The sequence below is a fragment of the Podarcis bocagei genome (assembly GCF_964188305.1).
Source record: "Podarcis bocagei genome assembly, chromosome: 3".
NCBI lineage: Eukaryota > Metazoa > Chordata > Lepidosauria > Squamata > Lacertidae > Podarcis > Podarcis bocagei.
In genome coordinates, this window is record NC_138127.1 from 17177020 (window position 1) to 17249108 (window position 72089).

A 72089-nucleotide genomic window follows, 5' to 3' on the forward strand; every position below is an offset into this window, starting at 1 on the left:
CTTACAAACCTAGCTAATAAACTCCCTCCAGATTTTTTGGGTTACAGTGGGCCCTAGCCAGGGTTGGAAGAAAGCTAACGTTTGTTTGCCTGAACCATTAACCAACCGTGCCAAAAACAAACAGGTAGTTTTTGTTACTACCTGCCTCCCTACATATCGCTGTTATTTGTGGGATAAAAAGAATAGGGGAGGGGGAACCCTTTTCTAAATCTTTCCTACTTTGTCACAGACAGACAACCAGGCTAGCGGCTATTTGCAACCCTGAATTGAAGGCTTTATGTGCTGGGTCCAGTTCGTACGGTTGGTAACGAAGAAACATTGAGCATGTGGTCGTGCGTGGGCATTTGTACCCTATATTCTTGCAATTAATCTGCCTCAAGGAAGTGGGGCAAAGATAATAACTAGTAGGTTATTATACTCAACACACACAGTACTGCGAGAATAAATATTTTGGAGTTTTTGACTATGAAAAGCCTAGCATTATGAATTTAAAGTGCCATTATTGAAAAAAATGTAGTGGAGCTGACATTTAACATGTTAAACTAAACGGCAATGGGTTAATTGTATTCATAGAAAGAAGTCATCACGGAACAAGGGCTTTTATGGGGCAGGAGGGAGATAACCTTGAAGCACAAGCATTTTTACAAAATGCATATTCTCCCAAGAATGGCTTAGAATGCTCATTGAAATACAAAACACATTAGAAAGGTATATATAATGCATTGCGTTTTGAGTAAGGTAAAGGTAATACATATTTTGCACTCAAGACTGCAATTCAAGGTAGCCACACCAGAGTCTTTTTGAATCGGTGGTCTGGTCACTCAGAGAATTGCAATTGCAATGCAATGCAGGAGTATGCAACTCTCCCATATGGGGACTGAACTTGCAATCTTGGCATTCTCAGCACTATGCTCTAATCAACTGAGCTACCCAGGCTGACGCACAATTGCAATATACAAAGTTAAGCCCGGCTAAGGCCTTCGTTTCTGTGGGTTTAAGCATGGACTGTGACCTCTGGAAGGTTTCTATGCATTGTGACTTATCTGCAGCTTATGGGGCAGCTTTCCTTCAGCTCTAGGGTCACACCCCTTTGGGACAGAAAAAAATGGCCTAAAATATGGACCCCATTGAAATGCAATGATTCGGCAATAACACAGTATGGATTCTCCGTAAAGGCTGGGTAGGCAAGCTATGCAGATTCTGGAGAGGAGGACTAGCATTGAAGTAAACGTTGCATTCAGAGGCCTGGGTCTCTTGAAGATGAGAATCTGGGATTCAGACTAGGCTTTGCAGAGGAAGAGTCTTATTTTATACTTCCTACCTTCTATACTGGAAGACTGCTGTTCTTTCCAGAATCTTTATTGTCCTGTCAGCTTAGCATAAGTCCTGGTGTGGATTTCCTGGTGTGAGGAAACCCTGGCCTGGATAAAGGAATGGTTCTGGCACAAGCATGACAGTAAACCTAGCTTTTCCTAAGAGTTAAAAAGTCATTCCAGGGCTGTGTTTGAGTGTAGGAAGATTGTCGGCTCAAAGACGTTAGCTCAGCAATGTCAAAGAGTGTAGGTAAACTGCTGCCTTTTCCACAGGGATTTTACACGAGGAAAAAGCCAGTCTGTACTCCGATGGCAGAAAGGAAACCAATCAGAATTGTTTAATTCTTCCCCCATTAGGTCCCAAGGTGAGTTTGTAATGTTTTGCATGAGATACAGGTAATAGAGATGTCAGTGGTCAGAGATGTCTCTTATCACATCAGGCCCTTAGCTAATGGTGAAGTACCACTGTGATATCATACCCTCCAACATTTCTCCATTTCTATTTTTACTTTTTGAAATATTGAAACTAGACTCTATATGGAATTTAAGTCCCACCCCCTGATTACAACGTCGGGTTACCTTTGGGGGGATGCAAAGTTGTTGAGCTTTTTGGGCAAAATCACTTTTTAAAAAGGCCATTTTAAAGCTCTTTTTAATGGAAAAGTGGCAAAAATGGCACTGCTGACAAGGGTTGCCATAAGTCCAGATTTTCCCAGACATTTCCTCCCGATTTCCATCCAGACACTGCTGCCGGCTGTGGAATATTGGATATGTCAGGAAGATATGTGTCAGGGAACTGCCATCAGAGGCAAGAGGAGAGGTAAGACGCTCCAATGATGCAGGGGAGGGAACTAGCAAGGAGAGAGAGAGAGAGCTTCCGCTGGGGAAGGAAATCCAGGGGACACCAGGGAGAAAGGGGAGGCTGAGAGTACTGCGGAGGGGAGGCTCCGAGACTCTTCCAGTGAAATCAGCGGAGAGAGCACAGGACCTCCGCTTGGCACGCCCACGCTGCGCAGAAGGCTTCCGCGCAGAGAATCTAGGAGGAGACTTGGAGTCAAAGAATTTCTATGTTGGAGGAAGTTTAGGAGACGCCCACTGACGGATTCTGCCAGTGTCTAAGACAGTCGCGTTGTAAGGGCTGTCAAACCAGGGAAAGGGTTAGCTATACAACCAGCTTGGAGCAGTTTGCAGTTTACGCACAAGCAACCCTAATTCCCATTACAATATGTATGCAACCCTCCTCAAACCTTACTCCCCACACACTGCAAATTTTGCCAAATCATTCCCTTCATAGCCTTCTAAAGAAAAATAGCTCAGTAGGCTACAAAAATTACAAAAAGCTAAGCCCCCACCTCTGTAATGTGAGCACTGGTAATTGAAAGTAAGCTGGCAGGATCTGAAATTCAGTATAGTCTGTTCTGGTACAGACAGGGAGAATCAGAATAGTTATTGGGGTTAGAGCATGAGTTTATGGAGGAAAATAACATCTCTGAAGTCAACAGCATGTAGAACTCCTTTTTGTTTTTCATGTGAGTATCCGTATGCAGACATTAGAAAGAATATTTCTGCTTTGATTCAGAGCGTTTGCGGTTATAACGATATGAGCCTAAACAGGTGAACTGTGGTTTGTGACAGCTAGATGGTTATGAGAGAAACTTCTGAGCCAGAATTATGGTCTCTGGTGAATAGCTCGCCGCAGCTCTGTTTGTGTAGACGTCCAAGGATGAAGAACACTAATACAGTTGTCCGTGCACAACTGTAACAATCTGCTTATTGTGTATTTTAAAAAAGCAATTCTTCATGCTGGCTAACAGGTGGCACAAAGTTACTGTAGGCACACTGTTGGAGAAGAACAAACCCCATTTAACGGAGATATTTGCATGGAGAGGCCAAAATTCGTTTTTTAAAAAATGATATTGTCAATGCAAACTGTCAATCCCTCATGTTACACAGATTCCTCCTGTTGCATTCAGTCTGCCTCTGGACAAAAAACACTTCTGCATGAATGTAGGGAATAACAACAACAACAACAACAACAACAATAATACAAAGAAGAATGATGACCTCACTCTGGTCTTTTGAATTATGGTTTTCAAGTTGTATTATCAATGCAACACACGATGCCAAGTTTGTTTTTTGGATGGGGTTTAAAGTGCGCTATAATTTTTCATACATTTCAGCTTCTCAAGAGGTTTATCTAGTTATCTCCCGCTTGGACTACTGCAATGCGCTCTATGTAGGGCTACCTTTGAAGGTGACCCGGAAACTACAACTGATCCAGAATGCAGCAGCTAGACTGGGAACCGGGAACGGCCGCCGAGACCATATAACACCGGTCTTGAAAGAAAAGTTTGGATTTGATATCCCGCCTTTCACTCCCCTTCAGGAGTCTCAAAGCGGCTAACATTCTCCTTTCCCTTCCTCCCCCACAACAAACACTCTGTGAGGTGAGTGGGGCTGAGAGACTTCACAGAAGTGTGACTGGCCCAAGGTCACCCAGCAGCTGCATGTGGAGGAGCGGAGACACGAACCCGGTTTCCCAGATTACGTGACTACCGCTCTTAACCACTACACCTACACTGGTTCCCAGTACGTTTCCAAGCACAATTCAAAGTGTTGGTGTTGACCTTTAAAGCCCTAAACGGCCTCGATCCAGTATACCCGAAGGAGCGTCTCCACCTCCATCGTTCTACCTGGACACTGAGGTCCAGCTCCGAGGGCCTTCTGGCGGTTCCCTCACTGCGAGAAGTCAAGTTACAGGGAACCAGGTAGAGGGCCTTCTTGGTAGTGGCACCCGCCCTGTGGAACGCCCTCCCACCAGATGTCAAAGATAAAAACAACTACCAGATTTTTAGAAGACATCTGAAGGCAGCCGTGTTTAGGGAAGCTTTTAATGTTTAATAGGTTATTGTATTTTAATATTCCGTTGGAAGCCGTCCAGAGTAGCTGGAGAAACCCAGCCAGATGAGCGGGGTATAAATAATAAATTGTTGTTGTTGTTGTTGCTGCTGCTGCTGCTGCTAACTGAATTGAAATAAATGCCCATGCTTTCAAGCTATATGCATTAATGAAAAACACAAAGGGTGATTTCATTACAATGTTCTTAAGTCTTAACTTTGCAAGATATTTTCAGGGAGAGTAGGTGGGAAGACATCAGTAGGAGTTGCATCAGTAGGAGTATAGCATCTAGATCAAGGGAAGTAATAGTGCCACTGTATTCTGCTCTGGTCAGATATCACCTGGAGTACTGTGTCCAGTTCTGGGCACCACAATTCAAGAAGGACACTGACAAACTCGAACGTGTCCAGAGGAGGGCAACCAAAATGGTCAAAGGCCTGGAAACGATGCCTTATGAGGAACGGTTAAGGGAGCTGGGCATGTTTAGCCTGGAGAAGAGGAGGTTAAGGGGTGATATGATAGCCATGTTCAAATATATAAAAGGATGTCACATAGAGGAGGGAGAAAGGTTGTTTTCTGCTGCTCCAGAGAAGCGGACACGGAGCAATGGATCCAAACTACAAGAAAGAAGATTCCACCTAAACATTAGGAAGAACTTCCTGACAGTAAGAGCTGTTCGACAGTGGAATTTGCTGCCAAGGAGTGTGGTGGAGTCTCCTCCTTTGGAGGTCTTTAAGCAGAGGCTTGACAACCATATGTCAGGAGTGCTCTGATGGTGTTTCCTGCTTGGCAGGGGGTTGGACTCGATGGCCCTTGTGGTCTCTTCCAACTCTATGATTCTATGATTCTATGACAGCAAGCTAGCCATACAGATGGCTCGAAGCCAGACCCCAGTTACTGAGAAGGGTTACTTAACAGTGACCACAAGCTTTGCCATCTCTTATGAGGTTGCTGCAACCGAACTGTTGCAACACTTGCTTTTTTTTACTGCCCCTTCCCTGCAAACAGGCACCTTCTGTTTGACTGGAAAACCCTTTTATAAAAAGTAGTCTTTCAGCAGTCAAGGTTCTTCATTAAACGACGCCTGCTCTGTTCCAGTTGCGTGTATTCCAAAAAGCTGACGTTCATGTCCCCATTTGGAAACCTGTAGATAAGTATGTCACAATGACTGCAGTTTAGGAGATTTGATGGCTGCTTCATTCCATCCAGTCCTTGTGGTACAAGCATGTAGTGTTGTTCAGCCTGCACAGGTATTTCCATTGATTCATCTGGCTGAGAGACACTTAAGACAAGCACCAGCATGGACTTTTCACTTGGTCAAGGAGACGTTGGAAATGAAAGCTCCCTGCCGCTTCTAATTGCTCGTCTTGCAGTTTTGTTTGTGAATTATATTGCAAAAGTGGGAGCCTTGTATCAACAACCCTTGATAGAGGTTTGGGTTCAGCCCTTCTTGCTGACATCTGATTGCTGCAGTTGCAAGTGAAGCATTGTGACTTTCTACTACCTTGATGGCAGAAAGTGAGGAGGAATTAAAGAACCTTTTAATGAGGGTGAAAGAGAAGAGCTCAAAATATGGTCTGAAGCTCAACATCAAAAAAACGAAGATCATGGCCACTGGGACCATCACCTCCTGGCAAATAGAAGGGGAAGAAATGGAGGCAGTGAGAGATTTTACTTTCTTGGGCTCCATGATCACTGCAGATGGTGACAGCAGTCACGAAATTAAAAGACACCTGCTTTTTGGGAGAAAAGCAATGACAAACCTAGACAGCGTCTTAAAAAGCAGAGACATCACCTTGCCAACAAAGGTCCGTATAGTTAAAGCTATGGTTTTCCCAGTAGTGATGCATGGAAGTGAGAGCTGGACCATAAAGAAGGCTGATCGCCGAAGAATTGATGCTTTTGAATTATGGTGCTGGAGGAGACTCTTGAGAGTCCCATGAACTGCAAGAAGATCAAACCTATCCATTCTGAAGGAAATCAGCCCTGAGTGCTCACTGGAAAGACAGATCCTGAAGCTGAGGCTCCAGTACTTAGGCCACCTCATGAGAAGAGAAGACTCCCTGGAAAAGACCCTGATGTTGGGAAAGATGGAGGGCACAAGGAGAAGGGGATGACAGAGGACAAGATGGTTGGACAGTGTTCTCGAAGCTACCAGCATGAGTTTGACCAAACTGCGGGAGGCAGTGGAAGACAGGAGTGCCTGGCGTGCTCTGGTCCATGGGGTCACGAAGAGTCGGACACGACTAAACGACTAAACAACAACAACTACTACCTTAAAAGCCTTGCATCATCATCATCATCATTTATTAAATTTCACCTGATCCCAGGACGGTTCACAACAGAAAACTATAAACTAATATATAATAAAACAAAAACAAACCAATAACCCCCACTTCCACAAGCCCTTAAATGTTACTCAGCAGAGCATCTGGTGGAAGAGAAACATTTGTAATGATGGTGCCAGGCGAGCCTCACTGGGGAGGGCATTCCACAAATGGGGAGCCACTGCTGAAAAGGCCCGCTCTTGTGTTGCCACCCTCCGGATCTGTCTTGGAAGAGGCACATGAAGAAGGGCCTCAGATTATGAAATCAAGGTCCAGGTCAGTTCATATGGAGAGAGGCAGTCCTCAAGGTATTGTGGTCCTGAGCCATTTAAGGCTTTAGAGATGAAAACCAGTATAGTGGACACTCGGGTTGCGAACGTGATCCGTGCGGGATGCACGTTCACAACCCGCAGCATTCGCAACCCACAGCGGTGTGTCTGCGCATGCGCGGGTTGCGATTCAGCGCTTCTAAGCATGCGCAACCCCTGAAACCCAAAAGTAACCCATTCCAGTACTTCTGGGTTTTGGCGGGTCCGTAACCCGAAAAAACACAACCTGAAGTGTCTGTAACCTGAGGTATGACTGTACTTCGAATTGGGCCCGTTTAGCCGGTGCTCAGACTATAAGAATATTCACAGTTTAGACTTCAGATCAGTTCACATGAACCTACCTGTATCAAGGAGTCTCTAAAACTCCTTGATATTAAATTAAATGCACAAATATACACATTTATGAGTGGAGAGGTTGGACGTTGGCCAACAGTTACAAGCAGAAATTTCCTTGAGCTCAAAATTCTAAGTGCTGTAATGCAAGGTGCAAAAGTATTGCTGAATCACCATCAGTACTTGAGCCTCACTTATGAAAATCATGATATGTATTTTCTTGGGTAGCCCAGCATAGTTAAAATACTTTCTTTGATATTCTAGTGCTGTGGGTCCAGTACTGTGACTGGCTTCTTTAAGGTGTTTGATTTCAAGCTCCGGCCGTACAAAAGAAAGTATGTAGCGTATCAACACGAGCCATCTAATATAGCTCAGTAAGGGTGGGTTGTTGTTTTTAAGTAATACAATCTAATACTTAAGATAATTTGCTATTATATGTACAAAAATACTTGGCGTTAGTTTCAGGTGACATGAAACTTGGTCGATTGACCCTATGATGAATTTTAATTCCTTTTCCATACATGCTTAAAAAGTGCCGGCGTGTTTTGGAACATGTATGCCGGGGTGGACAACCTCTGTCTTGTGGGCCAAATGTGGTCCGCCGGGATGTGTTCTCCAAACTACACCCACCTGCCTCACACCTGATGTCATATGTAGTTTACAACTGTAGGCTTGGATCTAGAAAGGTATTTTTCCTGTTGCGTAAAATAAAATGGGCATCAACAGAAATGTATATAAAATAGATACATTGCAGGTTTTGGTGTCTTCGGGTGTCTTCCCGTGTAAGAGTTGGGGTGTCTAGGCGACGTTTCGACGAGGTCTCACTCGTCATCTTCAGGCTGGTGCTTTCGGCTTCTTGTTACTGGAACAGGGCTCTGTTCCAGTAACAAGAAGCCGAAAGCACCAGCCTGAAGATGACGAGTGAGACCTCGTCGAAACGTCGCCTAGACACCCCAACTCTTACACGGGAAGACACCCGAAGACACCAAAACCTGCATTCCTGTACCCGTGAAAATCTACGAAAGCAAAATAGATACATTATATATAGATATATAAATATATAGATACAGGGCCGGATTTAGGTTTGATGAGGCCCTAAGCTACTGAAGGTTATGGGGCCCTTTATATGTCCACCTGTCCTTTGTCAACAACAAATTGTCACTGTTTCTTGTGCCGAATATATGCTATATGGTAATTTATGCTCCTAATAGGTATCTAAAGCTATTTGCACATAACAAAATATGTATTTTATCAAAGTAATTGTTGAACTGAAATACAATTAAGAAGAAGCATATTAGTAGTGAAATACAGCCCTATATACAGTATAGAAATGAGCAAACCAGTGATGTTTTAGGGAGCAGGCTAGCAGGTGGGGCCCATTACTTACATCACAGGAGCCTACACAACACAAAACACCGTTGCTGTATGTAGGTTTTATTTTATTTGGTTTTTAATCTTCTATTTTGGAAATGTACATCCAGGGTTTTTTTCCTTTAAAATTTTTGGGGCCCCCAAGAGAGTGGGGCCCTAAGCTATAGCTTGTTTAGCTTATACGTAAATCTGGCACTGTAGATATATAGAGATAGAGATATATAGATATATAAGGTAAAGGTACCCCTGCCGGTACGGGCCAGTTGTGTCCGACTCTAGGGTTGCGTGCTCATCTCGCTTAAGAGGCCGGGAGCCGACGCTGTCCGAAGACACTTCCGGGTCACGTGGCCAGCGTGACGAAGCTGCAGCTGGGGAGCGAACACCAGCGCCGCACACAGAAACGCCGTTACCTTCCCGCTATAAAGCGGTCCCTATTTATCTACTTGCACTTAGGGGTGCTTTCGAACTGCTAGGTGTGCAGGAACTGGGACCGAATGACGGGAGCTCACCCCGCCGCGGGGATTAGAACCGCCAGCCTTACGATCAGCAAGTCCTAGGCACTGAGGTTTTACCCACAGCACCACCCACGTCCCTTATATAGATATATAGCATTTTTTTTTAAAAAAAAAAATTCTCTCCAGATATATTGTGACAGATGCAATGAACAATTGTCACAGGATCCGTGGGAGAACAAAAATGAATATATAAACCTAGAGATGTCTTATGTTTCAGAAGTACAATCTTTCAACCATATGTTCATAGATGGATGCTATACCTGAGGCAGTTCTGAGATGGTTAAGCATCTGCTTATACCTTGGTGGATAGATATCAGCATATTCTAATGCAGGTCACAAGTTCTTGATCATCTGCTTTTGCCTAAGGGGCTCAATTTAAAAAGAGGTCTGAGTGTTTTTCAAGTGGTGTGGCTCAGAGGATTCTTCTTGTAAATATACAAAAATACAGTTGACAGTTTTCTACTTGCAAAGTGTGATGCGGAAAAAAGCATTAAAAAGATAAAGAACGGTAATTACAATCCTCAGACTGCATCCTGTTGCTGAACCTTTCACCTGATGAACACACCACAAACTTGTTTCCCAGAATATGCATTTGGTGGACTGATAGCTAGGCACAACATCCTCATGCAATGTACTATTACATAGGGCTACTGTCTCACTGTGGTTTAGTTGCCCTCACAAAATCCTAGTACATTAGGTGATCTGTAGGGTCACAAACCCACAATCTGTTAATTCTTAATGATTGATCTGCACTCCTTGTGACTTGTCTTGCTTTTGCTGCTGTATTTTAAATTTATGGATTCTCCTTTCCCCTTCCATCCACTCCTTAGTTGCCCATCTGTTTGCTAGCACTCCTCAACTTTTTTCTTTCTTTCTCAAGGGCAAGACTTTTGAAATGAAACACTTTCCCCTCTTACACAACTGTATGTACAGAGACACCATCTTCTCTAGATGATTGAGGGGGTCTGACACGATAACCTGACAAGCGGTATAGCGAGCAGCCAGGGGGCACAGCTATATTATTTGCTAAAACATCTTTTCTTAAAACAGAGCATGTTTGCAGAACATATGGAAGAAAAATGTAAATGTACCAAAAAATAATAATCTCCTTTTAAGATTGCATCGTCTATTGCAGAAGAGCACCTCAGGAAAAGGTAACCTCCAAACAGCGCCTTTTCCTAAGAAATCAAGGTGTTTCTCAGGCAACATTAGGTCTATGGTGATAGCTGAAGTTACTTTTGGTTCCTTCTATGAGCCAATAGCTCAGTTGGTAAAGCATGAGACTTTTAATCTCAAGGTTGTGGGTTTGAGTCCCATGTTGGACAAAAGATTCTTGCATTGCAGGGAGTTGGACTCGATGATCCTTGTGGTCCCAACTCTATGATTCATATGATCTCATCCAGCCCCTTTCTGGAGTTCTGATAAGGCAGATACCACTCTGCTCTTTGGAAATGTTATGATTGTCAACTTCTGTTTTGAGCATCATTCCATGACGCAAAGCCAATGCAAAGCACCATCTGTAATTTCCACACCCTGGATCGAGCCAAGCGATAATTCCACAAAGAAGTGTTCCCCTGAAAGTAGATTTCAGTTCTACAGCATTCCATACCATTCTTTTGTCCCTAGTTAGGGAGTTCATCATGTGTGTACGCACAACATGTAACACATCACTTGTTCTCCATTTGGATGTTTCCCTTGGGGGTTTCTGCATATAGCTTGAGATACATGAAAGGAACAGGGTGTAACAGGAGGCCACAGAGTGCTTGCGCCGTCATCAGACAGCCTCTTCACTTAAAAGGATTTATTTATAGGACAAGTCGGTCGGTCGCTGTGTCACATGACCACGTGGGGAAACAGACCACAACTCAGCTTTAGGAAGAAGGCCATTCCCTGAGGAAATGGATGAATTTTGAATGACCTAGCTGGAGGGCCAAGTTGCTATAGTGATTAAAAGCATGGAGGCAACTGAAGAGAGATCATCATTGTTGTGTGATGACTCAGGGAGGACCCAATATTGGAGCATGAATTGCTAATATTTCATCTTTGGGGGGATGAGGGATGGACTGCAGTCATCGCTCTGAGTAAAACACCGCCAGTCGCAGAACAGTAGCAGAAATGCTGACCACGTTTGCGCTTCTAATAAGCTCTCTCTCGACAAATCTAATGCGGACGCTCGCTGCTGTTTCAGTCTCCCTTTTTGTAGTAGAACATTCTTCAGATTTCAATCTCTCTCCCTCTCTCCAATGCCCTGCTAGGCTACTGGTAATCTACTGCTAATCCTTTCTCCTCAGTAGCCACATAAAGAAATAAAAAGATGCCAGTTTGTGGCTTAGGCAGGCTACATTGAGGAAACCTCCACATTGCTGCCAAGACTTTCCATCTGCCACCTTACAGGCGCAGGTGCCAGGGAGTCTCCTCCGTACACAAAGCATGATAATAAAATACAAAGGACCAATGTGCAGTAATAATTGCTAAACACACAGAAAGAGAGGCAAGAACTTTCTCCTTTTTTATATATGAAAGTTTACTTAAGTCTGCGGAGATTTGCATACAGATGGCTAGGTCAGAGCACTGTGTGTGCTGCCTGGCCTACCCAGGGCAGGGTGCCTTTATAAGCACACACGGCTTTTACTATAGCATAGTGTTGTGGAGAGGCCTCATTCGGCACATACTGAATAGTCATTCAAGTAGCTTGCTTTGAAATGAGAAAAGACCTTGGATGGGAGGGTTGGGGTGGGGGGGGGAGAGGGAGGGAGGGAGCCGGAGTAAAAGAAAGCAAATTCTTTTCTTTGTGAGACAGAGGAGGAGTGTTGGGAAAGGGGCCAGAGGACTTAAAGAATGCGGGTTAGCAACCAGGAATTAAGAGGAAAGTTTCTGTGGAGACACACAATTAGATATGTGGCATTCACCCTCTCCTTCTAGTGGGCAACAAGAGCAAGCACATTTCAAAGGGTTCATGGTGTGCATTAAAAGAGAGAGAGAGAGAGCACCCTGTTTCTTAAGCTATAAAGATAAGTATAACTGCCTGGAAATAACACACACACACACATACACACACACACGGGTTAACTTAAAAGCAGCAAGAAAGTTCTTCCAGGTGATGGCATAAAGCAAATAATGAACCACCCCAGATTCCATCCTGCCAGCCCAGGATTTGGGCCCTTGCTGCTTAGCTTGCTTTTGCAAGCGAAGAAATAAATAAGTAAATGATAAAACAGTGTCTGCGATCTGCTGACTTCGCTGAAAGCATTGTAAATGATGCTTGGTACTGATTTATGAAATGTCTTGTTGGCACATGCTTCCTTGGCAATGACAAGCCAGTATACAAAGGGACTGAGGGTTACCTTGTATACTGGTGCCATTGAGAAGGACGCTGCCTTGGACAACCATATGTTGAGCACCTTGCGAACTGGACAAACCTAAGATAGTAAAAAAAATTAGGCCTTATCCCAGGTTTTATCTTCAGTGTTAAAAGTCCATCCAAAGAATCCAGCCAAGCCTTCTCATCGCCTTCCATGTAACAAATGGGCAGTTGCAACAGGTTTTCCTCCGCCATCTTGGGCAGACTCTGTGAGGGATCTTGTATGAGGTAGCACATAGGGAAAGCACACAAAGGCATTCTGATTTGTTTTTAAGTTTTCAGGATGGCTTGGCCAGGCCAGGGGGAGAGTCACTGTATCTTTCATCATCATGAATAGTGTCACAGGTCCTATCCACTAGGTGGACATGACAGTCGGCCACATTCCTCATAGCACTGCCAATGGTTGGAGGAAAAGCATTTTCCTGGGAATGTCAGGACCTAGTGCTGAGAATGTGTGGCATCTCCAGAACATAAGTGTGCTATAAAATGTGCGTTTTGTTATGTTTTTGGCTTTGCGGTTGTCATTTGGCAGACATTTTCTAAGCCTTAAAATCTAGGCGAAGATGAACATTATCAACACCAACAGACCCTTCTTGAGCAAAAAGCAAGGAGCTGTCCATTTCACATATTCACAAGATGCCAAAGTACGTTTCAGGATTTGATTTGTGATTTTGAAAAGCTTTGATTCTGTTTTCAAAGACACAGCCAGCTCTTACTTAGGCAAAACTAAGCACTTTGCCAAGTCACTGATTTCACTAAACGAATATCCAACTCTTTGTCTTTCAGGTCCATGAGATCCGATACAGGGTTATCTGGATCATGTCCTTTGGGTTGTATCCAGATGAAATTAGCTGCGCAAAGGTCCCACTGAAACCAAAGTGAAAATTATAACCAAGTCTCACTGAACTAAAGGAAACTAAGAGCAGGGAGGAGTGTGAGAATTTGTAGCACAGCAAGCCTAACATTCAACAGCTTGGTGGCTTGCTAGGGTGAAAGGTGGTAGGAACTTTACTACTACTATTACAATTATTATTATTTATTAGATTTCTTACCCGGCCTTCATCATAAGGTCCCAGGCACATTACAACCATGAAAAAACAAAATATTAAAATCAGTTTAAACATTTTTGCCAATCAGAAGAATGCATTGCATCCTTTAATAAATGTATATGTTTCTTCCCCCACCCTGACTACTGTACCCTCACTTTAGGTGCTGATGAACTCTTTACACAAGGTAGTTGTGAGGATTAGACCAGGAATTCAGCATTAAAACCCCAAGGCATAATTATGAACCCAGTCTGGAGCAGCAAGCTGCCAAACTATGTTAATTTCCTGGAGAGTACACCCATTTTCTAGGAGTGGAGGGGAAAAGCAAGGCTAGAAAAGACATCTCTAGTGAAAATTCAAATAAATCTGAAATTGGTGGTCTGAACGTGACAGGATTGCATTTATATCCATACTAAAAAAAAAATTATTTCAAGTTTTAAAATTTGTATGGAAAAAGTAGTATTCCAGGTTAAAAGCTAAGCTAAACAAGAAGCCAGATTTCTTCAAGGTGACATGGTCATTTTGCATCTAGTTGCTGACTTAGGCATGTCTGCCAGTGTCTGATTTATGATTTGCCATTGCAAGTGCCAGGTCTGCGGTTGGTGGAACCATAACATTAAATTCATTTTGTCACCTTGTTGTGCATAACTGTGTATGCGCTTGGTGTGGTCGGTATCCCAGCGATGCCAATGGCAAACACCACCCCTTGATTTTAGTGGATCTGGCTTGCGACTGCAATTTCTCCCTGCAAAAAAAAAACAGGCATATGCCAAACCCAGCCATCGCTTGCTTCTCTGCGGAGCACCTAATGCCCTGGAAAGGGAACAAATATGGCTTATTTCTGTCCTGAATATATATTTTCATAAACTTTATGGCCGCAATCCTGCATAGCATTATACACACATAAATCCCTTTCATTCCAGCAACGCTTGCCTATCTGTAACTGTGCACAGGATTGTAGCCTATGACTTCAGGGTGTGTGTCCCCCCCCCCCCCATTCCTAAGGTTAAGTCTTACATAATCACATAACATTTTACAAGCCATCTGAGTAAGGCAAGAGAAGGGCGGAAGGTGGGGAGGGGGGAGCTAGCCATGGACAAAATCCAGACTCTTGAATAGTCCTAACTGCTAAATTTCCATATAAATGATCCCTTTAGGAGTTAGGCATTTACTTCCAAGGCCTTCCTGGTCTGTGAGGTCTGAAATTATGCCAGTCTGGGGTTCAAAGCAATCTCAAGATCTCTAAGAATTTCCTAGAACCATGTGCCCCTGGGCACCGCTGAATACATTAGGGGTGGGGAGGAATTCGTGGCTTTTCTGTTGTGCTAAAAACACAAACACAGCTTGCCCAACGGAATGGCCTCCCTGCTTCTCTCCCCTTGAATGTTCTTCTGGGGGTTCTCCTGACACCACCACCCCCGAGCAGATTTGGGGGGCATACAGGGGGCGCAGAGGGGGAAAGCTCCATTGTGCTAGCAGGAAACCTTGCGCTGGTTTCTGCTAGCGGACCTATTTGGTTGGTTCCAGTTCTGTTTCCCCCAAATCCCACCATATACAGTTATATCTCAAATGTTGCAAAATACTACAAAATTACCCTTTTTTTAAAAAAAGTATTCAGGATGATATGTATTATTTTATAAAACTATTTCTCTGCTTCCTTTCACTTCAGAGTGCACTGAGGCAGCTTAAAGGTAAAGGGACTCTTGACCATTAGGTCCAGTCGTGACTGACTCTGGGGTTGTGGCGCTCATCTCACTTTATTGGCCAAGGGAGCCGGCGTACAGCTTCCGGGTCATGTGGCCAGCATGACTAAGCCACTTCTGGCGAACCAGAGCAGTGCACAGAAACACTGTTTACCTTCCCACCGGAGCAGTACCTATTTATCTACTTGCACTTTGACATGCTTTCGAACTGCTAGGTTGGCAGGAGCAGGGACCGAGCAACGGGAGCTCACCCCATCGCAGGGATTCGACCTTCTGATCGGCAAGTCCTAGGCTCTGTGGTTTAACCCACAGCGCCACCCGCGTCCCTGAGGCAGCTTTAAACTGGTTAAATAAATAAATAATACTCCGCCCATCTGGCTGGGTTTCCCAGCAAAATATAAAAAATTACAAAAAGTCAAACATTAAAAGCTTCCCGATACAGGGCTGCCTTCAGAAAATTGTGTAGTTCTTTATCTCCTTGACATCTCTGTTGGGAGGGTGTTCCACAGGAAGGTGCCACTGCTGAGAAGGCCCTCTGTCTAGTTCTCTGTAACTTCACTTCTCACTGTGAGGGAACCACCAGAAGACCCTTGGAGGAAGGCTTCAGTGTCCGGGCTGAGCAATGGGAGTGGAGATGCTCCTTCAGGTATACTGGGCCAAGGCCGTTTAGGGCTTTAAAGGTCAGTACTGACACTTTGAATTGTGCTTGGAAACGTACTGAGAGCCACTGAATATCCTTTAGGAACGGTGTTATATGGTCCTCGCAGCCACTCCCAGTCAACAGTCTAGCTGCCGTATTCTGGGTTAGCTGTAGTTTCTATGTTACCTTCAAAGGTAGCTCCATGTAGAGTGCATTGCAGTAGTCCAAGCAGTTCTTTACTGGCCTTCTATGAGCACCGTAAGAAGCCCCACCGTATTCTGCACCAGCTGCGAGTCCAAACTTATCAATGAGGCCATAAGGTTACCAATGGTCCAGGCTAGAGGTTACCACTATGCTGAAGGTATCTAATGAACATAGCAACCATTGCTGCCCATTGCTGCCCATGGCCACTGATGTCACTTGTGTCTCTGGTAGCATTGTTGGATCTAGGAGCATCCCGAATTATTCACTTGCTCCTCCAAAACATGTCCACCATTGTATCCAGGCATCAGTTCAGAGTATTTTTGTGTGTGTGTCACACTAATTAAACCCACAACAGTCCCAAAGCAAGACTAAATACCTTCTCAGCTCTTTCACCTGATCTCCCCGCTGTCGTTTTTTGAGCATGCTGCGCTTTATTTTCTCATGATAAGATGTCTGAAAAGAATCATTTTCCAGAATGGATTCTTTCCCTTTACACTCTGATGGGGGGAAAGATTCTGCCATGAAAGCAACCGGCAAGCCATAGAAAAGCCTCTTCGTGATTTTTCGCTTAAAATCACAAAGCAATCAGGAATTTGAAATGACAGCCTCTCATTCTTATGACTGATTTCACATAAGCGCTGAAACAACTCCAAGTGATGAATTCTATTTTTTAAAGGGGGGAAATGATGCTTGTTATACAGTAAGTAAGCAAAAGCGAAAATCAGATTCCAAACCTTGAGGTACTTAAATAAAAGAAGAATGTACTTGAGTGCAACACCTTGCAAAGGAGATTGCTTTTCCCCACAACTATAACTGAAATGTGTAACATGCCTTTCATCGATACGTTATTTAATAGGTAAAGTATCTAGGATGGTTATCACTGTGTTTAGCAGTTGCTGCATTGATGCCATTTGGAGCATATCATCCAGTTTCCAGATGATCTAGCAGCTATGCCAGCATATGGAAATCTGCGGGAGAGGGGATTGCTGTGTGTTTAATTAGTGTGCCACTGGAAAAACTTAGATTTGCTATATCTAAATGTGAAAATGTGAGGGTGAGATTAAAGATACGGTTAAGTCCAGTCAAAGTCTACTATGGGGTTCAGTGTTCATCTCACTTTTCAGGCCGAAGGAGCCAGTGTTTATAATAATAATTTATTATTTATACCCCGCCCATCTGGCTGGGCTTCCCCAGCCACTGGGGTTTATCCACAGACAGCTTTCCGGGTCATGTGACCAGCATGACTAAACTGCTTCTGGCGCAATGGGACACCCCTCTTTCAGAACTACTGCCATCTCTTTGGATCTCGCAGTGCAAACCTAAAAGTGCTTGTAAAGTTGGTTCAATCCTAGAAGTCTTGTTTGGCTTTAGCCGCATATGCCAAAGTCGGTCCTGAGAGTAATACCTCAAAAGGGCAAATGGTCCGAGCGACTTTATACAAGCTCAGACTATTTGTCTGTGTAGCCCAGCAGCTCTCCAAGATCTTAGGACGTTCATGCCTCCTACTCTGTGAGCCTTCAAACTGCAGGTGCCAAGCCAGTGCCAGATATAGTATAAGCTTTAGTATAAGCTAAACAAGCTGTAGCTTAGGGCTCCACTCTCTTGGGGGCCCCAAAAAAAAATTAAAGGAAAAAACCTGGATATACATTTTCAAAATATAAGATAAAAAACAAATAAAATAAAACCTACATACAGCAACAGTGTTTTATGTTGTGTAGGCTCCCAGGATGTAAGTAATGGGCCCCGCCTGCTAGCCTGCTCCCTAAAATATCACTGGTTTGTGGTTGACAAAGGACAGCTGGACATATAAAGGGCCCCATTACCGTCAGGAGCTTAGGGCCTCATCAAACCTAAATCTGGCCCCGGTGCCAGGGACTGAAGCTGGGACCTGTGTGCAGAGCTTGGGCTGTGCAACTGAGCCATGGCTCAGTTCTCAGAAGCAACAAGTTTTGCTCTCACATTGGAATCCTAGAAATCATAGAATTGTAGAGTTGGAAGTTCAGCTTCCTGCAATGCAGGAACATGCAGCTGTCCCATATGGGGATCAAACCTACAACCTAGGCGTTATCAGCACCCTGCTCTAACCAACTGAGCTATCCAGAGCCTGGAAGGGAGAAGGAGTCCAGGAAGAGGGGAGTATACTGGCCTATAGGATGACTTTGTTCCCTGTTGGGTACCTTAGTGTGGATAGCACTCCTGGAAAGCAGCGTTTTCATCTGGCCAGAGAAAGAAGTGCTTTGTTTTTGTAGCTAGCTGGGAGAAAGGACAGGAGGGCTCACGCCATTCTAGAACTAGTACACAGCCAGCCTGCATGTCTGCTTGGTCAGCTTGCGTATTTATAAATAGTCCAGGGTTCTCAGAAAGAGAAAGCAGCATGCAAACGACTTCCTGCTGCTTTTGGGTGTGGGGAGCATGTCATTTTCCTTTGACAAATGGTGGAGGGAATGAAGTAATTTCTGGCTACATGGTCTGCGGCGGCAGCCATTGGCAATGGCAGTCAGTGGCCGTTTGGCACTGTGCAAGGGGTACTTTTTTCAGAGGAAGAAAAGTGGGGAGAGTGCCAATGTATTGGGAGGTCCGATGGAATGCTATCGCTATGCAACCTTATGCCAACAAATCAGGGCATGATCCTGCAACCATGCCGCAGCTACATAGGCCTGGGTTTGGTCACTGCCTCGGCCAGGGAGGGCGGGATACAAATAAATTATTATTATTATTATTATTATTATTATTATTATTATTATTAGCTGTGTACAAAACCAGTTTCTGTACTCCACTCTAAGTTGCATCATGGTAGAAAAGGTGGGATCTAAATGTAAGAGATGTTAAGGAGAATGAGTGTTGTTTAAAGGCATGTAGGTAAAACATCAAAGCTCTTCCTTAAAGGTAAAGGGTAAAGGGACCCCTGACCATTAGGTCCAGTCGTGACCGACTCTGGGGTTGCGGTGCTCATCTTGCTTTATTGGTGAAGGTAGCCGGCGTACAGCTTCCAGGTCATGTGGCCAGCATGACTAAGCAGCTTCTGGCGAACCAGAGCAGCGCACGGAAATGCCGTTTACCTTCCTGCTGGAGCGGTACCTATTTATCTACTTGCACTTTGACGTGCTTTCGAACTGCTAGGTTGGCAGGAGCAGGGACCGAGCAACGGTAGCTCACCCCGTCGTGGGGATTCAAACCGCCAACCTTCTGATCGGCAAGTCCTAGGCTCTGTGGTTTAACCCACAGTGCCACCCATATCCCAAGGCTCTTCCTTACTGACTATCAAACAGAACACCAGTGTAGTTCTTGAAGTGAGAAAGGATTGGTCTCCAGATACTGGAAAGTAATTAACCAAACACCAGTGTAGCAACCTCCACCAGAAAGATTACCCAAAGTTGTTGAGCTTTCTGGGGGGAGATAACCCTATCCAAGCTGGGCACATGGGAGAGATGGTTGCTTCTGCACCCTAAAGCCACCCACCAACACTTTTTTCAAACCTAATTGCTGGGATGATAGGCAAGTGCATGCTTTTGCATAGTTGCAATATGTGTCTGGTTCTGGTGTTTGCATGCGGCGTCCAGAACAGTTTCTCTGGTTTGCAAATGTGCCTATGGGTTAAAAACTAAGTTGGCAACCTCTGAATTAAGAGTCAGGGACACCTTTCTGTCCAAATCCTCACACACCCATGAAGTTCACTGCTGGTTCAAAGCACACTGGAAGAATCTCGAAAAACAAAAGCAGCAACAGAAAACAAACTGGAGTGAAAGTCACATTGAACTCAGTGAGGTTTACCTTTCAGGAAAACATGCTGTGAACTAGGCTAAATGTAATTTCTCGTGTGTGTGTGTGTGTGTGTGTGTGTGCGTGTGCGCGCGCGCGTATGAGTTGTACAACAACATCTGAATATACAGTTGTCTTTAGAAAAAGGCCCTTGAGATTTGTTCACCACCACTGTCCGGTCTTTACACACCTTATTTAAGTAGATCCAAAGGAAACCCTCAAATCTCTTGCTGCTAATGATGTTGCCTGTTAAAAATTGGGCAATGCTACCTGCAAATGCGCCTCACTAAATAACTGTGGAGATGCCAATTTTAAGGTAATTAAAAAAAAAAGCAACTCCACTAATCAGCATCCCCTTTGATCTGTTTAACCCCAAAGGTCAACACATCCTGACCCCATCAATGCTCTTGCTCTGCAGTTGCCTGGCTTGGGTCATTTCTCCCATTGTTTTATTCATCCCGTATTAACTTCAAAACGAAGCAGCAACGTTCCAGTGTACCTTGCAAATCCTCCTGATCTCACAATAGGTGAAGGCTCATTGTTTCCCTCCAAATCGGTCCCCATTGTGCCCATTCAGCAAAATCGTTCATTTCCTCAGTCTAATGACTGCATCCTATTCCAGACTGAAAGCATTTTGTCATTCTGACGGTAGAGGATATTCAGGCCCTTTGATCTTACCTGTTATTGCTTTCAGTTCTTCAGCTACTGAGCTGGGAAAAGAACTGTGCTTAAGCTGGAAGCCAGTAAGTAAGTGTGTGTGAGTGAGTGAGTGAGAGAGAGGGGGGCTTGGGACTTGCATGAAATACCATTTATATACCTTTTTTATTACAATATCATCGTGAAGGTGTAGCCATTGACATGCAGAAGCGTGCAAACCCTTTTTCCCCGTTTGAAAGAGGCTTTTGAAGGTGGAGGTATTCCAAAGTACTTAGTGCGGGCTGACAATCGCCGCCGCTGTAATGAGCTCCCATTAAAAGTAAGCCTATTACTTGGGAGAGATGGGCACCATCCAGTCAAAGGGAAGCACATATTAAGTCCGACAGAAGCTTGCAGCCAAAAGGGTTTGCTGGCTTATTCAGATCAGCGTGTGAATTTCTGCACCCAATTCCCCTTTATCATTGTCAAGTCACACTACCGCATCCATGGTAGAAGGTGCAGCCTTTAGAGTTCTCTCTCTTATGAGCTATATGGACAGGAACATCTAAATGTTTAGATCTGCCATGCATATGTCCTTCATCGGGCACAGTACCCAAGTGATAGCTTCATAACCTCTTCTACCTGTCTTTCCCAAAGCTTTTTCCTTGTTTTGCCCCCGAGTTTGCACTCCCCTGTTTAGCTCTTGGTTGCATAGTACCTGAGGTTTTCACCCCAGCCAAACTGACAATTATCTCTTGCCAAAGAAGTTTGACTGCAATACTTCATAGCTGATTACTTTGCTTCTTGAACACAGAATAGCCCATAGCATGGCACCAACTCAGCCAACCAGTCTCAGATGCTTCCCTGCCACAAAGCCCACTGTGGATGTATAAAATCTGTTGTTCTGAGGTCGCACAAATTATGGCTGTTCTCAAGAAAGGGTAGGACTACAAAGCATGAGCAGCATAAATGTTTCTTACGTCTAAACGCTAAGTCAAACTCTGCGTTTTTCTTATTCCTGTCAGAGATTATGAAAGACATTGCTTTACATGAAAGGAACATCCATTGGCCGGTTTTGATTCTTCTGTTAAGAATTAAATTGCTCATGATTGAGGTCTTCAAAACAATACCAGGAACTGGGTTTCTCCATATGTAAAAAAGGCTTACAATAAATGCTACTCCAATTTCTGTTTTGTAAGTGGCCAGTATCCCAGTGAGGGATTTCAATCTGTGAAATGTGGGACAGGTAATTAAAATATAAACCAGAACTGATAACAGAGGGGTGGGAGCCAAGATTGTACTGGCAGGCAATAAATTATTCATTATAAGCTTTTATTTTTTTGAAAGATGTACTTGTTTTATTCATGAGTTTGCTTTTTTCAGATGGTTCCGTTATAACACTGGAACTTGAAAGTAGTAAGCAAAAATAATTTAATTTTTGCAGGCCGGATGTAATGTTTGGGAGCATTTAATTCACTTTGCAGGTATCAGTTCGATCTGATATTCTCAAGCTGCATTTTCCCCATTTCTTGGGGGGGGGGGGAAGTGAACCGACCCCAACCAATTCTTACTGATTGGTTTTTTTGTTGGTTTTTTAAACCAGAACATTTCTCTATTTTGTTATCTGAACATCACTCACAATCCCGAATGCCTGTTGCATGGTAGAAAGATATTCACAGAACTAAAATGATAGAATACTTAACACTGGTCAAATGTACAGTTTTCTAGATTCGTAGATTACAAATATTATGTAGAATTGTTGCCTTTTTAATTGGTATCTATTGAAGCACTGTTAATGGTGGGATTCATAACCACAGTTTAATAGGTGTTTTTACCTTGTATTTTATTCTGCAAACCGCCCTGAGATCTTGTGATGAAGGGCAGTACATTAACAGCAACAGCAACAACAACAGCGATAACAATACAGTAATAGGTTGCTGATCGACTTCATGATCAAAAATACTCAGCCTGATCCTATGGATATTCACTTACAAGAAAGTCGCACTGTGTCTAGCAGGGCTTACTCACAGGTAAGAGTGTTGGTGGAAGAAGATTGGAAGAAATTTAAAGACTATTTACAGAAATACTGCAAAATTAATGAATGTTAGAATGAGGCTGGATTGAAGTTAAGTGGCTTTTAGCAGCAATGTTAAAAGGAATATGTAAAAATAGATTGTTAACAGGTGATAATTTAAAGTTATTATATTTCAAGATAAGAGATTAAGATAAAATCAAAGAGGGAAAGGATTTGCTGAACTAACTAATTTGAACTGGAATACAAAAAGGGAGGTGTGAGGAGGTCGGGGAAACAAGCAAATGAAAGATAAGACATGGAAAGACTAATCTGTTTTTTTTAATTGTTTTTATCTTGTATTTTCATTTTTTTACTTTCCCCCCTTTTTTCTTTACTTCTTTTTTTTTGCTTATTTTTGTAATATGTTGAAAATTTAATAAATATCTTAAAAAAAAAAAAGAGTGTCGGGACTGCAGTCTTTCTATGTGGTCCAGATTCTGCTTGGGCAAGCCTATGCTACACAACAAGTGCATTGTTTGATTCCTTTTCTTCCTTCCTTTCTGTTTTTACCCCACACATGTGCAGAGCAAATTGAAAGTGATCAATTTCATTAATGACATGGTATTGCAGAGTTCATTGTTTTGGGAACCCTCTGAATTAGCTCCACAAAGGAAATTGCTCTTCTGATCTGCTGCACTGATATAGAAATGAATGTGTTATATTTCCAAGAAATAATAGGCCAGCTACCCCCTTAACCCACCTCTCTCGTTGCCTCTCTTCCTTTAGGGTATGTGGATGAATTAATTTTTGCCCTTCTTTTGTCCTTTACTGCTTCGTGTCCCCCTGGGTTTCATAATTTTAATACCCAGCTTCCATATTCCTAGGAATATAAATGGTATTTCCTCTTTTTTGAGCCGGCTCCAAAATGCTGTGCTTCTCTTAGTATACAACATTCGTGCTCAGGAACGCTGCCTTTTGGCATAGCTCTGCTGACCACGGCAAGTATAGTCTGAAACAGAGCAGGCAGTATTTCTCCAATCCAATCTGACCATTGTGGGACTACAGGCATCTTCCGGATGTGAACCCCAGCCAGCATGGCCAATGCTAAGGGGTGATGGGAGTTGTAGTCCAACAACATATGGCAGGTCGTAGGTACCCTATCCCTGATCTACTAGGTTAGTCACACCCCACATACAAGCTCAGGAGCAGACCTTTCCTGCTTTCACTGCCCTATCACAGGTTTGGGGGTTCAGGTAGAAATTGCACCCAATATTTAGCAGCTCTAGAATCTAGCCCTCTTCAATCTACTCCTGAATAAGTTGATTTTGGGTGTCTCACACATTGGCTCTGCAGAATCTGAGATGTAGCCAACTGCTGAACACTTATCACCTATCTCAAAATTGCTTCCTAAACTTTGCATTCCCTTCTCTCCATCCAGCTGGAAGAGGAGGCCATCATTTTTTAACAGCTTGGCCCTGGTAGTTGCTCGGCCTGAATATCCTGTGGTGGAAGCTTAGAGAGGTTGTGCTCCTTCCACCATGCACATGCCATAACATATAAAACATCGATGGATCCAGGTCTTTTTCAGCTGGAACTCGCCAGAACTCAGTTCCGGCACCACTCAGGTGGGCGCCATTGCCATTCTAAGAGAAGGAGGGAGGCATTCATCGTGAGTTCCAGGACCTCTTTTTCTAGAAAAATAGCACTGGGTGGATCCACATAAACACTGAGACCTGAATGTTAATTACTGGAATGTAAATTATAGAAATCTAAACCACTGAGCCTTGGCCTTGCCGATCAGAAGGTTGGCGGTTCGAATCCCCGCGACGGGTTGAGCTCCCCTTGCTCAGTCCCAGCTCCTGCCAACTTAGCAGTTTGAAAGCACGTAAAGGGCAAGTAGATAAATAGGTACCACTCCAGCAGGAAGGTAAACAGCGTTTCTGTGTGCTGCTCTGGTTTCGGTGTTCCGTTGTGCCAGAAGTGGCTTAGTCATGCTGGCCACATGACCCGGAAAAACTGTCTGTGGACAAATGCTGGCTCCCTCGGCCAGTAAAGTGAGATGAGCACCGTAACCCCGGAGTTGTCTGCGACTGGACTTACCTGTCAGGGGTCCTTTACCTTTTTACCTTTTAGGGTTTGATAGGATTTTTGTGTGTGGCTAACTGAACGGCTGAACTTTGGTTCAGTTCTCCTCCATCCCTCCTTGCTGGCTATACTTCAAACAGGCCTGCCTAACTAGTGACTCACCAAATCACAACAAATTGTTTCCCGACAATGCCTCTATGGTTTTTGTTCTTTTGCAGTGCCAGGCAGACGCAAGTCATTTACCGGGCTCCTTGCGCACACTCAAACAGGGCTGATGGCCTTCATTTGGTTTGGTGGATTATAAAAGCAGGCAGGCTTGCTTTTGACGGAAAGGGGCAAGCCATACTGGATCATCCTGCAGGCCACCAAACTGTATGGGTACCAATGTGGCACAATGGGTCAGTGTGTCTGGCCGTTAATCAGAAGGTTGGAGGTTCGAGCCCACCCAGGAACAGCAGTGGGCAGAATTCCTGCATTGCTGACGATCCTTGGGGCCAACTCTACAATTCTATGATTTACAAAGGAAACATTTGCAACAGCAATGAAAGTTTCCTGCTCTCCTCCCACTGTTTCTCCTTTAAATCTTTTCTGAGCCCCCCCCCCAATCCTACAGAGCAGGTGTGGGGGTGGCATAGGTGGAGGGGGCGATCCAGTTATCCTTTCACTGGTGCACATATTCTTTACCTTGTCTGCAATAATTGTTATTTGAGACACCTGTGGTCAACTTTATATGTCCTATGCATTTGTGTTTCAAGCATCAGCAGCTACACTATCCAGTGAGCACTGATCCACTAGCATGGTCCCCACTAGTATGAATATTTCATTGATAATTATTCGCTATGTACCTCTTTATATATGTATTTTGTTCTACTGTATAACTTACATGCAGGTTGCTCAGTTTGTTGTCATTCATTGCTTGCAATACCTTATATTCCATTTCTAGCTGATGAAGACTGTATTCCGAAACAGTTGAACTATTCCGGATATACTGTCCTTTTGAGACTTTTGTGAGACGTCTTCCTTTGAGAGACGGCTTGGCGTTCCTCGCTATTCATTGATTTGTTTGATTCTTTGTTTGACTCTGATACATATAGCAACTTGTAGTTACTTGTATATTTTGTGAGGTGTGTTGCATGAGATATACATCATTTTGAAGTGGCTTATTTGTATATTTTGAATGACATCATATCTGATTATATATTCACTTACAGTGGACGCTTGGGTTGCGAACGTGATCCGTGCGGGATGCACGTTCACAACCCGCAGCGTTCACAACCCGCAGTGGTGCGTCTGCACACACGCAGGTTGCAATTTAGCGCTTCTGCGCATGCACGAAACCCAGAAGTAACCCGTTCTGGTACTTCCAGGTTTCGGCGGGTCCGTAACCTGAAAAAACTCAACCTGAAGCATCTGTAACCCGAGGTATGACTGTACAGTTATTAGCGTTTGCATTTTTGTAGATTGTTACATTTTGCAACACAGGGGTTTGTGTTTGTTCAGATCATTGGAACCAATGGCAGATTCATGCTTTGATTTCTTGCTTTGAATGAGTCAAATCTAAAGTTTGCGGAGGGGAGAGGCACAGCGCATTGTGTGACCAATGTCTTCTGTAGTTCTGAAGACAAAAAAGAACTGTGTACGTTTCCCCCCACTCCCCATGTGTATGCTGCTTGTAGATTTGCATGATATAATGAGACTTTGGGGTCAACTACCAGACCCCACAGACATGAAATTTTCTAGGATTTCTGGATCCTCTTACATGGCTGGAACCAACTTATTACTGTATTATTGGGAGATTATGCGTCATTCCGATGCTTTCTTTTGCTCTAGGGTGCTGAATAAAGATGTATATGTCTTTTAAGTCCATAATTAGGTTTGATGGAGCTACAGCTCACTAAGCAGGCATATCTTTCTCGAGGGATACCTAGAGAATGATGATTTGCTGCTTCTATCTAGAGAGAGAAGGATAGTCAGTGCCAGGAGGAGGGAGAAAGGCATGTAGTTTAGAGAGCAGAGGGTCAAAAAGGCTGGCTTCTTTTCCTCCCTACTGTGCCAGTTCCAGGGTAGTACACTAAAGGAGCCAAAAGATCTTGTACCTCAAGGGATCTGTGAAGTTTTGGATTCAGCAGATCCAAACCCTCACCACCCTGAAAAACCTCGTTTCAGGGTTTTCTACTGAATACTGCTACAGGTTTGGAGAGAATTGGATACCAGCAGAGAAGCAACAGCTAATTACACTGCATAGTGAAAGCTGAACTATTTGTAACCTATGAAGCTTCTCAGACAGGCACCCCCAAACTCGGCCCTCCAGATGTTTTAGGACTACAACTCCCATCTGTTAGAATTCCTGCTCCATGATTGTAGTCATGGGATTGTTGTCTATCACATGGCAGTTTATGTTTTGACTCCAGAGTGGGAAGTGACGGAGACAGGATGTTTGTGTTACTGTGTTCTGTGAAGTGGGACTATTGTCTTTTGTTCTTTTTCTCTTTGCTGTCTGATGCTAGAGAGAGAGGGAGCCATGTTGCAGTACTCCGTGTGTGTTTATATGTAAATAAAGTAGCACCAACTTCTTTCAGTGTGTTAACTGCTAAATATATGAGTAAGTTGTGAATATAACCAGGCACATCTGTGCTGTGGTTGGGACTTTATACTCATTTTGGAAGGCATGTTGCCTCAAGCTTGAATCATTCTCTGTTTGATACACCATCGAAAAAATCCCCTACTTTGGGAAATTCTCTGAAGACACATTAGTTGGTGTTACCTTGTATATATTGTATGCCACTTTACTCTGAATGATGATACAATTTAGTAGCTATATACTCTAAAGTGTTGTAATCAAATTATTAGCCTGTCGTGTTGCTTTTAGGTTGCCAGATTTTTCTGTTCGCAACACAGGGGATCTTTGCTGCTAGTTGTCACAATGGCAGAGAAGGTAGGATTGTTCTCTAGGAAAACCTAGATGTTTATTGACACGTTAAACTGCCTCCAGCCAAGTCTGCTCCAGCTGATAGTGGATCTTGAAGATCTAAGGTGGACTGGAGAACCTTGAACTGAGAACATCAGGGATCGAACCTCCGATTATCTAGTACCATTTTACACTGATCTGTGCTGCTAGGGCTCAGGGGCCTACCACCCTGGTTGCAAAACGGGCTGGGGAAAATGGAAGCAAATGGTTTTGCGGTCATGACAAGACTTAGATTTTTTAAGCGCAGCATCACAAGCCTCCAAACGAAAGAAGCAGCATTGTGGCAGGTCTCTGAAGTAGGCCTTAGGCCGTGCCGCTTCATTTGTATTGGCATATTCATGCGAATTGTTACATGTGTTAACAATAAACAAAGGAATCTTTGTGGCCGTAACTAAAACGCAGCTCAAGAAGAAAGCATCTTGCTTGGTGGTGCTTCTTTTACATCTTTTTCTTTTAGAATGTTTTAAAATAAGTAAATCAAAGGCTAGCCTGAAAGCTGCAACGCCGCTGACATCCTTTTGGAGGTGAATTTTTAAAACTGTCCGAATTTGTCAGGCTGTGGTGCGTCAAGCATCTATTTTCATCGCGTCTTGGTGAGGGGTTGGTGGAAGGGAGTATCTGTGGTCTTGGATAGAAGGAGGAAAGGGCGCAATTTGATCTGATTAAATTTGAGAGCTGGTAGACTGATTTATATCGTGGCTGAGAGCTGTGCTAGGCATGCGATTTCTGCGAGTAAATGCATCTAAAATGCCTAAAGCGTTCCTCTGTTCCTAGTTACAAGGGCAGTCTCCCACTGAAGTCAAGAGGGCTCTCGGTCATGTTACTCTTGGCGGAGTCTGCAGATTATTGCAGACGTCTTTCCTACACAAGTAAGTAAGACATCACCAAGCAAAGCATTACAGGGCTCACAGTAGGCAAGTCATATGCATTAGATTTAACAAATCATACTGTAATCCATTCAGCCCCATATTTCTACACAAATGTTCCTGCTGGCACTCAATATGGGATTAGATCCATGCAGGGTGGTCCGAAAGTTAGGCAGTAAATAGGGTAATTTACAGTAAGTGTTCTGCAAGATCCCTTTGGTATGTGACTTTTGAATAGCTTTGTACAACGCTCCCTCAAAAAAAAAGGGTACAGGATTTCATCGCTGTGTCCCTGTATCCCCAGCAGATAAGACAGTGAACTAAGGGAAAGTTTTGCAAGGAATTTCTGCCCTTTGAAAAAGTCATGATCTTGTGTATCTTTGGCGCTATACTAACATTCACTACTTCTCTGCCTGTGTTTACAATGGGACAGTTCAGATTCAATGCTAAGCAGAATATGGGGAAGATATGGTTCTTGGTTGTTGTTTTTTACAAGGACAGGGAACCGAAGATTCCAGCATAAGGAGAAAAAGGGAGTTAGCCTCCTGCTGTCTTTTGGTTTGCTCACCCTCAACCTGCTGCTAAGTCATACCATATTGTAACTATTTTGAATTTATCGCTGTTACACGTTAATTAATCTATGGTTTGGGGTTGTTCTGAATTTGTGAGGCGCCCTGCATATTTTATACAGAAAAGAAAGGTTCAAATATATGTAATAAATAGTCTGGGATAGCTCAGACGGCAGAGCATGAGACTCTTGATCTCAGGGTTTTGGGTTCGAGCCCCGCGTTGGGCAAAATGATTCTACATTGCAGGGGGTTGGACTAGATGACCCTTGCGGTCCCTTTGCAATGCTACACTTCTATGATTGAATGATTCTGAGGAGAAAGGGCACCCAACCTCCACAACCGCGCTTTCATCTTAATCCACTGGTGGTGGTAGGGATCTTTATTAATGGAGCAAGCCGTAGCAAGTGATGCATTTGCTAAGCACTCATATCTCTGGCTAGAAGAGAGGCAGTCAAGAAGGACAACTTTTTAGCTTGGGGAAGCAAAGTAATATGGATATCGCAGTGCAAAACTGGACAGAAATGACAACAGGAGTATATGAATTGAAGGCCTCTCACACAGTAACTTGAGGAACAGTCAGCAAGCTTTGGTTAGCTTGACTATGGTTACAAAAATCATGTTTGGAGAACTATTTATACAAACACATTTTTTTTCAGGTGAAAATGAACAGAACTACAGGAAATATAGATGCGATCATCTACCAAGTTTTGGGACAAAGTTTTTTTAAAAAACAACAACAACAACGCTTCAAGTATTTATTTATGTAATACAGAGGGGGAAAGAAATGGAAAAGGAACTGTTTCATTTCACTTTCTAATTCAGTGTGTTTTTCCGGTGATACAGAAGATGTTCCTAGGAGAAGAAATTCTTCCAAAAAATTTCCTTTCCCTCTTTTAGAGGGGAAAAAAGGAATTTGAAGCTTTCTGCTGCAATGGTAAAGGAAATCTTTACAGGTGAATGGTTTGTAACAGTATGGGACATGGGTGGCACTGTGGTCTAAACCACTGAGCCTCTTGGGCTTGCGGATTGGAAGAATCTATGCGATGGGGTGAGCTCCCGTTGCTGTGTCCCAGCTCCTGCCAACATAGCAGTTTGAAAGCACACAGTGCAAGTAGATAAATAGATACTGCTGTGGCAGGAACGTAAACGCTGTTTCCATGCGCTCTGGCTTCCGTCACGGTGTTCCGTTGTGCCAGAAGCAGTTTAGTCATGCTGACCACATGACCAGGAAAACTGTCTGCAGACAAATACCAGTTCCCTCAGCCTGAAAGCAAGATGAGTGCCGCAACCCCATAGTCACCTTTGACTGGACTTAACCATCCAGGGGTCTTTTACCTATAACAGTTCCCTGGAGTAATATAATTGTCCCATTTTAAATTGCTAAAGAGCCACATAGAATCATAGAATCATACATGGTTAGCAAAATGTGTGCGGTGAGTTATCAGATGGATTGTGCAGTTTTGTCACACCACCAAATAACATGGAGATGAAGGACAATGGTAGTGGACCAGGGATGGTTACCAATTTGCTTTGCAAGCCAACAACAGAATATGTGGCTCTTCAGAGAATCATAGAATTGTAAGAGAGTTGGAAGCGGCCGCCAGGATCATCTAGTCCAATCCCTTGCAATGCAGGAATCTTTTGCCCAAAGTGGGACTCAGACCCACGTCTTTTGTACTTCTATTTTGGAAATAGTCCATAGTTCAAAACAAAACAAAAAGGTTTTGCCATGTATTTTCCCATTTCCATTTCCAGGCTAAAAACCATGCTTTTATAGGAGCTGTAGTATTTCCAAAATAATGAAGGGAAATATGAATGTCTACCATTTCTGTACTGCTTATGGTCACTGGCGGAGGAGGAGGAGTGCAGGGGGAGTGCACCACACCCTGCAGGTGGCATGCCACACCCCCAGGACGCGTGCTAGCCCCGCCCCCGCCTGCTCTTCACCCCCCCAGTGCCGGAGCATGAAGCTCTCCCACTGCTTATGGTGTGACAGTTTCTCTCATCTCCCTCTGTTTCCTTCCAACTTTCTCTTTTCGCTTTTATTTATTTACAACCTGCTCCTCACCGTTCACACAATCCTGGCACTAGAGACAACATTAAAATAGAGTAAAACAATATTTTATTTATATACAACTTTAAAAAACCACACACGCAGCAATGTGCTGAAAACTTAACTAGATCATCCATGCAAAGAACATCGTTTACTCTGGCGCTTGTGTGAACAGCGACATTTTCATGTGGTGTCAAAATGCCATCAAACTTGGTGCTGCTCATAGCCGAGAGTGGAGGGCATTCCAAAGTCAGGATGCCATTATTTAGCATGCCCTCTGATGAATCAGTGCAAACCATATCTCAGAAAGCCATGGCACTCAAAGAAAGACCTCCCTCAGTGATCTCAAAGTCCAGGCAGGTGTGTAAGGGAGCAGGCAGGCAGTCTTTCAGGTTTCGGGGTCCTTAGCCATCACTGCTACATCTTCTTCCCTGATTAGTCACATGAGTGATTCGAGCCAATGATGAATTGGATTGTGTCAGTGCGGACGTCACTAGGGGCAAACAAAGCCCATTCAGAGCAAGGGCAGTGCATCTTGAACGAGAAATATATGCCCCCCTTGGAAACAATCATTGCCAAAAACAAAAAAGTGGGGGAAGGCATTATTTTACGCTGCTGATTTTTCCCCCTGAAAAATACCCCCTCTTCTGGCTCAGCTTTAGGTCACGAACATTGTCATTCCCCTCCCCCCCCGTCAGCTCATTTCCTTGTGTGAATTCACAAAGACGATAACAACTACATGTGAAAGAGCCTTCACAGATATAGCATAAGAAGGGAGACTTTTTCCCTCGCATCAAAACACCAATATTTTTCAGTGGTGCGTGTTCACATCTTCAAATCCCTATTCGCATATTCCATGTGTGTACACTGAACGCATGTACACAGGGAGGAGAGAATGTAATCGCACCTGCTGACCTCATCCCATCTAAGTATATTCAGCATCACATTGGCCTAGTGCTTTATGCATGTGCAATTTCTATGTGTGCAGGCTTTGTGGCAACACTATGCAAACTGCGTGTAAGTAAAGGTCAGGGGTCAGCAAGCGTAATCCCAGCTCTCCCCCTGTAATCAAGTATATATTAATACATAGATGTGTGCACCAGCTTCTAGTAATTAGTTGGCAGGTGTCACTCGTTTACCAAAAACTGCTATTCTTTTCTCCCTTTCCTCTCCCTAGGTTTTCTGGGTGTTTTGTTGTCACGAGGTGCGTGTGTCTTTTAATTGGGAGGGGCAGTTCTTGTTCACGCAATCCCCCTGCCTCCTGCTCTTGAGGTTATCGTTCAGAAATCAATTAAAATGTAAATTAAAACACAAGAGGCACAACCCCTGCCGGAAGAGGGCCTGCAATCTATAAACAGGGTTTAGGATAAAAGAGCGGAGGAGAAATTTTGTGCCAGGAGGAACATTCAGAAGCAATACGAGGGTGGGGGCAGGGGCGGGAAGGAGAATTTGAGCCATTTCCACCCCACCCCCCTCAATGAGAAAAGGAAAAGACTTTGTAACATGGCAACAAAGAATTAGCAGCAAGACGCATCTTCTATAGATAGTGGGGGAAATCCTCTCTAACCTAGTTGTTCCTCAACCGCTGGATGTAGAAGCAACATCCCACTTGTAGTATATTCAGCTGACTGTTAAGATTTGCAAAGTGCCCCAAATTGTGTGAAATGTTATAGGAGTGTGTTTTTTTGTTTCCTTATTGGCTGGACTTCTGGCTACAGTGAGGCTATACTGAGAGTGTTGTGACACTTATTAAGAACACGCAGGGGCTGAACAAGTGAATCTTTTCATAATTAAATCGCAAACTTTGTTTTCTCCGGGACCTGCGGATGGAAATACGTTTTAACAAAACACACACAACACAACCCCTCCCCCCCGACACACAAAACCACAGCAGGCGTAAAGAGACCCGGGCAGTTCGGTGAATGATCATTTAAGAAACTGACGCACTTTATATCACATTTACACCAAGCGAGGGATGCAGGTCAAGCATCACAAATGAAATGGCCATCGTAAAAAAGCGAGCCAGCCTCTGCCATCTGCCATGGCAGCTCTGAAAAGGGGCTGAGGGAGGCACAGCACCCCAGTGAAGCGAACCCGGCAACAATGCCACCAATTGGTGTGCCACGGCAGAATTAGTTAAGAGACACGCTTTTCACCAGAGCCTTTGAGGGGTATTGCAAAAAAAGAAAAGGGGAGGGAAAAAACCCACACACTGCCTGTATGTTTCTGCCAGTTTCATATACGTCTGCAAGAAAGGACTTTTAGCTGTTTTTGTGTTTGGTTTTTTAAAACAACAACAACAACAAGGAAACAATAGCACCCCCTAACAAGGAACCCATCCTGAATCATTTACTTGGGAGGCTGATTAAGGCACCTCTCTCTCTCTCCTCTGCTTTGTTTTGAGTCATGAATAAGATGTTCTGTGTGTTGCTTCTCTGCTGAAGATTTAAGTGTCCCCACACATTTTGATCTGTGCAACTCCAGCACAGCTGATGGCAACAAAGGCTGGTTTCAAGCTCATTGTCATCACCATGGAGTTATAACAGATGAATGGGTGGCATTGATTCTGATTGGCAGACTCATTCACATGCATTCAGAGCTCATGAATTTTACTTAACACGTCCTCCTATTGCTTATTGGCTGGGATTTAATTGGAGTGATGTATTGCAGCACTGCTAGATGAAGTGGAACAGTCTCTCTCTTTTTCCCTCTCTCCATTTTCCCTTAGTTAAGTGGTCCTTTTCTTCCATACCTCTGAGTTAGAGATGCTTGAGGCAAAATATTAATTTATGTCATATAAATGGAAAGTATTTAACTCTTTGTTTTGTGATGCAGCTTTCAAAATAACACACAGAGGCGAGATGTGAATGTTGATTTTTGCTATTTGCCACCACACACCTCACCAATAATTTTGCCTTCTCTTTCGACATCAAGCAAATCAGAAGCCTTTGAGGCTTTCCTAAATTATTTTGGGGAATGTTACACACTCTGATTTCTCCCCACAGGCTTGCCAACCTAAGCATTTTCCCTGGTGGAGTAAGCTCCGCTGAAATCGGTTGGATTTATCTCAAGAGTAAACCTGCTTAATGGTACAGCCCTAACCCTAGATCTGCTGGGATGAGCAAATTAAGATGTGACAGGTCTCTGGCTCAGCAAGAGATACACTGGCGTAAGTCCTCCATCGTGACTTTGTAAGCTCTGAAAAAAGGGGGAATTTCAGGGGCAGGGACTGAGCAGTGGGAGGACTTACACTAGTTCCTAGCTCACTTCAGCTCTGTGACGTGACTTAGCAACTCAGTGGCACTTACTGTACATCAGGGGGAAAGGGTGGAAGAAGTCAAACTCTATTTTAAAGTCTTGTTTCCCCTCTGCCAGGGTTAGGCCAGCTCAGCCTGCAGTTGTGATGGAGCAGAGTTTCAATCTGAAATACCATTATGCCTGCTTAACTAAAACCAGTTTAATTTATGGTGGTTCCCCATAGGACTGCACTCTAAAACTGTATGCCTGCAAAGCTGCTTCCAACTTTCCCCAGCCGTTGAGGTCAGATTACCTCCCAGCTGGCAGCATTTACAGGAGGGGTTCACAAGCATGCTGAAAAATTAGACTTGTGCCATTGAAGTGCTCTGTCACCCTAGTGCAACAATTCCATTTTTTAGAAAAGAAAAAAGAAAACTTGCTTTTGTGGTCAGGAAAGTGACGAGGAAATGCCCTGATAGATGTGGGGTGGATAACAGAAAGGTGTAAAAACACTGTGCAAGCAAATTAGGATGAATGCTTGTAACGTAACCAACCCACGAACAAAATAAATGCTCAGTTCCATCCAGCCCAGGATCAGCAAGCTTACTACACTTTTATTTATTTATTTTCCATAATTTTTATTTTATTTTAACAGATATGACATATAAAACATACAAAAGAAAACACATTACAATACTAAAAAAGAGAGAAAGAAAAAACAAAAGTAAAAACACATATTCCTTCTAAAGTTCATTTTAAATTCCATTGTTAACTGACTTCCTCAAATCGCTCCTAACTGAATTTCATTGTATCTCCTTGTAACAGTTCTCCAAAATCACATTTCTAAGCTTACTACACTTTTAAGTGATTGCTGATCCATTGCTATTAGATGTACCTAATACATGTTTGCTGTTTATGAATTGTGAAACAATATAACGTTATAAATTTATTGTCAGTACATTATTGGCCGCGTGTTCCTTGTGGTTGTTCAGGGTCAGCAAGCAGCATTTCTTTGGTCTGGCAGCCCACCACCCCCAAACCAGCTGCTGCGCCTGATGCCACAGGAACACAGAAGCAGTGCTTTCCCCAAGAACAGGCCTCCCAACCCAAAAAGTTCAAAAAGAAAACTTCTGATGTACATCCTGGAAGTAACAAGGATTCTCCAGCAGGTGCTGTACCAAAGCACATCACAGAAGGCCAGAAGACCATCACTTTAGATAAAGCTGCTAAGATAGAAGACTTGTTGACAGGTTGCAAGGTTTATGCAAACATCGCTGAAGATTCCTATGATATCATAATTCCTGTGAAAGATGAGGCGGATGGAGAACTCTGGTTGGATGGCATGCCCAGAACATTGGGGGACAATTCTACAAACAGAAAGCCCCTGAAAGTTAAAGCATGAGGATCACTATGAGCTCATAATGGATGGCAAGGTCTACCATATATGCACTGTATGCAGGAAGGTCTTACGTTTGTCTTACAAGTTTGTGGAGACACTTTGACGTGCATTCTTGGGAGAAGTATCCATTTCACTATTGCAAGAAGCTTTTTCTTCTTGCAGAGTACCGCACCAAGCATGAAATTCATCACACCGGGGAGCGGCGGTACCAGTGCTTGGCATGTGGCCAGTATTTCATCAACTATCAATGGTCATGGATATGCATGTAAGATCAGTTCACAGCCAGGATCCTTCTGGAGAGTCCAGGCTATATTGCTTGCATCCCTGTCGGTCTCTGCAGATCAGAAATTATGCATAGATTTTGGGTAGTTCCAGCAAAATACCTATGGTAAATGACAATGCTCTTGTTTATCCTGTTGACCTTGCAAAAGAAGCCCCTCAAGAACCAGCCCCTCAGCCTCCAGCAAAGCCAGTGACTTGGAATGATATCTTGGTTCCTCAGGGAAGTGAATCACTATTCAAACAAAATCCATATGATGCCAGTACTGAATTTACGTTTGTTATAGCAGAATCTTACTGAATCTTCTCTCTGACCGAAGATATCAAATTTACATCATGTTACAACTTGAGGGAGAATGCCATGAAGATGTTTTACAGGTGGCATCACACCCCCTCAAAACTTGCTAAAATGTACAAAGGTAGTTCACCAACATGTTGGCGATGCAAAAGGAGATGGGATTGTACTCTCACATTTGGTGGACCTGCGTAATTATGAGCGAATTTTGGAATAATATATATGACGAATTTAAGAAATTATTTAAATTTACCATCAAAAAAAGGCCAGAGATTTTCCTATTAGGAATATTGCCAATAGAAATTAAGCAAAACACAAGACCACTGTTTATGTACACAACCATGGCTGCGAGAATACCAGTGGCCAGAAGTTGGAAATGCGAAACAACACCAACAATAACAGAATGGCAAACACTCATGATAGAGTATTTCCAATTAGCAAAGCTGAATGGAAAAATCAGGGGAACCTTAAATCAAAAAGTATACAGAGAATAGAAAATATTTAAGGAATATATAAGACTATATTGTAAAAATGATATCAACCTGACAGAATTGAATGATACTTGTCTATAATAAATGAATGGAATAAACATCTTAGAGGAATATATGGAAAAAGATATTTTTCCAGCCTGAAGATGACGAGTGAGACCTCGTCGAAACGTCGCCTAGACACCCCAACTCTTACACGGGAAGACACCCGAAGACACCAAAACCTGCATATATATATATATATATATATATATATATATATGTAGGTTTTGGTGTCTTCGGGTGTCTTCCCGTGTAAGAGTTGGGGTGTCTAGGCGACGTTTCGACGAGGTCTCACTCGTCATCTTCAGGCTGGTGCTTTCGGCTTCTTGTTACTAGAACAGAGCAGGATCTCAGTGTTTGAGTTCCTATAAATACTGTTGAGGGGGTGTGGTGTATAGCCTCCAACGTTCTGGGCAGAGAGGAAGTTCCTAGGTTAATGTGCCTTTTCTTCTTTTGTTCATTAATTACTTGAGGGATATCTTGAGTGATTACTTGAGTGATATTCTGAGTACCACTTAGGAGGGTCATTAGGTGTGGATTAGTTGCTAAAGCTTTCGTGTCTTGACCTCTTGACCTTGTAAAGAGTTTTTCTGAGAAGATGGCTGTACTGCACTTAGTTGTGCTCTGGCTTGGCTTCGTGTATAGGGGCGAGCTGTGGTTTTGTGCCCTGTGCCAGCCAGATCTGTGTAGGGATTGCAGGGGGGTGCAGCATCCGGAGGTGCCACTATGGTTTGGCTACTGGATGGTGTCTGTAATTTATCTGTGGAGAGGGTCTGGGTTTGGGTCTGGTGTGGTTGATTGGAGATGGCGTTCTGTGTGCCTCTGGTTCTGGTGTCGGTTTTTGTGGGGAGGGCTAATTTCCAGATGTCTGGCAGGCGGGACGTGTCGTCACGCTTGTTCATGTTGTGAGGGTGTTTCTCTATCTCGATGGCTTCCATGATTATTCTCTTGTGGTGATGTTCCATGTTAAAGAGCAATTTGGAATCTGCAAAATTAATTTCGTGTCCTGTTTCTTTCATGTGTTGGTAAAGAGAGGAAGTTTTTTCTTCTTTTTTGACGGCATTCTTGTGTTCTGCGATACGTGCATTTATTCGTCTGTTTGTTTGTCCAATGTACGTGGCTGGGCAGACTTTGCAGGGTATTTCATAGACCCCTTGGTTTTCTAACTGGATTTTATCTTTTGGGTTTCTGAGGATATTGGCTATTTTTTGGTTGGTGCAAAAGGCTGTTTTGATATTGTGTTTATGGAGGATTTTGCTAATTTTATCTGTAGTGCCCTTGATATAAGGAAGGAGGGCCATGCCATTGTTTTCTTCTGTGTCTTGGTTTTTGGGGGGTGTTTCTTTTTGGATTAGCTTCGTAACCCTGTTTTGCTGGTATCCGTTGGCGATTAACACATTTGAGAGATTCTGTAACTCAGTTGTCAAGTGGTCTTTGTCAGCCAGGCGTTTGGTTCTGGAGATGAGAGTCTTGGCTACGGAGTTTATTTGTGCAGGGTGGTGGTGTGATTGTGCATGTAAGTAGCGGTTGGTGTGTGTTTTTTTTCCGGTAGATAGTGTGTCCTAGGGAGCCATCAGGTTTTTTGTAGATTAGGACGTCAAGGAAGGGAAGTTGGTTGTTGGCTTCTATTTCCATAGTGAATTGTATTTTGGGGTGTAGGCTGTTGAGATGTGTGAGGAAGCTATCTAGTTTTTCCTTCCCGTGTGGCCAAATTATATCAAGGGCACTACAGATAAAATTAGCAAAATCCTCCATAAACACAATATCAAAACAGCCTTTTGCACCAACCAAAAAATAGCCAATATCCTCAGAAACCCAAAAGATAAAATCCAGTTAGAAAACCAAGGGGTCTATGAAATACCCTGCAAAGTCTGCCCAGCCACGTACATTGGACAAACAAACAGACGAATAAATGCACGTATCGCAGAACACAAGAATGCCGTCAAAAAAGAAGAAAAAACTTCCTCTCTTTACCAACACATGAAAGAAACAGGACACGAAATTAATTTTGCAGATTCCAAATTGCTCTTTAACATGGAACATCACCACAAGAGAATAATCATGGAAGCCATCGAGATAGAGAAACACCCTCACAACATGAACAAGCGTGACGACACGTCCCGCCTGCCAGACACCTGGAAATTAGCCCTCCCCACAAAAACCGACACCAGAACCAGAGGCACACAGAACGCCATCTCCAATCAACCACACCAGACCCAAACCCAGACCCTCTCCACAGATAAATTACAGACACCATCCAGTAGCCAAACCATAGTGGCACCTCCGGATGCTGCACCCCCCTGCAATCCCTACACAGATCTGGCTGGCACAGGGCACAAAACCACAGCTCGCCCCTATACACGAAGCCAAGCCAGAGCACAACTAAGTGCAGTACAGCCATCTTCTCAGAAAAACTCTTTACAAGGTCAAGAGGTCAAGACACGAAAGCTTTAGCAACTAATCCACACCTAATGACCCTCCTAAGTGGTACTCAGAATATCACTCAAGTAATCACTCAAGATATCCCTCAAGTAATTAATGAACAAAAGAAGAAAAGGCACATTAACCTAGGAACTTCCTCTCTGCCCAGAACGTTGGAGGCTATACACCACACCCCCTCAACAGTATTTATAGGAACTCAAACACTGAGATCCTGCTCTGTTCTAGTAACAAGAAGCCGAAAGCACCAGCCTGAAGATGACGAGTGAGACCTCGTCGAAACGTCGCCTAGACACCCCAACTCTTACACGGGAAGACACCCGAAGACACCAAAACCTACATTCCTGTACCCGTGAAAATCTACGAAAGCATATATATATATATATATATATATATGGCTCTTTTTATAGAAAATTGGCAAAAATGGCACGGCCAACATGGGCTGCCTCACATCTGGATTTTCCCAGACATTTTTACCGATTTCCACCCAGACACTGCTGCTGACTGCAGTATTCTGGATATGTCCTGGAAATTCCGGACGTGTGACAACCCTGCCATTCATGCCAACCACTTTGCCCTGCAAACTGTACTTCCATGAGGGCTGAACTACACTTCCCAGGGTTCTCTGGGAGAGTGGAGAATGTGCTTCAAATGTGTTGTAAATTCAGTACCTGAAACACTTTGGGGCATGTGCAGAGTGCCCACTCAACACACCAGTGGAGTGTGCCAATGGAACAAAAAAAATCAGATAGTCTTAGGTAGGGTCAGTGCCTTTATTGACAGTAGAATGCAGTTCCACAGCTTGTAGGTCACATACAGTTGTAATATACAGTCCTTCTAGCAGTGCCTGTGGAACGCTCTCCCTTCAGGTGTCAAGGAGATAAAGAGCTACACAAGTTTTAGAAGACATCTGAAGGCAGCCCTGTATCGGGAAACTTTTAATTTATGTTTTTATATATGCTGTAAACTGCTCAAAGTATTCTGGGGAAACCCAGCCAGATGGGCAGGGCAAATAATATAAGTATTATCATAATCATCATCCAGTCTCCTTGCAATGTCCCAACACAGACTAGCCTCTGCCCTGAAGTGTATTTATACTTTAGATTGTGCTGACTCACTCCCACCTGCTTGCTGACTCACTCTCATCTGCTTAACTAGTCACAGGTGCAGAACAAGCACAAAGTTAACCAGCACGCCTAACTCAACCTTTTCTTGTCCTTTTTTCTCTGCGTGTATAAACTCCCTTATAATAACATTAACCAAATAGCCATCTCACTCTGCCCGATGGTAGACCTGATCATTTCAGCAGAAATTAGGGGGAACGAAGCCTGGAGTTTCTCGCATATTTACAACAATTACAGCTGCGATGTATAAAAGATGCACTGTATCTATCAGGCGGGTGCTTGTAGTCACAAATGCATGCACAGCCAGCCCTATAGTCTTAGGAAGTGTTAGGTCATACACTCGGAGCCCTTGCAGCAAAACCAGTCTTCACGGAAAAAGAAACGCAGAAAACAATTCACATCACGCAGGGCTTGCCCTCACTCCCTGATCCCAGCAATAGCTGTTGAAACTGCTGGTAGAATTTTAGATTCTGCTGGTGTTAAAGAGGTGAACTCCATCAGTCTTGGCTAATGTTGATAGGCAGTTGTGGCTTCCTTTGTTTCTGAATTCCCTGGAGGAAAGTTCTGGAGGCATGGCTTTGTTTACTCTGCAATTTTTTTTATTTTTTAAAGAGTCAGTAATAATGTTTGCTTTACTTCCTTCCCCGGCACTGTTTACCAGCCTTGGTGTGGCCAGATGACTAAATCAATATATATTAAGGAATACATAACAGTGTTGTAATGAGAATTAGCGGGAACGCTGAAAAGACAGACACTGGCTGCTACGTTTTTGCACTGTTTAGTCTGGGGGTAATGAAGAGCTCACAGATGACCTGATTTCTTTAAACTAGGTCAGATTTGACTGAAGCACAGCTACGGTTCTCTCTCAGCCAGCTAAGGCAGAATCTGCCCCTCTTTCAATCACCTTGCCTCTCGAGAGCTCCCTCGAAATCAGGACGGACTTTTGTCAGCATCGCAGCATAATATCCGATAGAACAATGCACCAAGATGGATATTCTGGTGGATTTCTTACACGTGAAAATTTAGCTTCGACTCCTGTAGATTATCTGCCTCTCTGCAAACACATTTTGAAAGATGCCCCGTTGATCATGCAAGGTGATTTTTAACCACATGCCATTTTAAGTATCCATCTGTCACTGATGCCGTGCAAAACCTGCATATCCCCTTAATGCAGATTATTGAGTAATTAAAGGCCATGCACTGGCCTTGATTCAGTGATGTCCAAACGCAGCAGAATGGCCACAGCTGAGCTCAAACAATCCTTCTCCTTTACTGAACAGAGCACAGCTAACTTTAGGATAACGCTGCTCATTTCCTCCTCTCTTGCCAGCCAAGTGATCAGAGGCCAGCGTCAGTGGCTAGATGCAGCTCTCGTCCATTGCACCAAGCAACCATTCAGCAGCCCATGCAGTACAGAATCACTGAACACCCAGCCCTCAGATGGCACCCATTTTTATTTTTGCATGAAGACCAACGGGGTTGCAAAATCAACCAAGTGACCCACAATCAGACTCCTGCAAATTTCGTAGAACATCACTGGTGTTTGTGTGTGTGCAGATCTTCCTTCTAACCACCATCCAACTGATACCAGCTGCTCTGTGGGAAAGGACCAGATAACATTTATTTTGATGCATACAGTGAAAAATGCTGCCAGCATCCTTTCTCAAAGATCTGTGTTGGCTGCCCATGTGTTACTGTGCCAATTTCAACAAGTTACTCATAGTATTTAAAGGCATCAATAGTTCAAGACTAGTTTGTGTAAGTGAATTCCTTACCAGATATATTCCCGCTTGATTGCTTCAGCCTACAGAAGTTACATTTGCCTTTGTAAGATATTTATTAAGATTTTTAAAAAATTACAAAAGAAAAAGAAAAAAGAAAAATACAAAATAAAAATAGTTAAAAAACAGTTCAATCTTTCTATCACATATTTTTCATTTGCTTATTTCCTGGACCTCCTCACGCCTTCCTTTTCTGTATTCCAGTTCCAATTGTTAATTCAGCAAATCCCTCCCCTCTTCATTCATCTTAATCTTCAATTTTTAAATATTATAACATTAATTTTTTTTTACCTATTAATAACCATTTTCTCATATTCCCTTATAGCATTACAGCAAAAGACCACTTAGTTTCTATCCAACATCATTCTAACATTCATTAATTTTACAGTGTTTCTGTAAATAATCTTTGAACTTTTTCCAATCTTCTTCCACCGACTCTTCTCCCTGGTCTCGGATTCTGCCAGTCATTTCTGCCAGTTCCATATAGTCCATCACCTTCATCTGCCATTCTTCCAGGGTGGGTAGATCTTGTGTCTTCCAGTACTTTGCGATGAGTATTCTTGCTGCTCTTGTGGCATACATAAAGAAAGTTCTATCCTTCTTTGGCACCAATTAGCTGACCATGCCCAAGAGAAAGGCCTCTGGTTTCTTCAGGAAGGTATATTTAAATACCTTTTTCATTTCATTATAAATCATCTCCCAGAAAGCCTTAATCCTTGGGCACGTCCACCAAAGGTGAAAGAATGTACCTTCAGATTCTTTACATTTCCAACATTTATTATCGGGCAAATGATAGATTTTTGCAAGCTTGACTGGTGTCATGTACCACCTGTATATCATTTTCATAATATTCTCTCTTAGGGCATTACATGCCATAAATTTCATACCTGTGGTCCACAACTGTTCCCAGTCAGCAAACATAATGTTATGTCCAACATCTTGTGCCCATTTAATCATAGCAGATTTCACCGTTTCATCCTGAGTATTCCATTTCAACAGCAAGTTATACATCTTTGACATAGTCTTGGTTTTAGGTTCTAACAGTTCTGTTTCTAATTTTGTTTTTTCCACCTGGAAGCCAATTTTCTTATCCAAGTTATATGCCTCCATTATCTGATAGTAGTGAAGCCAGTCTCACACTTTATCTTTTAATTTCTCAAAACTCTGCAATTTCAATTTGTCTCCTTCTTGTTCCAAAATTTCCCAATATTTTGGCCATTTGACCTCCATATTAAGTTTTTTCTGAGCCTTCGCCTCCATTGGTGATAACCACCTTGGGGTTTTGTTTTCAAGTAAGTCTTTATATCTTATCCAGACATTAAACAATGCTCTTCTGACAATATGGTTTTTAAATGCTTTATGTGCTTTAACCTTGTCGTACCACAAATATGCATGCCACCCAAAAACATTGTTAATACCTTCTAGATCCAAAATGTCTGTGTTCTCAAGAAGCAGCCATTCTTTCAGCCATCAAAATGCTGCTGACTCATAGTAAAGTTTAAGGTCTGGCAGGGCAAATCCACCTCTGTCCTTTGCATCAGTTAATATTTTAAATTTTATTCTGGGCTTCTTGCCCTGCCAGACAAATCTAGAAATGTCTCTCTGCCACTTCTTGAAACAGTCCATTTTGTCCAAAATTTGCAATGATTGAAACAAAAATAACATTCTTGGCAATACATTCATCTTTATGACAGCAATTCGACCTAACAAGGAAAGCTTCAAGTTTGACCATATCTCTAAGTCCTTTTTCACTTCTGACCAACATTTCTCATAGTTGTCTTTAAATAAGTTTAAATTCTTAGCGGTCATATTCACCCCCAGGTATTTTACTTTCTTGACTAATGTTAAACCTGTCTCCTTCTGAAACCTCTCTTTCTCAATCGGTCTTAAATTTTTCTCAAGCACCTTAGTTTTTAACTTATTCAACTTAAATCCTGCCACATGACCAAATTCCTGAATCAATTCTAATACTCTTTTAGTACTAGATTCTGGCTCCTGTAACGGCAATACTAAGTCATCTGCAAAAGCTTTCAATTTGTACTGTTTAGCTCCGACCTGTATGCCCTTGATCAAACGGTCCCTTCTGATCATGTTTAGCAGAACCTCCAGGACCGAAATAAAAAGCAATGGGGAAATTGGGCAGCCTTGTCGTGTCCCTTTTTCTATCTTAAATTCCTCTGTTACCACATTGTTAACTATTAGTTTGGCCTTTTGCTCTGAATAAATTGCACCTATACCATTTTCAAACCCTTGGCCAACCCCCATCCCCTGAAGATTTTTCTTCATGAAACTCCAAGAAATATTGTCAAAGGCTTTCTCCGCATCTACAAAGATTAAGACAGCTTTAGTGTTAATATTCACTTGCAGCTTCTCTAAAATATTAATTATATTTCTTGTATTGTCAGACAAGTGTCTGCCCGGGAGAAAGCCTGCTTGGTCCTTGTGTATCTCCTCTACTAGGACTTTTTTCAGTCTTTTAGCCAAAATGTCTGCAAAAATTTTGTAATCCACATTAAGCAGGGATATGGGGCGGTAATTCTTAAGTTGCGTCTTTTCAGACTCATTTTTTGGTATTAGTGTAATATAAGCTTCTTTCCACGACTCTGGCGCTTTTTCCCCCTCCAAAATTTCATTACAAACCTCTAGTGGTTGTATTATCCAGTCCTTCAAAGATCTATAATATTTTGAGGTTAAACCATCTGGCCCTGGAGATTTGCCCAACTGCATGTTCTGAATGGCACCTTCCACCTCCTGTTCTGTTATTTTGTAGTTCAACATTGACTTGTTTTCTTGAGAGATTTTTTGAAGTCCATTTATTTTTAGAAATTGGTCTAAATCGACCTCTTTCTGTGGCCCTTGTGAGTATAACTGTTTAAAATACCTCTGGAAGCATTTTCTAATTTCCACTGGATTCTGGATGTTCTTTCCTTCCACTTCCAAGTTGGTAATGGTGTTAAGTTTTTGTCTTTTTTTCATTTGCCAGGCTAACAGTTTTCCCACATTTATTAGCCGATTCAAATGTCCTTTGTCTCATCTGTTTAATTTTCCATTCTATTTCCTGATTCATCATCTTCATATATTGAACTTGGTATAACTTTATTTCTCTCAGAATCTCTTGTGACTTTGGTTTCGCTCTCAATCTCTTCTCACCCTCTTTTATTTTTTCCAAGATTTTATCTTTTTTCTCATTTTGAGTTCTCTTCTTTATTGCATTCTGTTGAATAAGAAACCCCCTCATAACTGCTTTACTTGCATCCCAGATTACTCTTTTTTCGATGGTAGTGTTCATGTTTATCTCAAAATAGTCTCTCAAGGTTTTTGGGGCCTTCTTAGTAACTTCTTGATCTCTAAACAAGGTGTCATTCATCCTCCATCTGAAGGAACTGGCAGGTGTTAGCTTCATCTCCATTTTCACAGCGTTATGGTCAGAGCAAGTTTTAGGGCAAATTTCCACTTTTCGAGTCTTAGGTGACAGTTCTCTAGTTATCCAGATTTGGTCAATTCTTGTCCATGTCAGTTTGGCTTCAGAGAAGAAGGTCCCCTCTCTACCCAAGGGGTTCTTTATTCTCCAAATGTCAATCAAGTCCATATTGTCAGTCATCTCAAAAAAGGTTTTTGGTAGTCTGCCATCTTTAGTAACTAGCTGTCTCTGCGACTTGTCCATATTTGTAGATACCACTCCATCCATATCTCCCATCATAATAATGTTGTAATCCATATAGTCTAACAATGTCTCATGCAACTTCTTAAAGAATTCAGATTTCCCCTCATTTGGTGCATATACTCCTACTATCAAGAATTTTTCTCCTTGTGTTTGAATTTCAATTGCCACATATCTTCCTTGGTCATCTTTAAAAATAAATTTCGGTGATAGGCTTTCTTTGGCATAAATTACTACTCCTCTCTTTTTAACCTTGTCTGAAGAAATGAACTCCTGGCCCAAACTTTTATTAATCAATACTTTCCTATGAAGCCTTATCACATGTGTTTCCTGCAAACAAATCAAGTCCAATTGTTCCTTTTTCAATAAATGAAAAACTTTTTTCCTTTTCTCCGGGGAATTAAGTCCATGAATATTCCAACTTAATAGTTGCAGAGACATGATGTATTTATTTTACTTTCCTCCAACTGCACCAAGTAGTTGTTCTTGTTCTGTCGGTGGTATCGTCTTCCCTAACTTGTCCAATCCCAAAGGTAGTGGTACTATGTCTCGTATTCCTGGTTTTAAGGCTCTTAACTCTTCTTCAACTTCTTTTTGCAGGTCTTCTCAGTGTTCTTTCAGAAATTTTTCTTTATCTTCCACTGATCTTATTTTGAACTTTTTCCCTTTAAGGGTAAAATATAGGCCTTGGGGGAATTCCCACCTGAAGATGGTTCTATTTCCTCTTAGCAGGGCGACTAGATCTCCGTAGTTAGACCTAAGATCCAAAAGATGTTTAGGGATGTCCTTGAATATCTCCACTCTTGATTCACCTATTTCCAAGGCTCTTTGGAAGTGCAGACTTAATATTTTGTCTCTCTCCTCTCTTTATCGGAGGGTAATCAAACAGTCTCTCTCCCTGTTCTTTCTCCCCCCTCTTCCAAGTCTGAACGCACTTAATATCTTAAAATCCAACTTGTCTGAGTCTAAATTCCAGAAGTCTGCAAATTCTTGCGTAAGAAAGTCAGTCAAACTGTCCTTCTCAAGTTCAGGTACAGCCCTAATCCTTATTTTTTTTTTCTTTCAATTCAATCATAGACAGCAAAGACTTATGGTCCTCAAGCTGCCTACAAATCGGTGATATCTTTTCCTCTACAGCCAATGCTTTTTCTTTAGCTTCTTCAGCTATTTTTCGGTTCGAAGTAGATTCCTGCAGCAGTTTCTCAATAGATTCTGTATTTGAATTCACCTTCTGCCCCAAATTATTAATGCTTGTAGTGTTTTGATCAATTTTAGTTGTCGCTTCAGCCACTTGTTTGCTCAACTTTTCCAAAGATTCAAAATTTTTATCTAAGGCTGTAGCTAAGCCCCCTTCAGCTGCCATTCCTTTAGACACCACCTGGGCTGGATCTTCCCCTGGTGGGGCAGGGAGGCCAGATGCTGACGGTCTACACTGCTGCAGTCTAATTTTACCAGATCTTGTTGTTTTTTCCTGAGTCAAATCAGCCATAACACTTTATCTAAGGATCAAGGTCAGTCCCACGATTACTTGTTTGTGATGTAAAATTCCCCTTTGGTATGGCCAATTTAGAGTGGAGAATTCCCTGGCCAATTGTAGCTATTTCAAAGTTCCTCTAGGGGGACACAATAGCAGTTCCAGTTTGTAACAGTAAAATAACTATTCCAACTTTCAAAATTCCCCCCTTTAGTCAAAAAGAGCAACATTTTCAGATCAAGTAAGACTTTTCAGAATCAAAGTATCCTTCTTACAAAGCTATCTGTCAAAAAGTTACATTATCCTTAACAGCGCGTTTCCCAATACAGCAGTTTCAATGTCCCTTGACAGTCCGTTCCCAGGCATTAAGTGGTGGTCTTAGTTCCCTTTCTCTCTTCTTTCGCGGGCAAAAGATACTTCCTCTTCTCCTTCCCCTCTCCCCACACCACAGGGAGGGAATTCTCTTTTTATTGATGTAGCATTTGAGTCTATTTCAACGCAGTTTTCAGGCTCTTTGCTTTGACAGCCTTTGCTTTGATCTATTTACATAAAAGGAAGGCGGACTTCCTGTTTACACCTTCCCGCTTCGGTGCCAAATTAATCCTTTTTTCCCCTTAAGTTCCCCGATCTTCAGACTTAACCTACTCACGGGTAGTTTTTTCTTAGCCGAATTGCCACAGGAAAAAGGTCGGCGCTCTCCGGCAACAGCTGCATGGCTTCACTCCATGGAAGAAGCAGTTAACTCTCAGCACCGCGCCACACTCCCCGCTTCGCTCCGGAACTCCCTGCCTAAATGCTGGCTGAGGGTGGAAATGTTGTTTTAGCAAGCCTATCTAGACGTGTATTTTTATTATGTCTAGTTGCTTTTAATCATTTGTTGGTTTTATTGCTACTTTTCATAACTATTTTACACTATTTTATGTCAACAACTGGGAGATTTCTGTTATGTAATCAAGCAGTCTATAAATTTTGTTAAAAGAAAAACTTTTTTATATTAATGTACTTGTTAGCTGCCTTAAAAGTATTTGTATCCTCCAAAGGTAGGCTAACAATAATTTTGAAATATAAAAGTCTGTAGGAATACAATTATTTAAAAGTCTGAGGATATGTGTGTGGTACCTCTCAGCTCCTGAAAGTCCAAATCCATATTCCCCTTTATACATGCTAAAAACTTTTGCAGATTAGCTATGTATATTTACTATAAAAAAACAAGTCCTACTGAGTCCAGTGGGGCTTACTCCTAGGTAAGTGTGCATAGGATGGCAGCCTTAAAATGCAAAAAGCTATCTAGATGATAAAGCATTTGGAGTTCCTTACAGGTGAAGCTTATCAGGAGAATACAGCATCCCAGTTTTTATTTTCAAAATGTAAGTAAACTCTCAGTGCTGTAGAAAAAGGGCTTCAAAATACAGGCAACCCATCTGAAAAGACTCAAAGGGTGTTGTCTTTTCAACCTATAATTGCTGGTTCACCTCACCTCATTCTCTTAAAGAGCTGTGTCATGTCCTGATCATCTATGATAGGCCCTAGCCGGCCTATGAGGGAAGCCTGCTTTTCCTTTCTCTTCCCAACATTTCAGGAATGGTTTCATCAAAACGAACCTTCTAATCAGGCACATGCAGAAGAAATGCCACCCACCAGCATCCACTGGAGCCTGGTGCCTTCTATATTTATGCAAATCATGCCAATTATATATGTATAGCGCATGCAAATTAGCGGTAGTCTTTCAACTCATCAGATATTTCCAAGGGGCCTCCAGTGCTCAGAGTTTGCCTTGTTAAAAACACAGCAGGGGAGCCGGTGGCCTGCTAGGGTTGTCATGTTCTGAAGAGCAAAAAACAGAGGACACATTTGACGGCTTCTACTTTTAACTATGGATCACTGTGGAGACTCTTACCTATGAAAAAGAGGGTGTGTCCTGGAAAAAGAGGACATATGGCAACCCTGCTAGCCACAGCTGAAAAGATGCTCCTTCTACCACACTTGACTGCCCTACAGGAAGTTCGACTGACGCCTTCATTATACACCTTTAGGTGCCAGGCAAAAACATTCCTTTTTAACCACGTCTTGGGTTGATTTGATTGGCATCGTATGCCCTTTTAAAATGTGGGGTGTTTTCTTTATTGGGTTGTTGTTTTAATTTTGATTGGACATTTTTTGTTTTTATATTTTGATTTTATTCTGTGAACCGCCCTGAGACCTCCAGGTATAAATTCAATAAATAATAATAATATATGTGTGTGCATGGTTATAGTGGAGACAGAGGAACATCCATAGAGCACCCATACATTTCTCTCTCTCTTTCTCACTCTATATATGACATATACAAGCACAATAACCACTTATGTGTCACCCTCAAAAAAAGAGTAGAAAGGAAGACACACATTCTCATCGAATATATATTAATTTGTGTGTATAGATGCACATTTAGAATTTATTATTATAATTGAATTCAAAATAAGGGGAAGGGGGCAAAACCAAAATTACTATTAGAAATACAGCTCACCATACCGGGGAAGCCTTTGAGCAGGTGACCTGTTTGCCTGTTCGGTCTTCTGCCCAGGTGCTACTAACTAGGGATGGGCAACTTCAATCTTTCATCTGGACTACGAAAACACATTCAAATAGAGAACTGCCCTCCATAAGGTAGAGCATGTGGACACCTTAAAACCATCACAGTGACTTGATATACCTGAGCAGGAGAACTAAGGCAGTGGTTGTGGTTGTGGTTGTGGTTGCCCCACCCCCCGCCCAATAAAAGCAAACTTTATTTTGCCTTTTTGAAATGTTCTTGGTAAAAATATTGATGGTGCAGAAATGCTACAACCTATCTTGGCTTTCCTTAAATTGTAAGCATTTTGTTGTATAGGACTCGCTCTGCTAGAGCCAGTGTGGTGTAGTAGTTAAGAGCGGTAGACTCGTAATCTGGTGAACCAGGTTCGCGTCTCCACTCCTCCACATGCAGCTGCTGGGTGACCTTAGGCCAGTCACACTTCTCTGAAGTCTCTCAGCCCCACTCACCTCACAGAGTGTTTGTTGTGGGGGAGGAAGGGAAAGGAGATTGTTAGCCACTTTGAGACTCCTTAGGATAGTGATAAAGTGGGATATCAAATCCAAACGCTTCTTCTTCTAACTGTGCCCCCAATTAAATAAAGCAGACCCACCACAGCATATGCCAATTACATTAATTTCTACAATTTCCAACATGCTATCTTGTGGGGTACTGTGTATGGGGGCACTTTGATTCAGGAAGGAGTTGATTGAACAAGAAGAGTTTTATTTACAAGGGGGGGGGGAGTTGGTGAAACCAAGTTGGGTCAGGAGATGCGTTCTTTCAGGTAAAAGTTAACTTATTACTTAAACGATGCTTAAACACAGTAGTATATGCACAGCTTTTCTTAAACTTCCATTACTCAGAAATTAGTGGTTACACTTCAGGTAGATGTTCAGGTTTCTAGAATGGGTGGTAAAAATGCTTAACTCGGTTTCCGTTACTTCGCTCTCGTTCCCTTACTTAGTTATGACGCCTGTTACAGTAATTCATGAGAAAGGGGCACTTCTCATCAGTTAGCCCATTCTCTTAGCAATCCCACTCCTGAGGTATCCCATTTAATTTAACAGACCCTGGGGATTAATTTGCCCCTTGTTACTGGTCTGGGAAGTTATCTTTACCTAAAATAGCTCTCCCCTCCTGGCTGAACGAGACTCAGGTGGAATATACACACATGTAAAAAAACGTTTTCCATGAGACTCACCATCCCCATCTAATCTAGTGTCACACTGTATATTGCAAACCCCACTGTGTGGGAATCCCTTGTTGATGACCGCAGTGCCTGGAGACAGACAGCCAGGTCGTGTACCCACAGCAGTGACCAGAGGAGTAATGACTGTTGGGAGGGGAGCACAGAGAGAAGAAACGCTGTGGTGCATCTGCAGCAGCGCAACCGGACACCATCATCTGCCTCCGCTGCAATAAAACATGTCTCTCCTGTATAGTTGTCCGCAGCTGCAGCAGGCGCTGTGACTCTCCAGTGGTTTGAGTTCACCCCAAAGGGGCACTCCTTCACTGCCTCACAAGACAGACAGATGCCAACAACTCTCATATAAGATAAGAAGGATTGGGGTCTTGCTTCTATTGCCTCCACAGGCTTAAGCATCTTAGTTAAATAGTCCGCTAGGAACAACCATGTTTTTAGCAAGGTAACTACTTTTTCTTCCAGTTAAAAAGATTCACTGGTTTTTCCCATTCCCCTTTTAAAGTGGATTGAATGGGGGGGGGGGGTTGTCTTCATTTTCAGTCTCAGGCTTATTTTTCAACATGATCCACAAACACACAATACTTTCTTCTAGCTCTGTGTTAAAACTATTACAGAAAAGATCAAAACCTCCCAGCTTGAAAAGCTTATGCAATTCAATAGGACCTGATCTTGTTATATTATTACATCCATTACCAGTCCAGGCAGGTGTTAAGTTTCAATTAACCTGAGATTCAAGCATTACAGAATCTTGCTTGCTAATTACTTACATAATTACATGGCACAGGGGTGCAGAACAGAATTGGTCATCGTGCTAGGTTTGTGTGATTATAGATGAAACGGAATTTTCAAGGCAAAGCATTGAACAAAAGCTCATGAACAAAAGTGGGAATTTTTTTTAGCCCTCTTTCCACTTCCACATATGCTTCCTGGGTGCCTGTAGTTTTCTAATCAATGAAACCCACTTTCTGGAAGTCAACCCTATTGAAATCCAGGTAAACTTGTTTAAGACTAATATGCAAAGATACTTTCACATATGCATGTCTATGTAGAAGTAACTCACTTTGATTTCAGCAGGATTTACTCCACAAGTAAGTATAAATAGCATTTTGCAACTTTAAAAGCCTTTGCCCTGCTATTTGGACATGTCTGAATGTTGTCAGTACTGGATTTTTATTCCACAAAGCAGATCGCTCCAATCTTGGGCTGTCTGTGCTGGTTTTCAATTCGTTTCAGAGCCCAAGTCAAGATGCTGGCTATTACTTTGAAGTCCTTAGTCACTGATTCCCAAAGTAGGGTCGATACCGATACTCCATGGAATTCGATGGGCTTTATGTGGGAGTTGAGCAAAGACCTAGCAGCTGAAGAGGTGGTGGAGAAAAAGAACGTGGCATTTCCAAGTTTGTTGGTTGAACACTGAACTAACAGCCATGATAGTGTTCTTCTGAGGTGTCACTGGCAAACTTGACCCATGCCTTTCATGACTATTTTGGAGTAACCTCAAGGTGACTGTCCCGATGGATGGAGGAGGTGACAAATGCCTTTGCTAGGAGAAGATGCAATTCCCATAGACATAAAGAGGTTGTGGTGAGACCTTTGTTCAAAAAGTCTTTGTTATTGGGAGAGGAGTGTTCAAATGAGAGGTGGGAATTCTGCTCCATGTATTTCTTGATTACTGAGTTCTGGATCCACCTGAGTCTGGCTTCCAACCCAATTTTGGTTTCCAGGTGGCCTGATTCCCTTTGTGGACCACTGTCGCGGGGAGTTGGGAAATTTATGGTTAAGCTACAGAAAATGCCTAAAACGTTTCAAGTTTGTCCTTTCATTGCACCCAAGGCCCCAGTGTGCCTTCTTTAATGGGCAGACCTTCATTTCACCTCTGCCAACATTTTGATGCAGCTTAGGCCCTTTCACAAGCAGGGATCTAGAAATGTTTAGACAAGGCCTGTGCCAGGACTCTGGAGGGACTGTGGTCCTTGGGGTGAAAGAGATTCCTGACCCCTGGTATCAATAGCTTCTCCTAGCAGAAATGGTGGTAAAAATCTGTATCTGGACTGTACCACTTCAGGTTCCTGGTGGGTGCTTACATGATTGAGTTCCACATAGAAATAAGATGTTTGGGTATAGGGCAAGCTTAGAACACATTTGTTTTGCAAATGAGGGCATCTCTCTTTGAGGGGGACCTTGGATCTGGTATCTGACCTCTGCCCCTTTTATTCTAAGGTATGGAAGCAAACATAAGCTACTCGGCTATTTGCATGAAATGTTCAGTATCTATAGGAAGAAAGCAAGGTGGGTTTTTCCTGTCCCTCTCAGTGGGGAGCAGCAGTTTGTTTTGAGTCGGTAATGGGTTAAATTGCTCTCCAATATTCTTACATTTTTTAAATAATGTCACTGTGGACCATCTATGGTTTTAATTGAAAAGGGGCATAAGGAAGTGCTTATCTTTGCTGTCTGTTCAGATATGGAAAAGGGGTTGTTTAGAATGTTCTATTTTATTTTAAGGTGCATGCAAGCCAAAGGGAAACGGCATTGCGGCCTGGCTTATCGAAAATCACCATGCATGTAATTTGATGAAATTAAGGGGAAAAGCGACTGTTCCCCCTAATTTCCACACACACATCCATTCATCGCGGAAAGACCGGTAGGGTTACTGAAGTGGCAGGCAAGCCCCGTGGCTACTGTCAAAAAACATTATACCCAAGTGAAGAAAAACACTGCAAGTAATGCAGCAACAGCCAGCTAACCTTTCCCCCATCCCTTTGGACAAGTCCCTGAGTTGCTTTCGTTGATTCAGCTATCAAAGCATAACCAATTTCTTTCTTTTTTCCTTCCCACTGCCCCCCAATGCTGAAAGGAGTAGATCTATGCTTTTGTGCATGAATGAACCTTTTATTTTATGGGCTGGGTTGAGTACGAACCTTGAAAATTTTTATTAAATGAAGGAATACTGGGTACTTCAAGTAGAAGAGCAGAATATAAATAGAGTATTATTATTATTATTACTCTTTGAGTACGTATTTCTATTTATTTTTATGATGATGATTCAACACACAGTCTGCAATTGGAAGGCTTGTTCCTATGATGAAGTCCCTTGTGCTCTATAAAATATAGCAGTGTGAGAAAGATTTTAGCATTTAGTAAGCTTAGCTCTGGGATTTTATTATTACCTAATATTTCCATTCTTGGGACCTGGGCATGCACTGTAAATAGTACCTTTCATGAACCAAGTCTTCGAAGAAGACTGGAGGGGCTGTTCCTGCTTCATGTTGGTGGATCTTTCTTTTTCTTTTTCAAAAATGAAAAAACCATAACTATGAAACACACAGGCACTCACACAAGCTGTTCCCTTATAAAAGCTTTCATATGAAAGCAGAGTTGTCCCCCCTCATGGCCATTATAGCTGATGACATTCTTAATACTGGCTATTGTTTTCAGAAAAGACCCTATTGTCTGTCCTTGCATATCTGCTGACCAAAGCACATGTAATAAGCATAGCTTTGGATAAACTGAGCTTAGCCTGGGGGAGGATGGCTTTTAATGTCGAGAGGTTTGTCTGAATGTCCTGATTCACTGGAGATCTTCCCGAAGAGGAAATGCCCGCCATTATATATGGGATGCAGTTTGTCTAAACTCTGAACAAACATCATTTGTTCATTCATAAGAGATGAGCTTTATGTGGAAGCTACTATTTTAAAAAAGCAACAACAAAAATGGTTTGGAAAGAAAGAAAGAAAGAAAGAAAGAAAGAAAGAAAGAAAGAAAGAAAGAAAGAAACTGAGCAATGTTTATTTTGCCTGTTTCGTCCAGCTAATAAAAATCTACCTCTCCTTTCTTTCTTTCTTTCTTTCTTTCTTTCTTTCTTTCTTTCTTTCTTTCTTTCTTTCTTTCCTCCTCTGTGGGATCACAAAAAGTCAACATTAAAATGAGGGTGAGAAGCTCTTGCTCTGCTCAGTGTAGATGAGAAGGGAGTTTTGTCATAACAATATTTTCCTTTCTTTCTTAAACATCACGTGTGTCATGTGGGAACAAGCCAAAGTCATGTAAAAATAGCTCTCAGAAGTCATAAGTCCCAGACATTGTATTCTCCTCCAGTGGCCTTTGTTTCAGTTAATATAAACTGACCGACACCACCATAGAAATTGTTTGATTTTGTTCTGCAAATGAAATGATTTTTATGTCCTTGTAATCCAAGGGCATAAATTACACTACCGGGGTCTTCTGCTGCTCTCGTTCATTTCAATCATACTTATGTGGGAGAATCTCTGGATGGGGCACCCAAGTTGTAGGAATCTATATTGTTACGAGTTTTAGGAGGGTCGGTGCTGAATGCTTGGCTCCCCTTCTAATTTTGGGAAAGGCCAGATTAGCTTCCTGGTGAGGTGATAGCCTGGGTGATGGACCATTAAAGGGAGCAAAGGAAGGGGCTCTGAGCAAGGCAGCAAATGGGTGGGCGCCCATTTGCGGGTAGTTAGAAGGGCAAAGGCAGAGTTGAAAGCAGAGCGTTGAGTCAGGGGTCAGCCGGTGTCTCCAGCGGCTGGAGGGCGGGGGAGTACGTGCCCATACACGTGCACACACACTATTTCCTGCACACTTTTGGGTCGGAGGAGCACCGGAAGTAGCTTGTGAGCATGTGCATGGGCCTCCTTCGACTTGGATGCACACCGGAAATAACACATGTGCATGCGCACAAGCTATTTCCAGTGCTCCTCCGACCTGGCAGCGCTGGTAAGAGCAGGCGGTGGCAGCGGGCGGTGGCGGTCACCGTGGGCCAGATAAACGAGTCCCTCGGGCCTTATCCAGCCCGCGAACCTTAGTTTGGGGACCCCTGAGTTGAGTGAAGTGAGCTAGAAGCAGGAAGCAACAGGCTGGGAAGCCAAAGAGAGTCAGAGCAATGTTTGATTTCTGTGTAAATCCAAGGCTGGGGGCGGGGGGAAGCAAGGCCCTCTTGGATAATTCTGTGAACCCCTCCATCGTAGGCTCAGGTTGTAGATATGTGTAAATAAAACAGACATCATTAAGACACCACCGTCTCCACTGTGCCCCATTTCCAAAAGGAAACACAGTGATTCCTGGAAGGAAGCACATCTGTGTTTTTCTGCAGCCATCTGGTGCTAATAGGTGCACATTTCAAGGAAGCGCTTTGGAATTTGTGTCCTTTCCCCCCTCAGCTCTGTTTTGCTCTAGAAGATACAGACCTACAGAAGAGATTTGGTGGGCTCCACCGTGGCCTGCCTTATTTGCTCTGTGTTTCCTCTTATACTGCACGACTTGGGTTGCTGAGCCTGAAGAAACAATGAAACAACAATGAAAACATGGTCTTTATGCAACTGGGCAACCACGGAGTGTATCCCAGGATTCCAGGAATAATTGTTGGAAAGAATGTTTATGATGAGTGAGTGTGTCACTCTGTCTGTGTATACTGACGATTACGGTTGCCATAGGCTGCATTGCAGTAAACTGCGTTTCCCATCACCCCCTGGTCTGGGTTTTTCACAAAATCTGTTCTGCCCTATGCAAGGTTAGGAGCCGCATCTCTCTGAAGCCCTGTAAGCACAGGAAGGAACCAATTTTGATGCATTTGTATTTAATTCATCTCCCTTCAGAAACATCTTTGTGCTTCCAAGCATACCTTCGCAAGGCATGTTTGGACAAATCATTATGTCTTCAGTTCCTGTTCTTTCTTTGTGGGTATGTGTGTGGTTACAAAGTGAAAGAAAATTAAAAGAGAACTATTCTTTGGTTTAGGGGAAGCAACTTAATCTGAGGATTGGGGCAAGTGAATGAACTAAGGTTAAACATATTTCTTTTCCTTTTCTTCTCCCCCACCCCCTGCATGCTGCATTGTCTAGTAAGAGGCTTGGGATGTGGGGAGGAGGTCAGATCATTAAGAAGGAGCTTCCTAGGATCACAGAGTTGGAAGGGATCCTGAGGATCATCTAGTCCAACCCCCTGCAATGCAAGGATATGCAAGTGTCTCTTACGGGCATCGAACCTGCAACCTTGGCGTTATCAACACCAGACACTAACTAGCTGAGCTATCCTGTCGGCAGCTGTGGAGCCCACAAATACACAATCAGAGAGACACAACTTACCCACACCTGCCCTATAAAGTAATGCAGGCATAGGCAAACTCAGCCCTCCAGGCGTTTTGGGACTACAACTCCCATCATCCCAAGCTAACAGGTCTAGTGGTCAGGGATGATGGGAGTTGTAGTCCCAGAACATCTGGAGGGCAGAGTTTGCCTATGCCTGAAGTAATGTGAAATGATTCCTTTTCATTTCCTATGTTGTCGTTAACTGATTGTTATTCCCTATGTTGTGTCAGTTAGGATTTCCACCTAGTGCCCAAAGTAGCAAGTCCTATTGAATCAAATGGGACTTACTCCCTAGTAAGTGGATACAGTGGTACCTTGGGTTAAGAACTTAATTCATTCTGGAGGTCTGTTCTTAACCTGAAACTGTTCTTAACCTGAGGTACCACTTTAGCTAATGGGGCCTCCGCTGCCGCCACGCCGCCGCCACACGATTTCTGTTGTCATCCTGAAGTAAAGTTCTTAACCTGAGGTACTATTTCTGGGTTAGCAGAGTCTGTAACCTGAAGCATCTGTAACCTGAAGCATCTGTAACCCGAGGCACCACTGTATAGGATTTCAGCCTGACAGATTGGTCTTTAAACTACTTGCTGTGCAGGATGTAAGAATATAAAATGGTCAATGTGGTTTAAAGGGTGCTGCATCAACCTTATGACATTGCCGCAGGCAGAGCATCTATGGCGTACATGTTTTAGGATGTTATCAGATGCTAACATAGTCATTTTTAAAGCCTCTGTTACAGACAAACAAGAAATACACCTGTATCCTTATGACTTTCCAGATGGGGCACTGAAGCTGATAATCACTGAGCTTCTGTGATTATGAACAGACAGGAGATATAGAGTACTTTGGTAAAAACAAGGCATGCATTGTAAAATTGCTGGGCCAAAGCCATGCTGCTTAAGCATTGGTCTCCCTAACTGTGAAATTGGTCTCGTGAGGTCCTGAGCCCAACAATGTATTCATTGGATTACTTATGAATAAACCACAATATTATATAGGCAAGCTAAATGAATGTAATACCTCGGGGAACCGATGACATGTTTTCCGTTTTAATAAGTGGAAAATAATGCAGCCTGCAGCCAACAAAGTAATTTAATAATTTATTTTTTATTAAATGTAATTGGAAGACACATTTTATTAATACATTTTTCACCGTTGGCATCCTACTTCAGGATTGCATTTCACAGTGCCATGTGCTTCCTTTCCCCCCATATTACATCTTACCCTGAAATGACCACAGTTTAACATGTTGTCCTTAGGTTTTTTCACTCTCTTTCGTGTCAGACGTTAGGTATCAAATCTAGGCTGATTACATGGAGTTGCGCCTTGACGGTGCGTCAATAAAATTTATTCCGTTGAATTCCTGTTTTGGTTCATTTTTCCAAGCATCGAGGGTGACCACTTACCAGTGTTACTTTAGCACATTGTAAACGGCATTAACAAATAGTAAACAGTTCAGGTTGTGATCCTATGGCACAGCTTCAGCACTGGGACAATGTTTGTGTATGTGTTTTTAATTCAAATAGTATATGTGCCAATTAAGTGTCAAAACGTGCCAACAAAATCCAAGGGGCCCTTTCATGACTTGTAGAAGAATGCTTTGCATAACAAAATCTTACCGCTTCTGTATATTTACAGCTATGCAGTGTGGGTCTGTGTGAGACAAATTAGCACAGCCATGTGAGGTTCAATTAATGTTGACAGTAGTCAAGAGCAGGCACTGTAAAGCTACTGTCCTCTATGCAGTCACAGAGGGCTCCTGTTTCAGAAACATGTCTCAAAGTCAATAAAGATAAAGAAAAGGGATATTATCTGTGATGGCAACTTGCGGTGGGAGGGGGGCACTGCTAAAGTCCAGTTCTAACATTTCCCATTCAGTTTGGGTCTGTTTAGATCAGGGTTTTCCAAACTTGGGTCTCCAGCTGTTTTTTGACTACATTTCCCATCATCCCTGACCACTGGTCCTGCTAGCTAAGGATGATGGGAGTTGTAGTCCCCAAACACCTGGAGACCTAACTTTGGGAAACACTGGTTTAGATGATACTTTGTCCTAAGGATCAAGACCATGAATTTGTGGTGTCCCTCCTTCCCCTTATCATTTGAACACTGAGACCAGCAAGGCCTTGGTTGCATGAAATGGGCAAACTAACCAGACTCTCCAAGTGTCCCTAATTTAGGATTTAGATAAGCCAGGCATAGGCAAACTCGGCCCTCCAGATGATTTGGGACTACAACTCCCATGATCCCTAGCTAACAGGACCAGTGGTCAGGGATGATGGGAATTGTAGTCCCAAAACATCTGGAGGGCCGAGTTTGCCTATGCCTGCTCTTGTGTATCTGCTACGGAGTTCAAATGAATGTGGTCCTATGCAGGCTTGCCCCAAAGTAAGTCCTACTGAGTTCAAAGGAATTTGCAGCCCAATCCTACCTATGCCTGAGATAAGCTATCCCAATTTCTGATTTGTTCTTGGAATGTCCCACTTTTCCTTAGGCTGTCTCTATTTTCATTGGAGAAATTTTGGAGGGTATGGAGTTATCTGACGCCCAAGCTGTCTGAAGGCAATCCTGTATAGGGATTTTTTTTTTTTTTAAAAAAAATCATGGTTGTTGTTTTGTTTTGTTTTTTTTAAAGGCAAACTTAATTTTATTCAACAAAGAAAGAGGATCAAGCTATTGGGGGAATACAGTGCATCATCTAAGCACTAGAGTTTTGCATCACTGTCTTCTGTGGAGAGGCAGCTCTTGGCTCTCACCGGCAGGCCAGAACCACCCCAGGAGAGTTGATTTGCATTGCCTTGAGAGTCAGCGAGGTCTTGCTCTGCGCGAATCTCTGCTTTCCAGCCACCATTAATGCTGCGTGTGTCCCATCTAAGTGGTTGTCATCTGGGCATCTGGAGAGGGCGCAGAAGGAGGGGATGGATCTTTCCAGGGGACCCCCACCCAGGGGACCCAGAAGGCAAAGCTACAAAGGTTCGACGTGGCGTTCTTCTGCAGAGGATGCTGAGGGGTCATGGGGAAGGGTCTCTCTCTCTCTCTCTCTCTCTCTCTCTCTCTCTCTCTCTCTCAAATGTTTCATGTTTTATTATGTTTTTGTATATGTTGGAAGCTGCCCAGAGTGGCTGGGGCAACCCAGTAAGATGTGTGGAGTATAAATAGTAAAATTATCATCATGGAATGTCATGTCCCTATTTTCATTGGAGAAATGTTGGAGGGTATGCTAAACGAGAGGCTGTCATGCATAAAAACCACCCAGTCAGAAATCTGATGGAAGCCATTTCATAAACTTCAGTCTTTAAATATATATATATACTTGCACACAACATGGGTTAGCAGATGTGGCAGGCTGTGTATTACAAATAAATGATATCAGACCCTCCAAGTGTCCCTATTTTCAAAAGACAATCCCAGATTTACAGAAAGCAGTCCTGGTTTCTGATTTGATCCCGGAATGTCCCACTTTTCCTTAGGATGCCCCTATTTTCATTCACGAAATGTTGGACGGTATGGTAGAATGTCCCTGTTTTCATCTGAGGGGGTAAGTTAAGTAACCCCTGAGCCAAGGAGCTAAGTAACTATACAACCGTTAGAAGATAACTGAAGGCAGCCCTGTATAGGGAAGCTTTTAATGGCTAATGGCTGATTATGTTTTTATATATGTTGGAAGCTGCCTAAAGTATTGGAGAACTGTTGGAGGGTATGTGATATTTGGAAAGATTCAGCTGAAGTCCGGAATTAGTGATGAATACCTTAACTGTTTCACGAAAAAGAGTTAGCAAGCAAATGAAAAGTCACCAAATACTGCCCCACCCCCACAATTATAGAGTTATTGTGAAGAATATAGCCTGTGGCTTAAATGGCGAAATGAACCTCTCTTAAAAGGCTGCATCAAAGGGAGAATATCACTGGTCATTTTCAGAGGACATGAGAAGCGCCTGTCAGCTATTGAAATCGATTTGCAGGTTATCAATTTTGGGAATTTTAAAACACCCTCCCCCAAAATATATATATATATATGATAGAATTCAGTATTCTGTTTTGTCCTTCAGTTATGACTGTGAATCTATGAAAATAGCTAAATGAAAAACGAAACCTAGAGAAGCAGGAAGAATGATTAATTCTCCTCATCATTTGGCAGGATGTTCCAGGCAGGTTTCTGAAAGCAGTTCAAACTAACAGGTTTGGCTTCCAACTGGAGAGATAGGATTATGCTTGGGAGGTAATAGGATTAGTCAAGGAATGAGTCTCAGTGCAACGTTTTTACAGGGATGAAAATCTGTACGTTTGCAGCTTATACCTACATATATATATATATATATATATATATATATATATATATGCAGGTTTTGGTGTATTCGGGTGTCTTCCCGTGTAAGAGTTGGGGTGTCTAGGCGACGTTTCGACGAGGTCTCACTCGTCATCTTCAGGCTGGTGCTTTCGGCTTCTTGTTACTGGAACAGAGCAGGATCTCAGTGTTTGAGTTCCTATAAATACTGTTGAGGGGGTGTGGTGTATAGCCTCCAACGTTCTGGGCAGAGAGGAAGTTTCCAGGTTAGTGTGCCTTTTCTTCTTTTGTTCATTAATTACTTGAGGGATATCTTGAGTGATTTCTTGAGTGATATTCTGAGTACCACTTAGGAGGGTCATTAGGTGTGGATTAGTTGCTAAAGCTTTCGTGTCTTGACCTCTTGAGCTTGTGAAGAGTTTTTTCTGAGAAGATGGCTGTACTGCACTTTGTTGTGCTCTGGCTTGGCTTCGTGTATAGGGGCGAGCTGTGGTTTTGTGCCCTGTGCCAGCCAGATCTGTGTAGGGATTGCAGGGGGGTGCAGCATCCGGAGGTGCCACTATGGTTTGGCTACTGGATGGTGTCTGTAATTTATCTGTGGAGAGGGTCTGGGTTTGGGTCTGGTGTGGTTGATTGGAGATGGCGTTCTGTGTGCCTCTGGTTCTGGTGTCGGTTTTTGTGGGGAGGGCTAATTTCCAGATGTCTGGCAGGCGGGACGTGTCGTCACGCTTGTTCATGTTGTGAGGGTGTTTCTCTATCTCGATGGCTTCCATGATTATTCTCTTGTGGTGATGTTCCATGTTAAAGAGCAATTTGGAATCTGCAAAATTAATTTCGTGTCCTGTTTCTTTCATGTGTTGGTAAAGAGAGGAAGTTTTTTCTTCTTTTTTGACGGCATTCTTGTGTTCTGCGATACGTGCATTTATTCGTCTGTTTGTTTGTCCAATGTACGTGGCTGGGCAGACTATTGTGTTTATGGAGGATTTTGCTGATTTTATCTGTAGTGCCCTTGATATAAATTTTTGCTGATTTTATCTGTAGTGCCCTTGATATAAGGAAGGAGGACCATGCCATTGTTTTCTTCTGTGTCTTGGTTTTTGGGGGGTGTTTCTACGGTCTCCCCAAGATACACAAAGAAGGAACACCACTCAGACCAATAGTCAGCTCCATAGGCTCACCTCTACAAAATCTCGCTAAATTTCTCGCTAAGCAACTTCAGCCCTATGCAGAATCTATCGCTTCACACGTTACAAACTCCTTCCAGTTCATAGAAACAATAAAGAAGCAAAACCTACATCCCGATGACCTACTTGTGAGCTTCGATGTTGTATCTCTCTTCACACAAGTGCCCATTAATGAAGCCTTGACAGCCATTCAAAACAAATACAATCCCCCCGAATACATCCTGGACCTGACCAACCACTGCCTAACCAACACGTACTTCATCCACAATGGACAAAGATACAAACAGATAGAAGGAGCACCTATGGGATCACCCCTCTCACCGGTCATCGCAAATCTGTACATGGAACACTTTGAAACCAATGCTTTAGACAAGTCAGAACACAAACCCAAACTTTGGCTCAGATATGTTGACGACACCTTTGTAATTTGGCCACACGGGAAGGAAAAACTAGATAGCTTCCTCACACATCTCAACAGCCTACACCCCAAAATACAATTCACTATGGAAATAGAAGCCAACAACCAACTTCCCTTCCTTGACGTCCTAATCTACAAAAAACCTGATGGCTCCCTAGGACACACTATCTACCGGAAAAAAACACACACCAACCGCTACTTACATGCACAATCACACCACCACCCTGCACAAATAAACTCCGTAGCCAAGACTCTCATCTCCAGAACCAAACGCCTGGCTGACAAAGACCACTTGACAACTGAGTTACAGAATCTCTCAAATGTGTTAATCGCCAACGGATACCAGCAAAACAGGGTTACGAAGCTAATCCAAAAAGAAACACCCCCCAAAAACCAAGACACAGAAGAAAACAATGGCATGGCCCTCCTTCCTTATATCAAGGGCACTACAGATAAAATTAGCAAAATCCTCCATAAACACAATATCAAAACAGCCTTTTGCACCAACCAAAAAATAGCCAATATCCTCAGAAACCCAAAAGATAAAATCCAGTTAGAAAACCAAGGGGTCTATGAAATACCCTGCAAAGTCTGCCCAGCCACGTACATTGGACAAACAAACAGACGAATAAATGCACGTATCGCAGAACACAAGAATGCCGTCAAAAAAGAAGAAAAAACTTCCTCTCTTTACCAACACATGAAAGAAACAGGACACGAAATTAATTTTGCAGATTCCAAATTGCTCTTTAACATGGAACATCACCACAAGAGAATAATCATGGAAGCCATCGAGATAGAGAAACACCCTCACAACATGAACAAGCGTGACGACACGTCCCGCCTGCCAGACATCTGGAAATTAGCCCTCCCCACAAAAACCGACACCAGAACCAGAGGCACACAGAACGCCATCTCCAATCAACCACACCAGACCCAAACCCAGACCCTCTCCACAGATAAATTACAGACACCATCCAGTAGCCAAACCATAGTGGCACCTCCGGATGCTGCACCCCCCTGCAATCCCTACACAGATCTGGCTGGCACAGGGCACAAAACCACAGCTCGCCCCTATACACGAAGCCAAGCCAGAGCACAACTAAGTGCAGTACAGCCATCTTCTCAGAAAAACTATTCACAAGCTCAAGAGGTCAAGACACGAAAGCTTTAGCAACTAATCCACACCTAATGACCCTCCTAAGTGGTACTCAGAATATCACTCAAGTAATCACTCAAGATATCCCTCAAGTAATTAATGAACAAAAGAAGAAAAGGCACATTAACCTGGGAACTTCCTCTCTGCCCAGAACGTTGGAGGCTATACACCACACCCCCTCAACAGTATTTATAGGAACTCAAACACTGAGATCCTGCTCTGTTCTAGTAACAAGAAGCCGAAAGCACCAGCCTGAAGATGACGAGTGAGACCTCGTCGAAACGTCGCCTAGACACCCCAACTCTTACACGGGAAGACACCCGAAGACACCAAAACCTGCATATATATATATATATATATATATATATATATATGAAATGTACAAACACACAAACAAAAAAGCAGCCTTTTTCCTTTCACAAACAACATGCTTTATGCTTTGAGTAAGGACACAGCCCCAATGTAAAGTAGTAGCAACCATGTGGGAGTAAAAAAAAATCCCCTTTTATCAAAACACCAATGAATGATAATTTCCATGGATACCAATTACCTATTGGTTTTAAAATCACCTGTAGAGTAGACTCCCTTAGCTTTAGATTCCTTTTAATATTTTCCAGCAGTGTTTTTTTCCTGTTTAATGACAGACGTCTAAAGACTTTGATGGCTAAATTAGCTGGGCATGGATTCTTTTCTTGTGTGGCTACTGGCAAGTTATTGTTGCAACGTTTTGCCTCCTTCCACAATAATAGTGGTTGATAGGGGCGCCATTTCACATTGCATCAAGCTGGTGCTTCTCAAACTTTTTTCTCTGGGCTACACTTTCGGAATAAAAATTTGTTCGCACCACACCAACTTTTTTATTGGTAAGAAATGGATTGGAAAATATTTTGATACTGTACTATACTGCTCTGAAATGCTCGCTTGATTGTCCTCAAATCTTCTTACCACATTTGCCATCCCCTCCTACCACACCCTTAGAAAAACACTGATTAAGCAAAAAAATGGTATTGTGTATGGCCTGGTTCTCATGTAACACTGAGCTGAACCATGGCTAAGTGTGAGCAAGCAAGCATGCTGGTCTATGGAGGGAATATATTGGCTCCTCCATGCCCCCCCCCAGTCCAGCTGCTGCCATGTTACCAGGATCTAAACCATGGTTTGCTTTAGTATTTCATGCAAACCTTGGCTCATGGTTTGTCTTGCTCATCATACCATGATCTGTAGCTAAGACTTGTTCTTTGCATACTGCTCATGCTTTGTTAGGGGGAGACAACCATGGGTTTGCATGTAATGCAACCATGGTTTAATTCCTGGTAGCATAACAGCAGCAGTAGTGGGGGAGGAGTGAAACGGGAGCAATCTTTGCACCACAAACCATCTTGTTTGCTTGTTCACACTTCTGTGCCTCTAAGCCAACCATGGCTATATACACATGTACGTTTGTGAATATTTAAGGCAATAGCTTCATTTGCACATCATAGGTAAAGGGACCCCTGACTGTTAAGTCCAGTCGCGGACGACTCTAGAGTTGTGGCGCTCATCTCGCTTTACTGGCTGAGGGAGCCGGTGTTTGTCCGCAGACAGCTTCTGGGTCATGTAGCCAGCATGACGAAGCCACTTCTGACGAAACCAGAGCAGCACACGGAAACGCCGTTTACCTTCCTGCTGGAGAGGTCCCTATTTATCTACTTGCACTTTGATGTGCTTTCAAACTGCTAGGTTGGCAGGAGCAGGGACTGAGCAATGAGAGCTCACCCCGTCTCGGGGATTCGAACCGCCAACCTTCTGATCGGCAAACCCTAGGCTCTGTGGTTTAGACCACAGCGCCACTGCTGTGAACAATTGTTAATGGTTTACCAGGAATATGCAGATCATGGCCATTTTGCTCCTCTCCACTTGTGCTGGGAGAAGGCATAGCACAACAACTGGCTTAGCACTATGTCCAAACCAGGAATCATGGTATATATTCAGAGAATGATGGCGTATATTGTATTGTAGACTGGAAACTCCTTTGGGTGCAGCAAGGACCTGTCTTTTTAAGTTCCTTTTTCCGTGCGTTGCTAGTGCTAAATGTAGGTGCATGTTTGTTTCCTTCTGCAAGGCAAATGCTGCAGAAGCAAGTGAGGCAATTCAGACTGAGAAAAGAGTGCAAGGGGGAAAGAGTTAGGAACACAGGAAGCTGCCCTGTACTGAATCAGATCATCTTTAAATATGTCATAGTATTTCATAGAATTGTAGAGTTGGAAAGGACCACAAGGGTCATCTAGTCCATGGGTAGGCAAACTAAGGCCCAGGGGCCAGATCTGGCCCAATCGCCTTCTCAATCCGGCCCATGGGCAGTCCGGGAATCAGCATGTTTTTACATGAGTAGAATGTGTCCTTTTATTTAAAATGCATCTCTGGGTTATTTGTGGGGCATAGGAATTTGTTTTCTCCCCCCAAATATAGTCCAGCCCCCCACAAGACCTGAGGGACATTGGACTGGCCCCCTGCTGAAAAAGTTTGCTGACCCCTGAACTCTAGTCCAACCTCCTGATATGCAGGAATCTTTTGTCCAATATGGGGCTTGAACCCACAACCCTGAGATTACAAGTCTCATGCTCTACTAACTGAGCTGTCCCAGTTTCTGATTTGATCCCAGATGGTCCCGCTTTTCCTTAGTAAAGGTAAAGGGACCCCTGACCATTAGGTCCAGTCGTGGCCGACTATGGGGTTGCGGCGCTCATCTCGCTTTATTGGCCGAGGGAGCTTCCGGGTCATGTGGCCAGCATGACTAAGCCACTTCTGGCGAACCAGAGCAGCACACGGAAACGCCGTTTACCTTCCCACCGGAGCAGTACCTATTTATCTACTTGCACTTTGACATGCTTTCGAACTGCTAGGTTGGCAGGAGCTAGGACTGAGCAACGGGAGCTCACCCCGTCGCGGGGATTCGAACTGCTGACCTTCTGATCGGCAAGTCCTAGGCCCTGTGGTTAAACCCACAGCGCCACACGCGTCCCTTCGCTTTTCTTTAGGATGTCCCTATTTTCATCGGAGAAATGTTGGGGGGTATGGAGTTATGTGACCCCTGAGCCAAGGAGATAAGTAACTATACGACCTTTAGGAGACATCTGAAGGCAGCCCTGTATAGGGAAGTTTTTAAGATGTTTAATGTTTTATTCTGTTTTTCTATATGTTGGAAGTCTCTCAGAGTGGCTTGGGCAACCCAGTCAGATGGGCAGGGTATTATTATTATTATTATTATTATTATTATTATTATTATTATTATTATTATTATATAGGACATCCCTATTGGAATGTATGAGGGGGTCTCTTCCAGTCCTACCTGAGAGTACTGGGTATTGAACCTGGGACGTTCTGCAAAGAATGTACTCTACTACTGATCTGCAGCTCTTTGCCATTAATTTATTCCCTCTCCCCAGCCATAATCACATTTCCCCTTTTTAAAATGTCTCGGGAGGTGGGAGAGGAGATCCAACCACAGATCTCCTGTTTTTCCATCTAGTTTGGCTCTTACAATGACTGGTTTGTCGGGGTTTGGTGAGAGGACTTCATAAGCCCAATGATTTGGGGCAAAGTCGCCAGCCAGCCAGTCTTGGATGTTATCCTTAGGTGTGTGCTGTGATTCCTGCTTTCTGATTTCTTTGTAAGAAGCCCGGCTGCGTTTCCAGCTCTGTCGACAGCTGAATCAGTGCAATGTGCTAAAACGGAGACCGAATTAAATTGATTTAAAAGTGTTTGTACAGCTTGGCAGTAAACAAACAGGCACCGTTCAATTAGAGCAAGCAAGTCAAAAGCAGCTGGCAGGGCTATATACAAAAGCAAACATATTTTGCAGCAATTGGCCATCACACTCCCCCCCCCCACTTCTATTAGTGTACCTTGTGCAGATGACCTACTGAGTTAGGATTAATATAATTAGGCAAAAGCCGCAATAGCATGTCACACTGATCAAACCCCCACTCAGCCATGAAGCTCATGGCCTCTCAGTCCAACCTACCTTGCAGGGTTGCTGTGGGAGTTAAATGAGGAGAGGGAGAACCATGTATGCCACCTTCAACTGCTTATAGAAAAAGGTTGAAGATAAACCCAATAAATAAGTAATTACAACTGCCATCAGAATACCAGCTCCCAAGGGGTGTCAGGTTGAGGAAGACTGACAACAGTACAGTGGACACTCGGGTCTGCACGTCTGCACACGCGCGGGTTGCGATTCGGTGCTTCTGTGCATGCGCAAAGCGTGATTTAGCGTTTCTGCGCATGCGCGACCGCCAAAACCCGTAAGTAACCTGTTCCGGTACTTCCGGGTTTTGGCGGTCCGCAACCCGAAAAAATGCAACCTGAAGCGGCTGTAACCTGAGGTATGACTCTAATGGCATGCTTCAACTTTCCCCTATTACAGTACAGTGGTACCTCAGGTTACAAACGCTTTGGGTTACAAACTCCACTAATTCAGAAGTAGTTACAGTGGTACCCCGCAAGACGAATGCCTCGCAAGACGGAAAACCCGCAAGACGAAAGGGTTTTCTGTTTTGGAGGCGCTTCGCAAGACGAATTTCCCTATGGGCTTGCATCGCAAGACGAAAGCCCATAGGGAAATGCTGGCGGTCGGGAGCAAAGACTTTCGCCCACAGCCGGCCTTCAGAAGAGGACCTCTTCTGAAGGCCGGCGGGGGGCAAAAGTCTTTGCTCCCCCCGCCTGCCTTCCCCCCCGCCTGCCCCGGGCAATCTTAAAATGCTGGCGGGCGGGAGCAAAGCGTTCGCTGCCGACCCCCAGCATTTTAAAATCTCCAAGGGACAGCAGAGAAGTCTCTGTCCCGGGGAGATTTTAAAATGCTGGGGGTCGGGAGTGTTCGCTGCCGACCCCCAGCATTTTAAAACGCTGTTCCGAAGCGGGGGGCGGGAACATCTGCCCCAGCCGCCCCACTTCGGAACGATGTTCCGAAGGGGGGAGGTGGGGCGGGAACAGCTGCCCCAGCCGCGCCACTTCGGAACGATGTTCCGAAGGGGGGAGGGGGGCGGGAACAGCTGCCCCATCCGCCCCACTTCGGAACGATGTTCCGAAGGGGGGAGGGGGGGCGGGAACAGCTGCCCCAGCCGCGCCACTTCGGAACGATGTTCCGAAGGGGGGAGGGGGGGCGGGAACAGCTGCCCCATCCGCCCCACTTCGGAACGATGTTCCGAAGGGGGGAGGTGGGGCGGGAACAGCTGCCCCATCCGCCCCACTTCGGAACGATGTTCCGAAGTGGGGAGGGGGGGCGGGAACAGCTGCCCCATCCGCGCCACTTCGGAACGATGTTCCGAAGGGGGGAGGGGGGCGGGAACAGCTGCCCCATCCGCCCCACTTCGGAACGATGTTCCGAAGGGGGGAGGTGGGGCGGGAACAGCTGCCCCAGCCGCCCCACTTCGGAACGATGTTCCGAAGGGGGGAGGTGGGGCGGGAACAGCTGCCCCATCCGCCCCACTTCGGAACGATGTTCCGAAGGGGGGAGGGGGGCGGGAACAGCTGCCCCATCCGCCCCACTTCGGAACGATGTTCCGAAGGGGGGAGGTGGGGCGGGAACAGCTGCCCCAGCCGCCCCACTTCGGAACGATGTTCCGAAGGGGGGAGGGGGGCGGGAACATCTGCCCCATCCGCCCCACTTCGGAACGATGTTCCGAAGGGGGGAGGGGGGGCGGGAACAGCTGCCCCATCCGCCCCACTTCGGAACGATGTTCCGAAGAGGGGAGGTGGGGCGGGAACAGCTGCCCCAGCCGCCCCACTTCGGAACGATGTTCCGAAGGGGGGAGGGGGGCGGGAACAGCTGCCCCAGCTGCCGGGCTTCGTAGCGCTGCTGCGAAGCCGGGCGGGGGGGTGGGAACACCTTCTGAAGGCGGGCAGGGGGCAAAAGTCTTTGCTCCCCCCTGCCTGCCTTCCCAGGGGCTTTTAAATCGCCCCGGACAGCGGAGAAGTCCTCCGCTGTCCGGGGCGATTTTAAAATGCCGCCCGCCAGCATTTTAAGATCGCCCGGACAGCGGAGAAGTCCTCCGCTGTCCCAAGGTTTTTTAAAATGCTGGGGGTGGTAAGAAAAGCCCTTGTCCCCCCCCCCCCAGCCTTCAGAAGAGGTCCGGGGACAGACTGTCCCCGGACCTGGTCTGAAGGTGGTTTCCCTAGGAACGCATTAATTGATTTTCAATGCATTCCTATGGGAAACCGTGCATCGCAAGACGAAAAACCCGCAAGACGAAGAGAATTGCGGAACGAATTAATTTCGTCTTGCGAGGCACCACTGTACCTTGGGTTAAGAACTTTGCCCCATGATGAGAATGGAAATCGCACGCTGGTGGCAGCGAGAGACCCCATTAGTGAAAGCGCGCCTCAGGTTAAGAACGGTTTGGGTTAAGAGCAGATCTCCGGAACGAATTAAGTTCGTAACCTGAGGTACCACTGTATATTGACACAGGGAGTAAACCAAACCTCTATGAGGAGCTATCCTTAATATTATGATGTGCTCATAACTATTATTTTTATTGCCACATATACACACAATATGGCTACTTCCCTTGCCCCTTTTCCTCCTCATTGTGCCTTTATCCAGGGTAAGGCCTGCAAGCTAGGTCTAAATCAGGAGCAGGCAACCTAAGGCCCGGGGGCCGGATGTGGCCCAATCGCCTTCTCAATCCGGCCCTTCGGACAGTCCAGGAATCAGTGTGTTTTTACATGAGTAGAATGTGTCCTTTTATTTAAAATGCATCTCTGGGTTATATGTGGGGCATAGGAATTCGTTCATATATTTTTTTTCAAAATATAGTCTGGCCCCCCACATGGTCTGAAGGACGGTGGACCAGGCCATGGCTGAAAAAGGTTGCTGACCCCTGGTCTAAATATTGTCAAGTCGAGAAGAGATGAAAAGTTACATTTTTGTAAGGATTTGTTTCGTCTATGACAGAAGATGGGGGTGGAGGGAAGGCATTTGGAGTGCCGACTGTGTCCCTAACTGACAGGTGTTTGTTTGTTGCCAAGCTGTTGCTTCGTCTGCTGTGAGATTTACATGAAAGGAGAAGAAGGGTGGAGGGAAGACAAACGAGGAATTCATTAATGGCTCATACGCGAAAGGACTTAAAATAACCGAGTATTGTGAATTGCTCCTAGATAGGAGCATTCATGAAGATGAAAACCGATATTAAAAGGACAGCTCTTTACAATGTCATATTGTGCATGTTAAATCAGAAGTAAGTTGGGTTGCCGTATTTCTTAAGATCCAGGAAAAAGTGCCGCATTTCGGGAATCCCCCCCCCCGTCAATCCCGCCTTTGAAATCCCAGTAACATCTGGGAAAATCTGGATGTATAGCAGTTCTAAAGCACGTCATTCCACACTGACCCCTTGGGTCTCCAGCGCTGAGCTCCAACTTGAAAACTCAGGCCAACCATTGCCTATCCAACAGTGCCAACTTGGATAGTAAGCCCCACTGAATTAAATGGGGCTTTCTCTCAAGTAAGTTGGGTTTGGGTTGCAGCCTAAGTCGCCTCCTTTGGATCCAGACCATATGCTAATCATTTCAACTATTAAGCAAAACCCTGGGTTAAAATGATCGGCGTGTAGTCCTTGAGAGCTAGCAAAGAGCCATGCTCAACACAAAGTCTTTGGCAATATGGCAGCCTAAGTGAGGACAAAATTTGGTATGCCCCCTATCTTTTATTTTCACAGTAATTCTTTTTGGTACAGGTGACAAGACTGTACCCATATAAATAAAGTATTAGTAGTATTATAGTTATCAACATCATGATTATCAGGGACTTGTTTAGCCAGAACTCGCTAGAACTCAGTTCCGGCATCTCTCAGATAGGTGCCTTTGCCAAAAGCACCTCTTTTTCTAGAAAAATCACACTTCTCTTTCTCCTCCCCTTTGGGATTGGTGACCTGTGTAGGGGAACCGCCTACACCAGGCATAGGCAAACTCAGCCCTCCAGCTGTTCTGAGACTACAATTCCCATCATCCC

At 43.6% G+C, this 72089-nt stretch overlaps 1 protein-coding gene across 1 annotated transcript; it reads left to right on the forward strand.

Annotated features, from left to right (window-relative positions):
- Positions 1-22384: 22384 nt before the first annotated feature.
- On the forward strand, positions 22385-36213 carry LOC308583289 (transcriptional regulator Kaiso-like; the record flags this gene model as incomplete). The annotated part of the gene is given in 5 exon segments (XM_081187105.1): positions 22385-22465; positions 35252-35620; positions 35622-35687; positions 35689-35874; positions 35877-36213. Coding segments are annotated over 5 exon segments (810 nt in total). The 3' UTR covers positions 35985-36213.
- Positions 36214-72089: the final 35876 nt, after the last annotated feature.